The 61,157-nt window shown below is 35.7% G+C and overlaps 2 protein-coding genes, 1 long non-coding RNA gene and 1 pseudogene across 4 annotated transcripts; 2 read left to right on the plus strand and 2 right to left on the minus strand.

Annotated features, from left to right (window-relative positions):
- Positions 1-14,480: 14,480 nt before the first annotated feature.
- Positions 14,481-23,078, minus strand: LOC136069810 (uncharacterized). Of its 2 annotated transcripts, XR_010631034.1 has the most exons (5): positions 22,898-23,078; positions 22,663-22,728; positions 20,276-20,363; positions 16,025-16,092; positions 14,481-14,862 (listed from the first exon to the last, which is right to left on the minus strand). It is a non-coding gene; the product is annotated as an uncharacterized LOC136069810 (long non-coding RNA). The 2 variants fall into 2 exon arrangements; XR_010631035.1 differs by lacking the exon at positions 20,276-20,363.
- A 17,548-nt stretch (positions 23,079-40,626) lies between these two features.
- On the plus strand, positions 40,627-45,320 carry LOC112029322 (vacuolar protein sorting-associated protein 20 homolog 2). Its single transcript, XM_024062011.2, has 6 exons — positions 40,627-40,925; positions 41,962-42,114; positions 42,343-42,495; positions 43,599-43,682; positions 44,741-44,900; positions 45,053-45,320. The coding sequence occupies exons 1-6, from the start codon at positions 40,824-40,826 to the stop codon at positions 45,076-45,078; spliced, it is 678 nt and encodes a 225-aa protein (XP_023917779.2). The 5' UTR covers positions 40,627-40,823; the 3' UTR covers positions 45,079-45,320.
- Positions 45,321-49,984: 4,664 nt separating this feature from the next.
- LOC112029316 (farnesylcysteine lyase) lies at positions 49,985-55,258 on the minus strand. The gene is given in 6 exon segments (XM_065778835.1): positions 49,985-50,409; positions 50,874-51,018; positions 51,021-51,048; positions 51,164-51,523; positions 52,549-52,722; positions 54,548-55,258. Coding segments are annotated over 6 exon segments (1,512 nt in total). The 5' UTR covers positions 55,088-55,258; the 3' UTR covers positions 49,985-50,144.
- Positions 55,259-57,508: 2,250 nt separating this feature from the next.
- LOC112028610 (probable protein S-acyltransferase 4) lies at positions 57,509-59,261 on the plus strand (annotated as a pseudogene).
- The last annotated feature ends 1,896 nt before the right edge of the window (positions 59,262-61,157 follow it).

The following is a 61,157-nucleotide window of genomic DNA, read 5'->3' on the forward strand; positions in this document are numbered from 1 at the left end:
AATTTATGCATGGACATGTTATAATGCTTATGCATGAGTACCCCTCTTCACCCACACGTCACGTGCGTTTGGGGTGATATCCTTGACGGATTGGGTACGAGAGTTTGGACTTTCAAACCTTCTAGTGAAAATCTCCAAGCAAGTGGTGAAGGCACCGATTATCTTCATCATATCCGTCATACCGAGATCATGATTTTGACTTCTTGGTTGTTCACTACCCCAAGACCTTATGTCATTTCTCCTTCCTCATGACCAAGGTGTGTTTGCATTGTTGTCTGATCTCAGCTTTTGACAATTGGGTCTGGTATGTCCTTGCAGTCCGCAATAATGACACACATAATCTGTTCTAGGACCCCGTTGTGATCTTGGGAGAGATCTTCCTCTGATTTCATATTTAACCACAGATTGATTTCGGGGCTTATTCACTATTCGATGCTCAACCACATTCTTCTTCTTTACATCCTCAACTTTCTCAAGTATGGGCTCTTCATCAACCGTCTCGTTTGCTTTCACAAACTTTACCTCTTTGGTGACTTTGGCTGATGAGCAGCTTCCTTCGCTGTATCCCAGCCTGGACTTGTCTGAAGAAGGTTTTTGAGATGATATAATATCTTCTAACTTCTGAGAGGAGACTCTCTCTGTCTTAGCATGAGCTTGCACAACCTCTTGCTCAAGAAATCTCACCTTTGTATACACTTCAGACAGCTGTCATTTAGTGTCTCAATCTCACACATAACCTCTTTATATCTGATCAAGAGACTTTTGTAATCTTTCTCAGCTTTCTTCATTTTCCTTACAGCTGCCTTGGCTACTCTAGAATACTCTCCCGACTTCTCAAGTATTAAGGAGTAATTTTCTTGAAAATTAGCTGTATTCTCTTCCTCTTCAGCATCTGATTCTTCCACAATTCCAATAGACTCTGAATCAGAATGCTCACCAAGCTCCTTCACAAATGCACTCAAACTATTTGATGACTCCACATGAGCAATGGTCATGAAGACGGAGTAGTTTCCCTCTCCGTCACAACTCTCTTCCAAGTCAGAATCAGAAGATTCTGAATCACTGAGCGTCGTGGCATAAGCCTTGCCTTTTCCCCTCAGAAAATTTGGACACTCCTTCTTTAGATGTCCACGGCCATTGCACTCATAGCACACAATGTCTTAAGAAGGTTGAGAATCCTTCCCTTCTTTCCTCGTAAACTCTTTCCTATCACCTCTTGAAGATGAAAATTTTTCTCTGTTGAATAGTTTTCCACTATTCTTCATCTTCAGAAATTTTCGGAAGTTTTTCGCAAGATATACTACTTCCTTCTCCACTCCATCTTCTTCAGAAGGATCATCCATTCTTTCGGTGATGGTTTTAAGAGCAAACGATTTACTTGTCTTGTGGGAAGGTAGTTCAAGCTCATACGTTTGAAGTGATCCAATGAGCTCTTGGATCTTAATTTCATCCAAATCCTTGCTTTCCACTATGGTTGTGACTTTTGCCCGAAAGCTCTCCGATAAGGATCACAAAATTTTTCTCACCTCCTTAGTATCTTCAATCTTCTCCCCAATATTGAGTTTAGTAATTACAATTTCATTGAGTTTCCCATAGAATGAATCAAATAGTTCATCATCCCCCATCTTGAGCTCTTCAAATTTTGTGGTAAACATCTGAAACTTTGTGTCCTTAACTTTCTTCGTACCCTCATATGTCGTCTCCAAAATCTCCCAAGCTTCCTTGGCTACCGTCATATGAGAGATCCTATGGAATTCATCAGGAGACACACCACAAAAAATAGCATTAAACGCTTTACTGTTAGCATTGGCTGCTGCGAGAGCTGCCTTATCCCAAGTGGACTTAGGATCCGTCAGCTTAGTCCAACCAATCTCAACCGCATTCCAAACGGTATCATCTATAAAGCATAAAAATGCTCTCATTCTGACTTTCCAGAAAGCATAATTGTTTCCATCAAAAAATGGTAGAACATTGAGCGATTGAGACCGGTCCATCTCAAATAGGGTCAAGGATTACACTCAGGTATTTAAACCACAGCAAGTGTACCCGCTCTGATACCAATTGAAAGCTCGAAAATGTGTTGAAAACACAAGAGCAATTTAGACCTCCAATTAAAATTACAGCTCGATAGATTTTACACTAATTTAATACTAAATGCAAAATAGTGTAAATGCGAGCGGATGAACGAATAAGCTACTCTAATCCATAAACTAAGCAACACAGCAGTATAATGGAATATAAAAGAATAAGGAAGCAGGATGCAAACACAGAAAACACCGAGACGTGTTTTCGAAGAAAAAACCGAAGAACTCGGCGAAAAACCTCTCTGCCGCCCTCCAAGCGAAAATCGATCCACTAGACAATCAGTTGGGATACATGGGTTAGCAAGAGACCCTCCAAGCCTAATCTACCCGATGCACCTAAGCCCTCCAAGCTCCTACTCTAACAAGGCTTCTCGGAACCATGTCTTGTCTAGTACCCCGGATCCCGCAACAAGCTCTATGTTGCATCTGCCATTCCAGGCTTCTTCCAATGCTTCCCAGTAGCACCAAAACGTCACACAGCACTCTCAAAGGGTGTGGTAAGTGTTTGGCCTATTAACCTCTCAATGGTGTGGAAATGGAGAGAGAAGGGTTGAAGAGATACCACAAGCAAGTGTATAGAGATAGGTAGGGATGACAATCTCTAATTCCCAATGTGTTTGGCTAGGGTTTTCTCTCTGAAAAATTCCTCAACATTTGTGGGTAATGAGGGTATATATAGGATAGGTACAGAAAGTGTGAGTCATTCAGTACAGGCTGGCAGAACAGATTGCCTCGCGGGTGTCTCGCGGGAAGGCCTTATCCGCGAGATACTCGCGAGACACAACTGTCTCCACCTGGCCTGACTTTTCACATTCCAGCATGTGCATGGCACATGATTCATTTCGCAGGAAGTTAGGTCGCGACATACCCGCGAGAATTCTTCAGCCTTCAAATGCTTGAGTCTTCACACTCTCTCTCTATCACACATCCCTTACAACAAATCCCACAATAGATACAGGGTATAAACGATTGATAATGATTACAATCAAATTTGGCACAGAATAAAAGCCAATAAAATACATAGTTATAAATAACAACTTTACACAAAGTTTGAAATTCATCCATTTAGTCCGAATTCCTCCAGGGATATCCTTCAGACTTCATCAAGGCTTCCTTTTCAAAGATCAAATGAATCCTCACAAGCATATCTTAAACTTGAAGTTACATTGAGTTACCAATTCAACCTACCATTCTCATTCAGTGCCTATTAATCTCCCACCTACCATTCCTATTCGGTGCCAAACATTCTCATCTACCATTCACACTGACAATTTTCATCCACCATTCTCATCTAACATACCCATCTACCATCCTTTGTCTCTTTGTTATAAATAGAAGGTTTGGATTCATTGAAGCTCATCAAAAAAAACACACCGAATCATGAAATGAAGATCAATTTCTTTCAAATTTTCAAATCCTCTTTCTCACAACCATTTCTTGCTATAGCTTCATCGTTCTCGACACCTAGCAACCACCATTGCTTCATAATCAGCTTGAAGAATCATAGGGGCACGTGCAAGTGCGTGTGTTGAAACGGAGGCACATGGAAGCATGTGAGCGTTGTGGCAATGATACCTAGAGCTTCTAGGGGCGCATAAGGGCGGGTGTATGGTTGTTTGAGGCCAATTTTTCTGGGTTTCGTAAATCGAGGTCTACTAGATCAAGTGGTAGTGTTTATTTTCTAAATTGGTGATCCAATTTGGATAGATGTGAAGGAGGAGGCCGCGATCTCTGAAGCTTGTGGCCTCGCATAGAGGCTGGTGGTAGCATCATGGCAATGAATGTTGGTGTGTCTTCAATGCGAATGCAAGTGTTGACGTGGCATCATGGCAAAGTTGAATGTTGGCATGGCTTTAGTGCAAAGACAAGTGTTGATGCAGCTTCATGGCAAAGAAGAATGCTGATGCAACTTCATTACAAGGACAAGTGTTAATGTGACTTCATGGCAAAGGCGAATGTTGGTGCGACTTCATGGCAAATGCAAGTGTTAATAAGGCTTCATTACAAAGACTAGTGCTAGTATCGCTTCATTAGAAAAAGTAATTGTGATGCTTCAATGCAAATGCAAGCGTGGGCGAAGTTTCATGACAAAGATGAGTGTTGATGCGACTTCAGCACAAAAAAAAATGTGGATGCAGCTTCATTGCAAGACAAGTGTTAATATGGCTTCAATGCAAGGACAAATGTTGGCATGGCTTCAAGGTAAAGATAGTTGATGTGGCTATGTTGCAAAGACAAGTGTTGACACAGTTTCAATGTAAAGAAAAATGTTGGCGCAGCTTCATTACCAAGACAAGGGCCAATAGAGCTTCACCAGTGATAGCATGGCTGCTTAGATGACTGCCACAATGAAAATTTCAAAATTTATGTCACCAAATTGTTGTGCAACAATATGAAGGCAAACAACACTGTTATCAAGGAAATGCAAGATCACCAAGTGAAAACGGGTGCCACTCTAAGAAAGTTGTTGCAAAGCTTGTTGTCAAAGTCCAAATAACAATGAAAGTGTGCTGCAAAAAAAAAAATGCAAGAAAATAAAGGTGAAAGAAGAATGGTTGAAGCTACTCATTGGCTTCAAACCTTCTGCTTTTATAGCCATAGCCAAAAGTTGAAAAAAATAAATAAATAAATCATGTCAAATTTGAAAGGCATACACAAGTCAACAATGGAGACAAAACAAGTCACCAAAAAAAATAAAGGTGGAAAGAAAAGAAAAGATGGAAGGATAGTCTTCACGTGGTTCTTCACCAAAATTCAAATTAGGAAGCATAAGTGGGCCAACCCACTTTTGTTAGAGCATCAGCAGCAAAGAGGGGGAATGTCAAATGTAGGCCTATTTTACCATTCAACCCAAAATGCCCCATTCCATTAGAGAGGCTGGTGGTAGCATCATGGCAATGAATGTTGGTGTGTCTTCAATGCGAATGCAAGTGTTGACGTGGCATCATGGCAAAGTTGAATGTTGGCATGGCTTTAGTGCAAAGACAAGTGTTGATGCAGCTTCATGGCAAAGAAGAATGCTGATGCAACTTCATTACAAGGACAAGTGTTAATGTGACTTCATGGCAAAGGCGAATGTTGGTGCGACTTCATGGCAAATGCAAGTGTTAATAAGGCTTCATTACAAAGACTAGTGCTAGTATCGCTTCATTAGAAAAAGTAATTGTGATGCTTCAATGCAAATGCAAGCGTGGGCGAAGTTTCATGACAAAGATGAGTGTTGATGCGACTTCAGCACAAAAAAAAATGTGGATGCAGCTTCATTGCAAGACAAGTGTTAATATGGCTTCAATGCAAGGACAAATGTTGGCATGGCTTCAAGGTAAAGATAGTTGATGTGGCTATGTTGCAAAGACAAGTGTTGACACAGTTTCAATGTAAAGAAAAATGTTGGCGCAGCTTCATTACCAAGACAAGGGCCAATAGAGCTTCACCAGTGATAGCATGGCTGCTTAGATGACTGCCACAATGAAAATTTCAAAATTTATGTCACCAAATTGTTGTGCAACAATATGAAGGCAAACAACACTGTTATCAAGGAAATGCAAGATCACCAAGTGAAAACGGGTGCCACTCTAAGAAAGTTGTTGCAAAGCTTGTTGTCAAAGTCCAAATAACAATGAAAGTGTGCTGCAAAAAAAAAAATGCAAGAAAATAAAGGTGAAAGAAGAATGGTTGAAGCTACTCATTGGCTTCAAACCTTCTGCTTTTATAGCCATAGCCAAAAGTTGAAAAAAATAAATAAATAAATCATGTCAAATTTGAAAGGCATACACAAGTCAACAATGGAGACAAAACAAGTCACCAAAAAAAATAAAGGTGGAAAGAAAAGAAAAGATGGAAGGATAGTCTTCACGTGGTTCTTCACCAAAATTCAAATTAGGAAGCATAAGTGGGCCAACCCACTTTTGTTAGAGCATCAGCAGCAAAGAGGGGGAATGTCAAATGTAGGCCTATTTTACCATTCAACCCAAAATGCCCCATTCCATTAGGTGTAAAATGCAACTATTGTTAAAAAAATTTTAAAAAACAATTATGCTACAGTGCAATATAGAATCGCATTGTAGCTCAATAGTAAAAAAAAAAAAAAAAATTATTTTATTCTTCCACAAGCTCTCTTCTTAACACTCTTTCTTTCATTTCTCTCTCTTCTCTTCTCTCTCTTGCTTTTGTTCTCTGCTCTCTCCTCTCCTTAAACCCAAAACTCCATTTTTCTCAAACCCAAAACTTCGTGTGGTGGTGGTAGCGGCAAAGGTAGGCGTGGATCTTCCAATACAACTTCGTCTTCCCTATAGCGGGGGCCTAGGTTGTGTGGCAGTGGTGGCGAGTGGGTCTGGGTCGGTGGTCTATGGTGGTGGAGTGGGTTTGTGGCGAGCAGGTTTGGGTCAATCTTTGCACAAAGACTTATTTCTGGTGGTGGTGTGGAGTTTGGGTTTGGGTTTTAGATTTGTTGTGATTTGCTTGTTTGATTTGGGTGATTTTGGTATGGATTTTTTGTTGTGATTTTGCTAGGGTGGCAGGTGGTGCAGCAGTGGTGTTAATGATGGTGGTGATGGCAGCTTGTGAGATCGGCGTGGGGTTGAAGGTCTAGTAGTTTTGGGGATGGGTTTTGGCCGTGGGTATGAGTTATTTTGGCTGTGTGTCTGGTGGTTTGCTTGTGAGATCGGTGTGGGGTTGACGGTCTAGTAATTTTGGCAATGGGTTTTGGCCGTGGGTATGGGTGGTCGGGTTCATGGTGGTGGATATGGGTTTGCTAGAGGTTGAGGGAGAAAGAGAGGAAAAGGAAGAGAAAAAAAGAAATAGTAAAAAAAAAAAATTAAAAAGAATATTTAAATAAAAATGGGAAAAAAATAGAGTTTTGAGATGTTGAGTGTATTGTAAAATGGTGTGGTATAATTAATAAAGTGGTTTTTTGGAATGGTAAAATAGGATAGGATTGAAAAAACTATTGTGGATGCTCTCACTCATTGGACACCACACTTTTATAAGTACTTTAATGCAAGGTAGCCTTAAATAGAGAACTTTTGAAACTAAGGCTGTGTTTGTTTCGTGTAAAACGTTTTCCGGAAAATATATATTTTCCGGAAATGTTATTTTCCGGAAAAGGAAAATATGTTTAAGTGTTTGGGTAAATTATGAAAATTGTTATGGAAAATATTTTTATGTGTTTGGATGTATTCTAAAATGCTATTTTCCGGAAAATTTTTCATATCAACACAACAACAACAACAACAACAACAACAATAAATTCCGGCAACAAAAATTCCGGCAACAACACAACAACAACAACAACAACAACACCACCAAATTCCGGCAACAACAACGCAACAACCACAACACAACAACCACAGCAACAACAATCAGTTCCTCAAAAAAAAACAAAAACAACAATCAAACTTAAAAAAAAAAAACCGGAGAGATCAAGGAAGACGAAGATCGACGGCCCGGCGTGGCGCGACTCGCCGGTGCGAAGAGCGCCGGGTTTGAAGGAGTTCGACGATCGACGATCGACGGCACGGTGCGATCGATTTTCCAGAACTGGATCTGCTCGTGACTGGATCGGCGCGGTGCGATGGGGACTGGGTTCGAGGGTTCATGGTCGCCGACGATGGTCTCTCGGCTTGGATCGACGGTTCGTGGGTTCAAGGCCACCGGCGATGGGCGCTGGGCGCTGGGCTTGGATCGACTCCGACGCTGGGCTCTCTCTTTCTTTCTCCCTCTCCCTCTTCGTGCTCTCTGTTTCTTTCTCCCTCTCCCTCTGCGTGCTTTCTGCTTTTGGGTTTTCCGGAAAATGAGATTTGAAGTGAAAATAGGAACGGAAATGCATTTCCGTTGTCTAAGGGAAAATAGGAAGTGAATTTCCGAAAAATGGAATTTTCCGTAACTGCCAAACGCGCGGAAAATGTGGAAAATGATTTCCGGAAATTGATTACCACCGATTCAAACGCAGCCTAATGGACAAAAGGAGAAAGAGACATAAGCAGTTAAAAATACTATGCTTTCAAAAGATACCAAACCTTGAAAAAAAGTAAGTGCTTACAGAAAGTGCATATAGATCGGAAGAAAGTATCATGTTGTCCAAAAGAAATTATTGCACTAGACCTTATAAGATGCTTGTAGGTCGGTAAAGAGTAACATGTCATCTAGAAAAAACTATTGCACTAGGCCTTGGAAGAAGTTATAGGCCAGCAAAGAGCAACATATTGTTCAAAGAAACTATGCCACCAAACCTTGAAAATAGTAAGAGATTGGCACCTACCATTTCGATTCAGTGCCAAACATTCTCATCTACCATTCTCACCGAAAATTCCCATCCACCATCCTCATCTAACATACCTTTCTACCGCCCTTCGTCTCTCCACTATAAATAGAAGGTTCGAATTCATTAAAGCTCATCAAGAAAAACACATTGAATCATGAAATGAAGATCTACTTTTTCAAATTTTTAGATCCTTCTTCTCACAACCATTTCTTGCTATAGCTTCATCATTTTCAATCATAATCAGCTTGAACCTAACCTTTCCATGGTTTAGTAGAAACCTTCTCACAACATCATTGCAATTTGAGATCCAAACAAATTTTGTTTCCCCACTTAACAACCCCATTTGTCCATAAAATTTCACATAACATATCCCACATCATTGTCTCTTGTAGTCTCAGATCTACCTAGCCAGGAGATCAGACATCCACACTTCAAGTAGCATCAAAGAAGATTTAGAAGCATAGAAGCTCTGCTAGAATCAAGCCCTAAAACCTCTAAGAACTTCAAGAACTTCAACATCGAATACGAAGAACATTCGAAATAGAATCATTCAAATCATCTTCATAGATCTCATGATTCATTGGAATCAAGCTCAAAAGCCTCTAGGAACTTCAAGAAACCACAAATCAGTGAAGTTCTACTGATTCAAGCCTCCAAAACCCCAAAGAATTTCCACCACAAACCTTCAAAGACGAAGAACACGCAAAGAACACAAAGAACAAAGAATTTCCAAAAAGCTCATAGCCAAAGACTCGTTGTAATTCCGTTTAATTTGTATTGATGAATGTGTAGTACAATTCTCTATAATTACAAAAGAGTGATCTTCTAATTCAATCTCCTTGAAAGACTTGTTTATTGGAATTGTGGTAATGTGATTTTGACTCGAACACCAAATATTCTTTAATTTGGCTGAAGGATGGATCGAAGACCCTTGAAAAGGAATTACAACGAATCTCTAGCTATGAGCTTGTTAGAAATTCTTTGTTCTTCGTGTTCTTTGTGTGTTCTTCACGTGTTCTTCGTCTTCGAAGGTTTGTGATTGAAATTCTTTGGGGCTTTGGAGGCTTGAATCCGTAGAGTTTCACTGATTTGTGGTTTCTTGAAGTTTTTGGAGGCTTTTGAGCTTGATTCCAATGAACTTTGAGATCTAAGAAGATGATTTGAATGATTTTGAAGGTTTTTGGTGGAAATTCTTTAGGGTTTTGTAGGCTTGAATCCACAAGGATTCACTAATTTGTGGTTTCTTGAAGTTTCTGAAGGCTTTTGAGCTTGATTCCAGTGAACTTTGAGATCTAGAAAGATGATTTGAATGATTCTCTTTCGAATGTTCTTCGTATTTGAGGTTGAAGTTCTCAAAGTTCCTAGAGGCTTTAGGGCTTGATTCCAGCAAAGCTTTTATGTTGCTGAATGTTCTTTGATGCTGCTTGAAGTGTGCATGTGTTGGTGTATCAAAATGCCTTAGGAAGGCTTCTATTTATAGGAGTTTGGGAGTGGGTGAGCGACACGTGGTAGAGTCTGATTGATGACACTTGTCACAACCTGATTGGAGGAGCTTTAAGAATTTTCTTCCAAGACACATGACATTGTTTGATTGGTCGAAATGTCTTAATTTTCAATGTGACACATGTCAGCATCCGATTAAACTGCTTATATCATTGCTTACATGTGCCGATGTGTGGTTAGCATTTTGCATGCTTTTTATGTTTTTATTTCAGTGACGCTTGGCAAATCTCTATTGGTTTCTGAATGGTGATAGTAGAAACTAGTACCAATACGTGGCGCTTTGTAATTGGCCATACGTTATGGACTTGGTAGTATGATGTGTCAAGTTGTGATAGGTCAGGAATTTTCCCTCTCTACCGCCCGATTAATGCAAATTTGTAATTTGACCAGCTCTATCTCAATCCGCTAACATATGTAATTCCATATAATTCTGAAAAGATCACATAAATAAAGAGAAAGCAATAACTCTGTACCTATTAATTACTATAATTCCACGAATATTTTCCTTAATATTTTCTAGTTTTTTCCCCACTTGAGAAGGGGAGGGGATACAAAATATACTCTTTAGGAATAACATGATATTTTTTAGATGTAATATTAGCACTAACCAGAATAATTTACAGGTTTTGTTATAACATCACGCAGATTTCTTGTACTTTAGCCATGACTTGTGGCTGTGCATGTGAATATGTGATATGCATAATCCTGGTATTTGTAGGTTTTCGCTACTGCTGGTTCATTGGAAGCCTGTAATCCACTGAGGAAAAGCATGTCGTGGAGACGGATGTTGCAATTCAACTTGATGCATCACCGTCAGGGAGGAGGGCAGCAGAGTATGCTTGCCCTAATAGATTGGGGCTGATGCTTGTCAAATAAAAAGATAGAATAAATATTTGTATGTTGAAACACCAAACTGTAAGGAGCAGAAGGTTCTAACTTCTGTTTTCTATAAATAAGGAGGTTTCCTGTGAGTAGTTAAAAGATTCACTTCTGCATTCAACAATAAAACTTTGCATTTAATGGATGTCTATGCAAAGAGATACATCTGAGTCAGTTGAGATGCCATATAGATGCACTGCAAAACTATGGCCCATCAGTTCACAAATCTATGGCCTGTTTTGCTTTTTGGTGTCTTATGATCACAAATCATGCTTCAACGTGAAGATAAGTAGCTCCATTGCAATTTTTAATTTCTAATAGACAGGTATATCCATTTGAAATAAGAGAGAGCTAGTGTGGATATAAATTATACATAAATAGTTCACTACATAAGCTTTTACTCTGTTTCTTACATGATGATAAATAAGCCAATCAAATACCTAGAATAATTTTGGACATCTCTAGATCACAATTGTATTCTATCAGCTACAGGCAAGTTAAATAGGTTTTCCTACATGACGATAAATAATTCTGGGTTTGCCACGCACCATCTAGATGAAAGTTACTGAACATTCCTTGCATTCTTTAGTAACATGTTACCCAAACCAAGGGCTAATGCATATTTATCTTGCCCATCAAAGGAAGAAAAAAAATTACCCCAGTGCCTCTCAAACAACTAAGGGCTTCTAGCCATATCCAAGTTTGCTTAGAGCTGCAACTACAATTTAACCTAGGATTATTGATATGTATTTGATCTCTTTTTTTTTGCATTATCATTTTGTGCCTTGTGATGATGAAAACTTAAAGAATTAATTACTATTATAAGAAGCCATTAACAGTAATAACAAATAATTATGACACTAATAAAAATAATAACTAAGATATAAACTACAACAACTACCTAAGCTTAGGGCTAATGAAGTGGTTCACAAATAAGGAAGAACAAGTCAAGCAATTGTTGAAAAAAGTACACCTTGGTCACGTCCGAGGAAAAGTTCTTATATATGTCTTGCTTTAATTTTATCAAGCAATACACAATTCATTTTTCTATCTCTCACTCTATTTCTCTCAGATCAAAAAATCTCCCCCTCCTTGAAGAGTTTCTTTCCCCTTATATATCCTCCTTCTTGGCATCCTGGCCCTCCACTTGTATGTCCTAAATCTCTTCCTTGGATACTTGTCCCATCAAGGTTATGTTGAAGGTGAAAGAAGAGGTTGCTAGTTGTAAAGACAGTGTTCAGGGGTCACTTTTTCATTAATAGAGCTAATAAGGTTGTTACAAAGAATTCAATGTGGAGGTGGAAGGTATACCCTTGAGGAAGCTTCCTCCCACCATGCTGATCCTCTCCTAGAATGCTATTTCTCCCACTTGGGCGCTCATAAGATTCTAAGCACCTTCCCCATCTTCTTCTCAGGTAGCCAACCTCTCGAGTCAGATGCGCTTTACAAATGAGTGGGTGCAAGACATCCCACTCCTTATTCTCCTCGATCCTCGGACACCCCACATTATTATTATTATTATGGTCAAACCATAAGAATGAAAGTTTTTCCTTATTTTTGTGAGCATTTTGGGAGAACTCATTGTTTAAATTTTTATAATTACTAAGATTGTTATGAATTAACCATTTACAGTTATTTTAAAAAACCAAATATTAGAATGTTAGGTTCTTGGAATAGAATTTGATGGGAATGTGACTTATCTTGTATCTTACGTTATAAGGGAACCATCAAACATTAGATTTTGATCCCTAAGAAACTTGAAAGCAAAAGTCATTAGTCTCTATGGACTCATGAGTCATGATGTGTCAGTTTTTAATTTTGTCATGTCATTTAAGGGATAAGAAGCAAACACTTTAAACTTTAGGGATAAAAACTATGTTTTCTTAAAGTCTAGACAAACAAGAGCTTTGAGTACTTCAAATTTAACAATAAACAGTTGCACACTCTTTCCCATCATGTGTAGAATGTGAATAGTGGTGTCCATATTTTATGGATGGTGTGAAAAAAGTGTTTGGGTGTGAAGTAATAACTAAACAGAGAACAATATTGTATCTAAGCAAAAGAATTATGAACACTAGTTTGGTTACATAAGCTATGCACGTGTTTGTAGGTTCTTTTTTTTTTTAATCAATTTTTTTCATTCTTTCCAATAGGAGGATGTAGAAACCTTTAGAAAAGTAAAGGAGAAAACTATAGTAAAACTTAGAAAAAGCAACTGAATATTAACAATCACAATTTAAAAGAAAATCAAAGTACAAAGTAGCAAATTAACAATGTGCCAGACAACCTAAAAAAACAATGTTGTACAAGTATAACATGTCCAATTTCCTCAAACTTACATGTTCTGTGCTCTCTATTCATCCTCCTCTAGGAAAAAATAAAAAGTACAATTTTCAATAACAAACTAATCAGATTTAGATTCTAATCATTCTATGCACTTCCGCCTTCTACATTCTTTATCAATTCAATCGGCTCTAGAGCTGTGCAAAATTAACAAAAGCCCAATTTGATTATATCTTTCAACAGTAAAAGAACTAGTTACCCCACCAATGACTCAAAAGGATCCACCAATGACTCAAATGGGAATACACTGGCATACCATTAGGTTGATATAGCCCCAAAATTCCTCTTAGATGTGGGTAGAGGCTTCATATTTTCATTAAACAATGCAAAAATACACTCATCCACATCCGAATTCGGCCTCAATGGTGTCATTTTGTTTTAAGCAACCATGTTTATCAAATTGTCATTTTACTTAGCTCTATTATCAAGTATAGAACCGACTTCATCAACGTCTCCCTTAGATGGCCAACCAGTCTTGGACACACAAATAGAGACCCTACTTCATCAACTGCATATGTTCTCTCCATGTCACCATATAAACTAATTACATTATTGCTCTAGAGTCCAAGCTCAGTGCTACCTTCAGTGGTGAGTGAGGAGACTTACTATCCAAATTATAAAAAAATTAAAAAAAAAAAAAAAAAAATCCTTCTAGTTTGCTGAATGCTTTTATTGTTTTATCTACCAATAAAAATCTATAACTATCAGGCTCACAAACCACAGCTTCAAAAGTCATAAAGAAACGACCACAGCTCCCAATTAGTTAATTTTGAAATGTCCAAATTATTAATAGAGAAAACCAGGCTTCATACATAAAAGAACAAATTATAATTTTAACTCAATTCCGTAAATCAGATCAACACCTCCATTGTAAGTAAGGAAACTATTCAGAATCCATAGCAACTAGTAATATATGCAAAAGATATATTTCACAGATAAGGTAGATGAGACAAAATCATCAAAAAGACTACTCTTCTGCACCTTCTATCTCCATACCAACGATCCCTCTCCCTCTTTCTCCGTTCACCATCCTCTCTTGCTCTATTAGCTTCATATACAATCATTCAATTACATGGTCAATAACTGAACATTCAAAAGAGTATTGCTCAGTGAAACTACAATGAGACAAAAGCATTTAAGCATTGTTTTTAATAACCCCTCTACCCTAGCCCTTCTCTCTCTCTGCTTCCTCTGAGGCTTCTTTTTCAATCTGAAATTTCAAGCATAATAAACATGATGCAGGTTAAGCATTTTCTTTGAGGTAAGAGATGACAAAACTCTCAAGCAATAGCTCATCTCCCTATTCGCAGATAACTCTTCTACTACTTGTTTTGCATACTCTGGGTCATCACAAATCAAAATGTAGTCATAAACTGAACCAGCTTCTACCTGCAAAAAAAAAAATCCCTCTCCCTCTTTCTCCGTTCACCATCCTCTCTTGCTCTATTAGCTTCATATACAATCATTCAATTACATGGTCAATAACTGAACATTCAAAAGAGCATTGCTCAGTGAAACTACACTGAGACAAAAGCATTTAAGCATTGTTTTTAATAACCCCTCTACCCTAGCCCTTCTCTCTCTCTGCTTCCTCTGAGGCTTCTTTTTCAATCTGAAATTTCAAGCATAATAAACATGATGCAGGTTAAGCATTTTCTTTGAGGTAAGAGATGACAAAACTCTCAAGCAATAGCTCATCTCCCTATTCGCAGATAACTCTTCTACTACTTGTTTTGCATACTCTGGGTCATCACAAATCAAAATGTAGTCATAAACTGAACCAGCTTCTACCTGCAAAAAAAAATTGATCAGGCTCCACCCATCAATAAAAGTTTGATATTCATTAAGGCTGTTCAAATTATATAAAAGAGATCAAAGTGGCCTAGTCTTGGACATATGATTGAGCCTTAGTAATTCTGAACTCTATGATAAGCATAAACAAATTTAGTACAGCAACAATTCAAAAATTCATTAAAACGAACCAGGTAGGTTTCCCTTGGAATACCCAAGTACAAAGATTCTAAACAAGGGATGAAGGGCTTAACCCATAATCATCGCTAGATTGTAACCTGTGCTTACGCAAGGAAAGATTAAATAATATTGAATTGTTTGTTATTGATGCTTAAAATATTAAGTTCCAGAAGACAATTCTTCCTAAAACTCATAAAATTCAGAGTTCTAGATTAAAAACAACAAAATTTTCTGTTCATCAGCAACTATTGTATTGATAAATGGCAAACATTACAGAATTAATAGATTACAATTTTTTTTCTTCTTCCTCCTTCAAAAGAGTCCAGAAATTTACAAAATCAGAACAAAGTACATAATAAATGCATCATCTCTATCTCAAACACAATCATTTTTCAATTCATTAACATTATATGTCTCTCAAGTACATATGTTCAGATTTTTTTTCATGAAAAATAGGTGTAAAAAAATTTTCATGTTTATATTTAAAATTTTCAAGCATAAGAAATTCCTAAGGAAATAAGATTCTCATGTTTATATTCATAATTCATTACCCATTGACGTAAGGCATAGACTGCACCATCGCACTCCACCCACTTGAAGGATATTATGTAATTTCCACCTACTGTTGTGATAAACGATGGCGGAACAGACTTCTTTAGTACACAATTCCTAATCTATACTCGAAAATATTATCTGCAAATAAGAAAATTATTATCTAAAAATTATTCATTTAAAAAGAAGTAAAAGGAAATCAATTACCACTATAATTTTAAACCTTCTTCATAACTATCCTAAAATTTAGACATGCAAACACTTTGCCATTCAGATTAACAAAACCTGCAGTTCTCTTCATCAACATGGGATAGAAAACAGCAATGTTGTTCACCTAGTTGATTATGAAGGATGCGATAGATTGTTCTTTCCTAATAAATTAAAATGCAGATTACTGGAGTCCAGGAGAACAAGAAGTCTTGGTGCCTACCTGCCATGCTTCAACTCCCACATATTTTATTAGCTTTAGCACATAAAGTTCAGGATCACCCTCAAACTCTGCAGGAATTTAAAAAATTAAATCAATGCTCCTAATTTAGAATTGAAAGCTAAAAAATGGCTGCTCTGTGATATACCTCTAAAGATTTATAAGACACATAAAAATCCTAAGAAAATAATAGTTTGGACCTCAACTTGTACAGATTGTATAATAAAGCCACAACAAAAATGTAACAATTCAATTATATGTTTAATATTCAATTATAGAAAAAAAAAAAAAAAAAAAACTTAAAATAACATTATTGCAGCAGAAGATGCTATTACTTTACAATTTGTTTCTTCTCACCAAATATTGCTTCACAATTTGTTTCTTTTGTGGACCACTTTCCAACTTAAAGGTGGTTTTTATTTGATTTTATTTTTTGCAGGCTTTTTTATAGACACAAAGTTACAAGGCTCTCTCTCTCGCTAATAAGACCATGGGTTATACTTCAAGAAGAGTTACTGAAATAATTTGAAAGGCCAGAATTGCTTAACTTCTCTTCTGTTGCATTTAATTTTTCATGAACTTCTTTCTAATTTATTACTGCCTAATTACTTAAAAAAAAAAAAAAAAAAAGAACAGTATAAAAAAAAATATGACACATATTTGATTATGTAAGTTTTGCTCTCTATATTCGTTCATTTAATTTTATTATATTCTTAGTAGAAAAAATGTAGTAGATGATAAAATGTAAATATCTAATTATCATTGTTCTTACACACAATCATTTTGTGAAAAGAAAGTCATTAAAATTACTTTTTGTCCATTACAATTGTAAAGTAGAAAAAAAAAATGGAAGATGCAAGAGTAGCACGACAAACAAGACGGATGATAATGTATGAGAAGCGTGCAAAGAAAAAAAAGACATGATGGACTAAGAAATAAAGAAAGTGTTACTTTTGGTGTTGATATTGTAGAAATCCAAGATTTAGCCAATGCAGATAGTTGTGAAGAAATTCCAAGTAAATGACTAAACTGAATTTATTTGGCGAATAAAAAAACTTGATTTGCATCTTTTTTTTTTCACACATTTAATTTTGTTAATGTATATTTAAATTCATATATAGGGAAATCTATCAAACCTTGGAATTTTGGTACACCTTCTTATATATGCGAATATTGTGGGGCAATATTATGGTATGAAGAAAGAACAATAAAATCTAAGAAGCCTAGAAATCCTAAATTCTCTTTGTGTTGTATGGAGGGTAAGGTGAAGTTTCCTTTGCTCAAGAAAGACCATCATCCTCTTAATGAGTTGTTAAATCCTGGTGGTGGTCAACGATTAAACAAATTTATGACACAAATAAGAAGTTATAATGCATTGTTTGCAATGATATTTATGGGTGGTAAGGTCGATAATAGTGTTAATGATTGAAGAAGCCATTACATTTTTAGACTCTACGGTCAAAATCACCATAAAATTGGAACTCTTCTCCTTGCTGATGGTTAGAATCCTCAATATGCATAACTATATTTTTACAACATTGAAAATGAAGTTAAATATAGAATGGATGTATTCCATGATAGTTAGACTGATAGTAGCATTGACCCATTTATTGTTGTTGCATTGTTCTGAATGTTAGATGAGTCAAACAGATTGGAGAAAATATTTTGCATGGCTAGTGATCATTTTAGAGAATGTGATATCCACCATTTAAGATTACGACTTATTAGCCCCTAAACCATTAATGCAAATAGAATCTAATATTCCTACATGTTCTCAAATTGCTACAATTATTGTTGGTAATATTGGAATTAAGAATGCAAATCGTGATGTAATTGTTGAGTTTAAAGATGGCACATCACAAAGGATCAATGAGTTACATCCATCATATATGGCATTGCAATATCCTTTTCTAAATCCATATGGTGAGGATGGCTTTAGACTTGGTATTTTGTATAGAAATATAGATGTAATCAGCCCTACGACAAATGATTTTGTTAAAGTGAGAGAATATTATGCATACCAGTTGTAAGAACGTGAAGATGAGGGAAATTCTCTGATATATGATGGCAAATTATCACTACAACTTTTTTGTAGTAGCTTATGCATGTATAGAAGCAATTTAGCTTATGTGGGTGAAGAGTAACCAAGATAGATATATGATTGAATTGTATAGTAGATTAAAGGATGCAGTTATGAGAGGATATACTACCCTTACATCTTCAGAGAAAAGAGTTGCTTTACATTCAAGCTTCACGGGAAGTTCAAGATTTATGATAGAGAAATATTAGGATGCAATGGCATTTTGTAGATGAGCAGGTTATCCAGATTTATTTATTTTATATTTACATGCAACTTGAAATGTCCCCAGATTGAACTTTTTCTATTTAGAACGCCAGGTCAGAAAGCCGAAGATCGAACAGATGTAGTGGCGAGGATGACCAATATAAAATAAATAAATCTGGATAACCTGCTCATCTACAAAATGCCATTGCATCCTAATATTTCTCTATCATAAATCTTGAACTTCTCGTGAAGCTTGAACGTGAAGCAACTCTTTTCTCTGAAGATGTTGGGGTGGTATATCCTCTCATAACTGCATCCTTTAATCCACTATACAATTCAATCATAAATCTATCTTGGTTACTCTTCACCCACATAAGCTGAATTGCTTCTATACATGCATAAGCTACTACAAAAAAGTTGTAGTGATAATTTGCCATCATATATCAGAGAATCTCCCTCATCTTCACGTTCTTACAACCGGTATGCATAATATTCTCTCATTTTAACAAAATCATTTGTCGTAGGGCTGATTACATCTATATTTCTATACAAAATACCAAGTCTAAAGCCATCCTTACCATATGGATTTAGAAAAGGATATTGCAATGCCATATATGATGGATGTAACTCATTGATCCTTTGTGATGTGCCATCTTTTAACTCAACAATTACATCACGATTTGCATTCTTAATTCCAATATTACCAACAATAATTGTAGCAATTTGAGAACATGTAGGAATATTGATTCTATTTGCATTAATGGTTCAGGGGCTAATAAGTCGTAATCTTAAATGGTGGATATCACATTCTCTAAAATGATCACTAGCCATGCAAAATATTTTCTCCAATCTGTTTGACTCATCTAACATTTGGACCAATGCAACAACAATAAAAGGGTCAATGCTACTATCAGTCTGACTATCATGGAATACATCCATTCTATATTTAACTTCATTTTCAATGTTGTAAAAATATAGTTGTACATATTGAGGATTCTGACCATCAACTGGGAGACGAGTTCCAATATTATGGTGATTTTGACCACAGAGTCTAAAAATGTAAGGGCTTCTTCAATCATTAACACTATTGTCCACCTTACCACCCATAAATATCATTGCAAACAATGCATTATAACTTCTTATTTGTGTCCTAAATTTGTTTAATCGTCGACCACCACCAGGATCTAACAACTCATTAAGAGGATGAGGGTCTTTCTTGAGCAAAGGAAACTTCACCTTACCCTCCATAAAACACAGAGAATTTAGGATTTCTAGGCTTCTTAGATTTTATTGTTCTTTCTTCATACCATAATATTGCCCCACAATATTCGCATACATAAGAAGGTGTACCAAAATTCCAAGGTTCGATATATTTCCCTATATATGAATTTAAATATATGTTAACAAAACTAAATGTGTGAAAAAAAAAAAAGAAAAAAAAAAGTAAATTAAGTTTTTTTATTCGCCAAATAAATTCAATTCAGTCATTTACTTGGAATTACTTCACAACTATCCGCATCGGCTAAATCCTAGATTTCTACAATATCAACACCAAAAGTAACACTTTCTTTATTTCTTAGTCCATCATGTTTTTTTTTTCTTCGCACGCTTCTCATAAATTATCATCCGCCCTATTTGGTGTGCTACTCTTACATCTTCCATTTTTTTTTTTTTTTTCTACTTTACAATTATAAAGGACAAAAAGTAAGTTTAATGACTTTCTATTCACAGAATGATTGTGGGGGTAAGATCAATGATAATTAGATATTTACATTTTATCATCTACTACATTTTTTCTACTAAAGAATATAATAAAATTAAATGAACGAATATAGGCAGCAAAACTTACATAATCAAATATGTGTCATATTTTTTTATACTTTCTTTTTTTTAGTAATTAGGCAATAATAAATTAGAAAGAATTTCATTAAAAATTAAATGAAACAGAAGAGAACTTAAGCAATTCTGACCTTTCAAATTAATTCAATAACTCTTCTTGAAGTATAACCAATGGTCTTTATTAGCGAGCACCCTGTAACTCTATGTCTATACAAAATCCTGCAAAAATAATCAAAATTTTGATTAAAAATAAATAAATAAATAACTTGTAAGTTGAAAGGTAGGCCACAAAAGAATAGGAAGGGGAACCAAAACGGAGAAAGTAAGTAGTAAAGCAATTTCTCTGCAATACATCATGTTTATATACACATAATTTAGTAATTCGTGAAAGTGCTATAACATTTTAATAAAATTGATGGTATTTTTCTTCACATAAATATCCATAATAGTATTTTTTTTTTTTTTTTATATCAGATAGAAATTCTACTCTAACCTAATAAAAGTGTATATGTGTTTGAAGTTTCCTCTTAAAAACTTAAATCTTGACCCTTGCTCCCCACACCCCACAAGCAGTTAAACTTGTCTAATGGTCATTGCACCAAGGGTGTGCGGTGATAGTATCTAGTAATAACTATGACAGAGAATGAATTTACTTTTTTAAAAAAGATTTAAAAATTTTTTTTTGGTCTTAGATGAGTGAGTCATATTAAGAATGTTGATGAAGATATAAAAATTAATGAAAGGAATTTATTTCTTAATTTTCCTCGAGAAACATATTGATTCTAACATAAAGTTAGTGATATTAGAAGTATAATCCATTATTAAGCACTACACTCTAATGGCTTGTTTGGAAGTTTAGAGAGGGAGGAGAGTAGAGGGGAGTAGTGGGAAGGAGAGTAGAGGAGAATGATTCACCTCCACCTTATTTGGATGTTTTTAAAATTAGTAAAGGAGAAGGGAGTAATTAGCCCTTCCCCTTGTGTAATTTTGTTAATATAATAAGGATGAATTAAGTAATTTACTTGGTCAATAGTTTATGTACTCTACTCTCCCTCCAAATCTCTCCAATTTGGGGGAATTAAAATTGGGGGGCTAGAGGGAGTCCAAACCCCTCCAAACTCCTCAAAACCCCTCCCCCTCATTCTTTAAAAAACTTTCAAACAAGGTAATTGCATTATTCTCCCTCCCTCTACTCTACTCCCCCTCCTTTTTTAAACATCCAAACATGCCATAAATGCTTGTTTTTAATTGTGAAGCACCATTTGGAGAGAAGAAACAAATAGTAAAGTAACAGCATCCTCTACTGCAATAACATTATTTTAGGTTTTCTTTTTCCATCATTGAATATTAAACATATAAAACGGACATAGTGCTACATTTGACACTTTAGTGCTAAATTTGACAAAAGTGTCAAATGCCCAAAGGGTTTGACTTTCCACCAACAGGAAAAATGCCTTTGTTACCAATTATACAAAGGCATGTATCAATTATACAGACGATTCAAGGGAAAACAGTTACAACTAATAACAAATTTTTTTTTTTAATCCATATACTCATATTTAAATTTCTCTTATAGGAGATTGGTTTTTTTTTTTTTTTTTTTAATTGTTATTCTTTATAGAAAGTACAGTTAAGCAACCAAAGAAATTGTGGGAACCAGGAAGGACCATTTTTAGAAGATGATTTTTCAATTTTTCTTCTATTTAAAATAGCTGACCTATAAGCTCTTTTGATTATTGTAACCTAAAAATAAAAAAAAAAAAGCTATACCATCTGCCAAGAGTTTAAAGTAAAAGGTGTGTGTGCTTACTTAAGGCAACATTCATGTTCTTTTACTTATCTAATCAAAAGTTTCAAATGCTTGTACATGCATGTACTTTTATACACCACTGAACTTTAAGTAACTAACAATAAGTCGTAGTATGGATCCAAATCTGGCAAAATATTGTTTCAAAGCTGGCAAAAAACAGAGAAATCCACAAATACCAAAAACTGGAATAAAAGACAACACAAATCAAGATTAGAAAAACGGGTACAGGAAACACACAATCAGTAAAAATAGAAATGCTATAAACCACAATCCAATTTTTTGGAACCGGTTTGAACTTCAAATGAGTAATCAAAATGTAACATTTCGATTTTCCTTTTTTCCTGACTTTAGTACCTACTTTCATGAATCTTCTAAATTTTTTTGAATTGTGTTATTCAATTCCTCTTGCTTTAAAAAAACACAACTGTTAGGTCTCAACAACATACCAATGGACCAAAAATATTCACTCAGGAATTTGAATGTAACTCAAAAACATCAAACAAACATTTAGGAAAAGACAACTAGTAACAATGAATGCAAATATTAATTACGTTACAATTCAAAATTTATTTTTTCTTATTTAAACATGATAAGTCACAATTCAAACGGAGTCATGTGAGTTCAAATGTAAAGAGAACGCTTCAATATTTGCATACATTAAGGATCTTAATTCTAGCAAGAACCAAAGAAATTAAAATCTAACTGTACCTTTTAATTCCCTTATTGTAGAAGTCCCAATGGCTTTATCTGGCACAGGGAAACGGTATTATGCAACTGGAGGGAAAAACAGAAGAAAAAGAAAAAAACAATTCAGAAATTAATTTCAGGGTCAAACGAAGAAAAAAAAAACTTCCAAACAGGATCAAAATTCTAACCAGAAAAAAATAATCGACAAACAAAACCCAAGAAATTGAAAAAATAAATAAATGGGAAATTAGTGTACCTTTAGCCTTCATTCATTAATTATTTTGGCAGAAGACCCAATGACTGGCACAGAAATACTGTATACTACGAGTGGAGAATAAGACGGAAGAGAAAGGAAATAAGAAACAGAATTTAATCGGGAAGATTAAATTTAAACAACAGTGAATGGAAAAAGAACAGAAATTAAGAATGGAAAACTCTTGTTGTTGCAGTTGTAAGAAGCACGCGACAGTTAAAGACTCCAAAAGAGATGTGACGTTATTTTGTTATGACCGTTTGGATGCGGCGTTAGTAGCGTTTCTTTTTTCTTTTTCTTTTCTTTTTTTCTTTTTTTTACGGGATTAGTATCGTTTAAGTTGGGATTGAGCAGTTTTTTTTTTTTTTTAATGGCACAGGTCTTTAGGTGAAAGAGAAAGGGTAATCGCCGGTGATAAAAAAAGCAATCAATTTTTATTTTAATGGAAAAAAAATCAAAATTAGTTAACCGTAATATCATAAATTTAACTTTAATTTACGAGAGTACATTTTAATTGTTAAAATTTGATATAGTTTAATATTTTTATACCATAGTCCAATTGAAGCTCGTGATATGTCGTTTTGATCATTAGAACTTCTAGATTTTTTTTAAATGAAGAAGTTGGAAATCCAATGGTCATAAACATCAGTTTTGCAATAATGAAGTTAAACAAAAGTTGCAAAATGAGAGTGCCTACGAAAACCTCACAATTTTAATTAGACATCATTGTTCTAATATATATATATATATATATATCAAATTTTTTTTCTATATTTAAAGTCTCATTATAATCATATTTTTGATAAATGATAGAATAGATATACAAAACACAATCATAACAAATGCCTATTCAAAATTACATTAATTATTGAATTTTATTTTTTATATTTAGACAAAAATAAAGGGAAAGAAATTATAGCATTTTACTATAATTTTTTTGAATTGCATAGTTTACTAACTAGTACTATAATATAAAATGAAAGCTCTTTCATTGATTTATTTTAATGTTACCGCATAAGCTTTTGAAAACAGCGCAGTTTTTTTTTTTTTTTTCTTTTCTTTTTTTGTGAAAATTCTATTTCATTATTCTAATATACATTTTTTAATTAAGTTTTTAGTTTAACCTTAATATTTCAAAATTACTTTCATCTTTCTTTCAGAAAACTGATATCAATGCAATTTTTATTATTATTTTTTTTTTTATTCCAAAAGCAAGAGAAGTACTTCCAAAATTGCCAAAACCCAGAAACATGCATAACAAAAGAAGGACATCACCGTACAAGTGAAGGCTCTCTTTGTAATTCTCTACGTCAAGGAACTGAAGTATCAAGATTATGAGTTTTGTATAAGAATCCCTGTCTGTGTCCATTCCTGTATTTTGACTAGGTTTTTAGTTAAGTTCAAGTTCTATATATACTTCCTATAAAACTTCAACATTTACACCCTCCATTAGAATATTAACACATTGAAGTGACTGACGAAGTTCATGAACTTACTGACGATTCCATCAACACGGACGATTCCATACCTGAGGCTAGGTGAGTCAATCATACTCTTTACTGACGAATGTATCCGGACCATTCAATGCAGACAAAACGGTTCGAGAGACAACTGTACAATCCGTTGAAAGGTAATAATAGCACACTAAAGGGCCTCAGGCGTTACGAAAAGGAGCATTAAAGACCTCCATAACTACCCAACGGTTAAAGGCCAGGAAAGGGTATATAAGCCTCCCACATTGCTGAAGAAAAGGTAGATACAAACAGAAAACTCACTAAGACATTTTCTTGAATTCTTTCCAATTGCATTGTTCAAACATTTTTTTACTAACTTTGGCATCGGAGGCGTCGTGGCAGGCACCACAACGGTGTTCATCTCTAAGGGCTGGAAGATCGTCTCCGTCCATCGAGCAAGTGCTGACGAGTTCACACTCATCAGTTTGGCACCGTCTGTGGGGAACTATTTTTCGTGTTCAAATTCGAAATAGCAGTTTCCTACCCTTGTTCATTTCAGGATGGAGTCCAATCAAGATCCCGCAGCCCTAGCTCAACAAATCCAGGCCCTTGCAGCCACGGTAGAAGAGCTGACTAAGCAAAACCAGGAGATGAAGCAACGACTTCAGCAAGAGGAAAATCGCTTGAGAGGAAATCAAGAAGGCGAAGGGGAAAGTTGCGGAAGAAGCAACCATCGAGGGCCAAATACTCCAGTCGAGCAAAATTCGGACATTCTTCGGGAAATGAGGAGGGAGATGGACGAACTAAGGAATGCCATCAAAGAAAAAACAGATCGAAGCGTGGATCGACTGGTTCGGGCGACGGATTCGCCATTCACAACAGCAGTCCTCGACTGTCCAGTGCCCTCAAAGTTTCGGCTACCTCAGCTCGAGCCCTTTGATGGGCTGAAGGACCCCCAAGATCACCTGAATACTTTCAAAACGACCCTAGGGCTTCAACAGCCCCCAGACGAAATACTGTGTCGTTCATTCCCAACAACACTCAAGGGAGCTGCCCGGGAATGGTTCACGAAATTGCCAAGGTCGTCAATCGACACATTCGAGCAGCTGAGCAATGCTTTCCTGCGACATTTCATTGGAGGGCAACGACCAAAGAGGACTGCGGATCACCTGCTCACCATCAGGCAAGGAGAAAAGGAAACATTGAGGTCGTATGTGAAGCGCTTCACCAGGGAGACATTAGAGGTAGACGAGGCTGACGATATGGTACAGTTGACAACTTTCAAAGCAGGATTGAAGTCTAGGGATCTCGTCAGTTCGCTCGCGAAGAACCCCCCAAAGACGATGGCTGAAATGCTCCTTAAAGCGCAGAAATACATGAACGCCGAGGACGCGTTGGCTGCTATCAGGGACAAGGAGATAACGGAGGACAAAGGAAAAAGGGAGGACGACCGTAGAGGACAGAAGCGAGATCGTTCGGACCGTCGGAATAATGACAGATTCAGAAGGAAAGATGATAAAAGTTCACGGACGGTAAAATTCACTCCTCTTGTTATGCCTGTTGATAAAATTCTGACACAGATTCAAGATGAACATTACCTCAAATGGCCGCGGCCATTACACTCGTCCCCTTGCGTCCGTGACAGGAGTAAGTATTGTCGATTCCACAAAGATCATGGCCATTATACTGAAGACTGTAGGGATCTCAAAGAACAAATAGAGGAATTGATACGGAAAGGAAAGTTGCAGAAGTTTATAAAGAAGGGAGAATACAACAAATTCCAAGGTGAAAACAAAGGCCAACATGAGTCCTCGTCCAAAAGCGGGAGTCGTCAGTCCCAACCTCCCCAAAATGTAATCGGGGAAATACAGACGATCTCAGGTGGACCTATCTCAGGGTGTTCGTTCAAATCACTCAAGAAAGCGCACCAACGACAAGTGAATAGCGTCCACATGGAGCCCCCACCAAAGCACAGACGAAGTGATCAAGACATGACCTTTAACGAGAACGATGCTCGGGGAGTGAAACAACCTCACAATGACCCTTTGGTTGTCATGCTTACTATAGAAGGGTTTAACACAAAAAGGGTCCTCGTGGACAACGGCAGTTCTGCTGACATCATCTACTTTCCTGCATTCCAACAATTGAAACTGGACCCAGGAAGGTTGCGTCCATTTAACTCCCCCCTCGTCAGCTTCAGCGGCGACAGAGTGTACCCAAAAGGCATAGTAACACTGGCCGTCACAATAGGGACATACCCGAGACAGTTGACTCGTCAAATAGAATTCCTGGTGGTAGATTGTCCTTCGTCGTATAACGTCATTATTGGGAGGCCAGCACTCAATAAGTGGAAAGCGTCCACATCTACCTACTGCCTGAAGGTAAAATTCCCAACAGAAAATGGCATCGGGGAAGTTAGAGGAGACCAAATTTTAGCACGGGAGTGTTACCAGGCTATGTTTGCGGCCAGGGAAAACCAAACGTTGACGATAGAAGAAAAAGAGGAACCAAAGACAGAAGCATTGGAAACAGTAGAGCTGATTGAAGGCGAAGCAGTAAAGACAACCAGGATAGGGACGACCCTCAGTCCTGAGATGAGAGCAAAGCTCATACAGTTCCTTCGGGAGAACTTGGACGTCTTTGCTTGGAGCCATGACGATATGCCGGGCATATCTCCCGAAATCATCCAACACAAGCTGAATGTGGACCCAGGAAGAAGACCCATCAAACAACGACGAAGAACCTTTGCACCCGAGAGGGACCAAGCTGTCGCTGACGAAGTGAGTAAGCTTTTGGCGGCAGGATTCATCAGAGAGGTATATTATCCAGATTGGCTTGCGAACGTCGTCCTAGTAAAGAAAGCCAATGGGAAATGGAGGATGTGCGTAGACTTCACGGACCTAAACAAAGCCTGCCCGAAAGACAGCTTTCCTCTCCCAAGGATAGACCAGCTCGTAGACTCTACAGCCGGACACAAGTTACTGACTTTCATGGACGCGTTCTCGGGGTACAACCAGATAAAAATGGCTGACGAGGACCAAGAGAAAACCGCCTTCATTACGAGTCAAGGGCTCTACTGTTACAATGTAATGCCGTTTGGACTAAAGAACGCTGGAGCAACTTACCAGAGATTGGTAAACAAAATGTTCGTCAAGCAGATAGGCAGGAACATGGAGGTGTACGTTGACGATATGCTCGTCAAAAGCAAAGAAGAACTTGCACATCTGGACGATCTGAGGGAAACGTTCAAAACACTCAAACAATACCAAATGAAGTTGAACCCTGGTAAATGCGTTTTCGGTGTTGCCTCAGGAAAATTCCTGGGGTTCATGGTGTCCCAAAGAGGAATAGAAGCAAATCCAGAGAAAGTACAGGCGATAATCAAAATGGCATCACCTAAGACCGTCAAGGAGGTCCAGAAGCTCACAGGCCGAGTTGCTGCACTCAACAGATTCGTCTCAAGAGTGACGGACAAATGCTTGCCTTTCTTTAAGACCTTGAAGCATGCTTTCGAATGGACTGACAAATGCGAAGCAGCATTCCAGGAGCTCAAGCTCTACCTCAGCAACCCGCCACTCCTGAGCCCGTCAAAGGAAGGAGAGAACTTGTATTTGTATTTAGCAGTATCATCTACAGCCGTCAGTGCAGCCTTAATCCGAGAAGAGGATAGGAAATAGCTCCCAGTTTACTACGTTAGCCAAGCCTTCCAAGGAGCTGAATTCAGGTACCCGAAGATCGAGAAAATCACATTCGCCTTGATAGTAGCCTCGCGCAAGCTTAGACAATACTTCCAGGCAAATCCGATCTTAGTGATGACGGACCAACCCATCAAAAAGTCAATGAGCAAGCCCGAAGCGACGGGGAGGATGATCCAATGGGCAATTGAACTCAGTCAGTTCGACGTGGAGTACCATCCCAGGACGGCCATTAAAGCACAAGCATTGGCAGATTTCATCGCCGAGTTTACTTATCCAGACGATTTCAACCACGCCAGCGAAGACGAGGTATGGATAATACAGACTGACGGCTCGTCAGCCCAAAAGAGAGGAGGAGTAGGGGTAGTCATAACAACCCCCGACGGAGAAGTATTGAAGTATGAAGTTCAGCTAAAATTCCCGGCCACCAATAACGAGGCTGAATACGAAGGAATCCTGACGGGCCTGAGGCTAGGGAAAGAGTTAGGAGCCAGGAACCTGCGGGTTCAGAACGACTCAAAGCTAGTAATCGGGCAGGTAAAGGGGGAATACGAAGCAAAAGAAGAACGAATGCAGAAATACCTCAAATTGACGAACCACTTGGCAAAAGAGTTTGAAAAAGTGGAGTTCGTCCAAATACTGAGAAGCCAGAACAGGGCCGCAGACGAAGTTTCGAAAATAGCCTCGTCGGATGAAGCAAAGTCAAGGACGGATCTGATGATCGAGACGCAGAGAAACCCCAGCATAGAAGAAGTCTTGACATTCGTAGTCCGGGGCGAGAGTAGCTGGATGACGCCAATCTTGTCCTTTCTCTAGGATGGACGGTTGCCCCAGGACGCATATGAGGCCAGGAAGATCAAGAAAAGAGCCGCCAGATTCACGATTCTCAATGACACCTTATATAAGAGAGGTTTCTCCATGCCTTACTTGAGATGCGTGGACGAAGGAGAGGCGGAATACATCCTGAGGGAAGTGCACGAAGGAATTTGCGGGGACCATGCAGGATCGAGATCCTTGGTGAGAAAGATCATGCAAACAGGATACTTCTGGCCAACCATGCAAGATGACGCAGCAAAGTTTGTCAAGAAATGCGACAAATGCCAAAGGTTCGGGAGTGTTCAAAACTTGCCATCAGAAAAGCTGACGACGATAACATCTCCATGGCCGTTTGTACAATGGGGGATCGACATTGTTGGCCCCCTGCCCCAAGGAAAAGGTCAAGTAAGATTCCTACTGGTTGCTATTGATTATTTTACTAAATGGGTTGAAGCAGAGGCATTGGCGACCATCACCGAGGCCAGAATCTAGAACTTCGTCTGGAAAAATATAATCTGCAGATTCGGAATTCCGAGGACGATCATATCCGACAACGGACGACAGTTCGATTGCCAAGGTTTCAGAGACTTTTGCTCAGGACTAGGCATCAAGAACCAGTTTTCATCACCAGGCCACCCACAAGCGAATGGACAGACGGAAGTGACGAACCGCACTCTGCTCAAGATCATAAAGACCAAGCTAGACGATGCGAAGGGTGCCTGGCCAGAGGAACTGCCCAACGTCCTGTGGGCCTACAGAACCACAGCAAGAACCCCAACGGGAGAAACCCCCTTCAGGCTTACATATGGTACAGAAGCAGTGATCCCGGTTGAAGTCGGAGTAACCAGCACCCGGAGGGAAGTGTTCAACGAAGAAGAAAATGACGATTTATTGCGAGTTGATCTAGATAGCCTTGACGAAGTAAGAGACAAAGCCTTCAGCAGAATGACGGAGTACCAGAAGAAAATGACAAAATACTACAACAAAAGGGTGAAGCTTAGACGACTCGATATAGGAGACCTCGTCCTGCGCAAAGTAACCCAGGCAACCAAAAACCCAACTCAAGGAAAGCTTGGCCCTACTTGGGTAGGACCATACAAAGTTGTCCACTACTCCAGACAAGGCAGCTACCATCTGGAGACCTTAGACGGACAAAAGCTCCCAAGGCTGTGGAACATTGAACATTTAAAGAAATACCATCAGTAGATGTAATTTTAAGGCATATTCGTCAAATAGCTCTCAATAAACAAATTATTCAGTCACTATTTGTGTTCACACAGGCTAGCCCAAAGAATTTGCCAAAGGCCAAAAAATTGGCTAAGTAGTAAGATTCCGCACCGACGGATGTAAACTACTGACGACAAAAATCCATTGAGAAGCCAAGAAAATTGGCTAAGTAGTAAGATTCCGTACCGACGGATGTAAACTACTGTCGACAAAAATCCATTGAGAAGCCAAGAAAATTGGCTAAGTAGTAAGATTCCGCATCGACGGATGTAAACTACTGAATTGGCTAAGTAGTAAGATTCCGCGTCGACGGATGTAAACTACTAACGACAAAAATATATCGAAAAGCCAGAAAATTGGCTAAGTAGTAAGATTCCGCATCGACGGATGTAAACTACTGACGATAAAAATCTATTGAAAGGCAAAAAAAAAATTGGTTAAGTAGTAAGATTCCGCATCGACGGATGTAAACTACCGACGATGACAAACTATGTCATTGAAAAGCCAAAATTGGCTAAGTAGTCCGGTTCTGTACAGACGGATGTGCGCTACTGACGCCCGGAAAACTTTCAATGGACAAAAAAGGACCTAAGGGGCAAGAGTCCGCGTCGACGGGTGTTAGTTATAGACGAAGTAAATCAAATCGGCAGTAATGGGACAACAAAGTAAGCGCCCAACTCATTTGCCTGGACCTAAAGAGTCCAAGTCCCAATAGAATAGTTGCTGACAAGAAAGCGGAGCAAGAAACCTTCACTAAACAGAGTGGGTGGAACCAGACAAAACTCAGTAAACACATTGACATTCATAGAATCCAAACAAACAGGTGATCAATTTAAGTGAATATGTGACAAAGTGCAGTTAAAATCCCCAAACCGAGGATGATTCTCATTGTTTTCACACAAAACCCATAAACACTGGGTCATCAATTGATTGTTCAAAGGATCAGCCCACAAACACAATGGGCACAAAAAAAAAAAAGATGTTCTTGACTTAAATTTACAAAAGAGCCACCACGGGCAAACAAAAAATTTTTCTTTAAGTAACAAGCTCAGGCGTCAGGGGCGTCAGCAACAGTGTCGTCATCAGCAGGGGCATCTCCTGGAACATCATCAGCAGTGGTAACAGATGCAGCGGCTTCGTCAGAGGCCATCTCCTTGTCCACTTCCTCCAGATCGAGGTTTCCCATGTCGACGCCAGTTGGATGCTTGACCAGGTATCTCTGCAGAAGCTCAAAGCCTTTGAAATACCAGCTGAAGAGAACAGTATTGTACTCTTCAGTGGTCTGAAAGGCCTCAACCGACCTTGCAGCAATGGTCTTCATCATCTCTTTGGAATTCTGGAGCTGCTCGTCCTTCTCCAGGTTCAGTTGGCGCTCCACTCTGAGGTCGTCACCTAAGGCCTTGGCCTTCTCCTTCAAAGTATTGGCCTCGTCTATAGAGTCAATGAGGTTCTTCTTCAGCTGAGAATTCTCATTCTCCAGAGCTTGCACCTTTGACGCGAGGGATGCAAACTTAGCCTCTTGAGTAAGATACTCTGAAGCAATGTGCAAACTCTCTCCCAGTGCCTAAAAAAAAAAAAAAAAAAAGAAAGTGGTTTATCGAGAAGAGCTCATCACCTGGACTAACTTATGGACGTGGCCACTAGCGACCACATTAAAGGGAACTCCAGAGAAGACCTTAAGGTCATCTGCAGTCACTAGAGTATGAGCCCTATCAACCGCCAACTTCTCGTCGCTCCAAACCGACGAGCGCCCAACGTCCTCTACCTCCCTCTCCTTCTCCTTCCCCGTCAGGCGTGGCCTCTTGGTAACGGGCGTGGGAAGCTCCTCCACTGAAGTAGACGGAGAAGCAGTCGTCGTCGTTTCCGTACCGGATAGAAAGGGAGTAGCGGAAGACGGCGGAGTGGCCGACAGACCCTTCCCCACTACGCGCACCGTCTTTTTACCTATATTGGATAAGGGCTCGCCCTTCTTCGCCCTCATCTTGGCGTACATGTCTTTGTTAAATTTCGACGTCATCTCTGCCAAAAGAAAAACGTTAGCCACGAAGGAAAGCATAAGGACAGGAAAGGTCAGTACTGACGAAGATGCAACTTACTTTTTTTTCCTTCAATGTCTAGGTTCTTCAGAACAAAAGCGGAAGGCTTAGGCCCGATACAGAAGAACGCAAGAGTTCTGGGATTGACGAGGTCGTCCCAGTTCTCGATCGTCTGCGCGTACTTAATGGACTTCTGCACTCGCTCTCTGTACCTGCTCTTGAGCTTAGGTCGTCTCTTAACTACAAAAAAGAAAGAAGGACGGTGTCAGCAGCCATAAACAGGAATGTGACAAAACTCAAAAGAAACGAAGTAGAAATGTTGACGCACCTAAAGTCGGGGTTTCCCACCGACGACGTAACACCGGGAGATCACCCCAAACCTCCCCCGAAGGCGTCTCAAAATCGTCTCCAGATACATAGAAGAATCTGGATTTCCAATACCTGAATGACGAAGGTAATTTCTTGACGATCCTAGTCCCTCTCTCCTAAGGCACTAGTTCATAATACCCATACTCCTTCGACGCCTTCAACCGGTACAAATACACCAGTTCGTCTACCCTAATCATATCCCCGTCATTAGCTGCCAGCCATATCCCCATACAGCTGATTAGAATTCTCCAGGAGTTGGGCATAAGCTGCCCCGGAGCGATACCAAAATAATGCAATAGCTCCATCAGGAAGGGGTGGACGGGGAACCTCAACCCACAAATAAAGACAGCCTCGTAAAAGCAAACCTCACCGGGGAAGAAGTGACACGCCCGATCTTCCACGCCAGGAAGACGAACCCTAACCCTATCAGGAAACTGAAATCTATCCCTAAATCTTGCCAGCGTGTCAGCATCTAACCCACACTCCTCACCCTGGGCATAAAAAGCCCTAACCTCTCGAGAGCCCGAAGCGGCTGTATCTTCGTCCACCGGACCACCGTTGGACGACAATCCGGTCTCAAGCTCACTCGACCTAACCTCCGACATATCCACTCGCACCCCAACCTCGTCCCTAAACCAATCCAAAGACCGACGAAGCAGAGGCACCAGATCAGCCAAACCAACACTTAAACAGTTACCCTCAAAAACAAAGTCCTCAATGTTCGAGGAAACCCCCAAAAATCCACCTAGCCGAGCAAAAAGAAACGAAATTGAGGGACAAGCTACCCTAACCTCTGAACTACTGAGCATGAAAAACCCAGAAAACACAACAGCGAACTAAACCCCCATAAAAAAAAAAAAAAACACAACAACAACAAAGCAAAAAGAAGAAAGATAGAATCAGAGCCAAGGCAGTAACAAAACAGGGAAGCAAAACACTAAAAAAAATAAACATACCTTAAGGAAGCAAGCACCGCCAAAAGAGGAGGAACCACCACACCGGTTGCTAGTTCGCAGAAAGAAGGCAGAGAGAGTTCACCGGAGAAGAAGGGCAAATGATTAGAAAACTTTTTGAAAAAAAAGAGAGAGAATGTGAGCAAAGGAAGATTTTAAACTAAGGCCTTGGAAAACTGAAAAACCAGCGGGAAGTCCAATAGCCCCACCAAATCAGAGCATTAACTGCACCTACTAGCACGTGCCACGTGTGCCACGATTTGCGAAGCGCCGCCACTTTGCATTTACTGCGGATCGAAATCCCAAACGACACCCAGACTCTTCGCATTCTATGATCGTCATTTCAATGACGAACACAGAATCGGGGGGCAACTGAAGTGACTGACAAAGTTCATGAACTTACTGACGATTCCATCAACACGGACGATTCCATACCTGAGGCTAGGTGAGTCAATCATACTCTTTACTGACGAACGTATCCAGACCATTCAATGCAGACAAAACGGTTCGAGAGACAACTGTACAATCCGTTGGAAGGTAATAATGGCACACTAAAGGGCCTCAGGCATTACGAAAGGAGCATTAAAGACCTCCATAACTACCCAACGGTTAGAGGCCAGGAAAGGGTATATAAGCCTCCCACATTGCTGAAGAAAAGGTAGATACACACAGAAAACTCACTAAGACATTTTCTTGAATTCTTTCCAATTGCATTGTTCAAACATTCTTTTACTAACTTTGGCATCGGAGGCGTCGTGGCAGGCACCACACCGGTGTTCATCTCTAAGGGCTGGAAGATCGTCTCCGTCCATCGAGCAAGTGCTGACGAGTTCACACTCATCACACATCATATTTTGTCTAAATGCTAGATGGATAATTACATATACTAACACAGTTGTAGTAACTCATATCTATATGTTAAAAGCCAAAACTAAGAAAAAATCCAATTAGATTTCAACTGGATTCTCAATTTTGCGCCACATATCCCATTTAATTTTTAATTTTTATACCAAGTGAATTATTGAAAGTAAAAAAATGAAGAGTCTAAATCCAATTAAATTCTAAATTGAATTTCAATTGGAATCCAATTTTTTACAATGTGTCCATCTTCTTCTTCTTCTTCTTTTTTTTTTTTTTTTTTTTGTGGCAAGTGAATTATTTGGTGCAAAAACCGAAAAATTTAAATCAAATTAAATTCTAAATCATATATATATACACACACACACATATAAAATGAGAAATCATTACATATTTTAGAAATATATAGTTTAAAAAATGTGTAAACTAATACCATGTATATATAATTTGAATATCTTCTAAAAAAAATGTATAATTTAAACCATGTAATTGTGACTGTTTTTAATTGTACTCGTGCATATGAACGGAGTTACACATTAGTAATATTTTAAAGATAGAAGTACAATCCAAGATAAAGATTTTTTATAATTGAAACAAAGGACAAGACTAATAGCGTGCATACCCTAATCTCAATAGTAATTAGCCTTGTAATTGCATTTTTAAACAACATTCAAAAAGTGCCCTGAATCCACAATCCCTTGAAATGTTCTCACTCACATCTTTAATGGCTTGTTTGGAAGTTTAGAGAGGGAGGAGAGTAGAGGGGAGTAGAGGGAAGGGGAGTAGTAGGGAGGAGAGTAGAGGAGAATGATTCACCTCCACCTTATTTGGATGTTTTTAAAATTAGTAAGGGGGAAGGGAGTAATTAGCCCTTCCCCTTGTGTAATTTTGTTAATATAATAAGGATAAATTAGGTAATTTACTTGGTCAATAGTTTATGTACTCTACTCCCCCTCCAAATCTCTCCAATTTGGGGAAATTAAAATTGGGGGGTAAGAGGGAGTCCAAACCCCTCCAAACTCCTCCAAACCCCTCCCTCTCATTCTTTAAAAAACTTCCAAACAAGGTAATTGCATTACTCTCCCTCCCTCTACTCTACTCTCCCTCCTTTTTTAAACATCCAAACATGCCATAAGAGAATCCAAATCAGATGTTAGCAAACCAGTAAATTCACCAACCTTGTATCGGTCAATAAGTACATCCAACATAAATGTCTTCATTTTTGCTTATGGCGTAGGTCTTTACGATGAGGAGAAGGGTAATTCCAAGTGATATTTATGCTAAATATTATCTCTATAGGGAAGAGAAGGGTAATTGTATGTTGTTCAGTAATGGTTTGAGAGGTTGACCATGATCTGATTTGATTGTTGCTTAACAATTTCACCCAACAGTAAATTTAGATGATAATTTATAGAGAAATCAGAAAGTATCTATTCAATTTAGGCATCAATGAAGTCGATTATCGATTCGAGAGTCTTCTTTTGCCTAGCACATTCATTAGTATGCAGATCTTTATACAAGTAAAGAGGAGAACTTGCTTTGACATGTTTGGATGTGGGTGAAAGCTTATATATATATGTAAATGTTGTCGTACTCATCACATCAGCATAGCAAAGTAAAGAAATACAGCATCAACAGCAAAATACAAAACGATTATTGAATCTGAATTTTTTACGGTAAACATACATGCTTTTGTTTGGCATATGCATCAAAGTAAGATTATTGAATTTTTTATGCGAGAGAAGCTTTGATAGTCTACTTTTGGGTCGTCATGTGAGTTTTGAAAAGTGGATTTTTCAATTTTTCGTTTGTTTGGCTTTGGCTGTTGGGGATTTAGGATTCTTGGCTTCTGTTTGGATGCCAAGAAAATGTCAAAAGTCTTGGCATGGAATTTCAGTTCTTCCAAAATATGTTAAAAAAGAAAAAAATATTTGAATTATTTTATTTTATATATTTTAGGATTTATTTATTTTTTAAAAAGCTTTTTAAGTGTATTTAAACAAGTCCACCTATCACAATTTGATTGGACCTACTAGTACACATCATAAGTCAACGTGGCACTTAACGGATACATCATAATAATAAAAACAAAAACTAATGGATGGGCTAACGATCCCAATAACATATAACATTAGGGGACATATTCTATATTTTGAAATTTTAGGATATAAAATCTAAAAACCTCCAAACTTTAGAAGTTTATTTTGCAATTTACCCTTTTTATATTTCATAGTTAGACCAAAAAAGAGAGAGAGATAAAGAATAATTATAGTATTTTTCTAATTTTTTTCATTAGTTACACAAGCTATTGACTAGTATAATATGATATGAAAGCTCGAAAATTTTTCGTGAGTTGCATAAGTCACTAACTATTATAATATGAAATGAAAGCCTTTGACCTTTTTTTTATAATGATAAACTTAGGCTTTTGAAATTGAGCTCTTTTTTGCATTTTATTATTCTAATATGCATTTCTTTTAATTGAGTAGGTTATATATATATATATATATATATTCCTTATAAAGCTTCAATATTCACATCCTCCATTAGAATTTTAAAACATTATAAAAGCTATATGGATAGTTCCATATAAATTTTATTATATCATATCATATCATATATTATATGATAAAAGTAGAGTTATAAAAGTTGTATTTACACCAAGTAGCTATCTTCTCTTTGCGACAAATGATTACATTCTCACTAATTAGGAATTTAGGATAATTCACTTTAGGTCAAACTCTATTAGATAAGTTTCAAGAATTTTAAGATCCTACTCTAATCTAAATTATATTACCAAAAATTTCAAAATAAAAAATAAATGTTGTAATCGGTACACAAAACTCTAACTTTTACAATGTTTGAGAGGGGACATAGTAGGCAGATTTATCCCCCTTCCCTTTTGGAAGAGACTAATTCTCAGATGAAGAAAATTTTTAATTTTTTTTTTTAATTATCAATCATAATTTTGTATTCTAATATGACAAAATTTATCCATTATATTCCATCCACATTCTAAGTAGCTTGTATTTTGATAATTTAATGGATATGAAACTCTAATAAATTTCAAATGGCTCACTAAAGTTTCAACAATATTTTTAAAATATAATTTTTCTTTATATAAATTTTTTAATTAAATTTCTTCATCGCATTGGCATACTACTAACACCATCTTGCATTTTATGGCTCACACACCTATTCAATTCACATGTTATGAGAGTGATGTGTGGGGTGCTTTTTAGCTCCAGACCAAAGGACTTGGTCCTTGTAACTAATGGTACTCCTTTCTCTTCAGCTCACGCTTATAAGGCAGAGGGGGGAGGGAGTTGCCTTCGATGTGGGATTGCAAAAAGCCAAAGGCTACAAAGGACCAAGTCCTTTGGCCTAGAGCTAAAAAGCACCCCACAGAATGTTTCATGAGATAGTCTCATAAGATAATTTTTCTAAAAGGAAAGAGACAAAAAAAAATGTAGAATAATTAAATATATAATAAAAAAAAAATGGTGATGGCTAGCAAGTTTAATCCTAAAAACCTGTGGCGGAAGAACTTTTCCCAATGTGGTCATAAATAAACTTCAATTAAACAAAATCTAATTAAAATAAAATTTCATATATTAGCAATAACAAAAAAAAAAAACACGCATATATATAAAATTTACAATTTCCTTCTACGAGTTTTTATATTTTGAAATCATTGCATAATAGTCACATTATCAATACTGCAATCTAGATTTCTTTAAAATTTTAGTTCAATAAAATATTTCTTGGACTTTTTTTTTATTTGAAAGGGTCTAATATATTGTTAAGGGGTCCAAACTTTAATTTTGTTGGGCCTAAAAATATTTAGGACAGTCACAATTTTTTTTAGAGTAGACAAATCATAACATTTTAAAAATATTTATATATAATAATTTTTTTTCCAGGATAAGGTGGTCCTGTGACGTTGCCATTTGTGATGTAAAAGAATTTTATTTTTAAAAGAAAAAAGATTTTTATAATCTTCTCTATTTACTTGCTCTAATAGAATCTCCCTCCACTTTTTTTTAAATGATAAAAAAATAAAAAAATAAAAAAGAAGAAGATAATTCCATGTACAAACATAACTTTCATAAACATGGTTTTTTAAATTATTATATTCAATCTCTTTTTTTTTCTCATTTCATTTTCAAGTACATGTTTAGGATTAAAAAAAAGAATAAAACATTTTTATCCTTAAAAAAACATTTCTTATATGATAAAGTTTGGCTCTGAATTAGTTTGGAGTCATCTTTTTTAATCCACTACGTGACAAATTATAAGTCTATCTAAATGTATTATTTAACAAATCGCGTGACTTTTTTAAATGGTCATATGAATGAAACTAGACATGGATAATCTCTTTAATTGCCTTATAATAGGTTTGAGCAAGATAGATTCAAACAGGTCAGGAGCCAAATTTTTTCCTTTTTTAAAATGCTCACGAGTGCTTATGCATATATATAGTTTTTTTCATAATAAAGAGTGCATGCATATTAATAAAAATCTAAGGTAAACAAAATAATTTCCTAAAAAAAGAGTAAGCAAAATAATAATACATGTCTATTATGCTAAACAACAACTGTAACAAAAAAAAAAAAGTATTAGTCCCAAAATTTTGGAACCGACTATGAATCCTCGACAGTATAGTTATGGTCAGTCATATATATTATTTTCCTCCAAACACTATAAGCCACTAACAAATAGGGCATACTTCAAACCCAAAGTCAAATATTTTACTTTATTTAAAGTCATGCTTTCTATTATTCCCTTAGTTGACATATCCTTTTTTGTTACATCTACTAATGTGATTTTTTTTTTTTTTTTTTTTTTGCCTTCTTCTACAATTTTTCATTCCCTCAACTTGGATCAACTCATTTTTTCTTATTAATTCATTAGTATTTTTTTTTTTTTTTTTTTTTGCCTTCTTCTACAATTTTTCATTCCCTCAACTTGGATCAACTCATTTTTTCTTATTAATTCATTAGTTGCTCTCCTTTAAACATAACCAAACCATCTTAAGCAACTCTATCTCATCTTTTTATCAATAGGAGTTACCTCTGTCTTTCAGCAAATTTCCTCATTCTAAAATCTTTCCAATAATTTGTATTAGATTCATTCACAAAAGAGTGACTAAATTTTACATTGGCCATCAACTTACTACAACCCTCCTTTTTTTTCTAGATTTGAGTTTGAACAAAATATATGACACTACTCATAGACATAGGTAGATAATAAAGAATATCATGCTGATTTTACTGTTTTTGAGAATCCGCCTGTGGACATCTCTAGTTTTTTAGATTTTGATTGTAATGGTCTGTTCTTGAACAGGCTCTGCCGGCTACTCTGTACACATTTTAGTTTGTTTTAATCTAATTCCTCTTCACCAAAAAAAAAATTAATAATAAAGAATATCATATTTTGATATTTGTTTTATATATATATATATATATATATATTGCAAAAAATGATTTCTTGTAACCGATGACCTGCCCAAGTCCGAGGGTTCACCAGTTGACTGGATACAAATGATTTCGTATGTTTCATTGGATGGTTTCATTCAATTCATCAAACGGGAACAGGTAAGAAAGTTTCTCCCAAGATCATATTGAGTGACGAATTGATCCTCGTCCTAAACTTGTTCCAACTCGAACCCTTGGACTTTCATATATGTAACATTAGGAAAATTTTCAATAAATTATTGGTCCCTTATTTAGTTTTAGGATGTCCCAGATGTACTCTTTGAAAAATCAATTAATAAATTTTACGTTAAAATGCAAATTACACCTTCTAAGTTAGACTGAAATTCATTCTAACCATCTAACTTTTCTTTCATTTAATTGAGACTTGTAAATTTCAAATTTATTCAATTTAGGCTTTTCATCCAATTTCAAATTAACTAATGAAAAAAATTTGAAAAAAAAAATTATTCTTAAAAAATCTATAAAACATTTTAATTAATTTTATAAATTTTTTCCATGTGAGAAAAATAGTTTTTTAATGGAAAAATTTTAACAAAATTAGACGAAATGTTTGAATTGGATAAATTAAAGAACTCAATAGAATAGAATGAAATAAAAGTTAAACAACTGAAATAAATAATTTTCGCCTAAATTTTATAACTTGCCTTTTATTTTATTTAAAAAATCAATACTATTTTTTTATTCGAGTTTAAATTAACCAAGATAATTTTAGAAACTTATACACTTTTTAACTAAAAATATATTGATATTAAATAAGATTTTTTTTTTTAAAATGTTGGAAATTTGGATTTTCTAAATAGACAAACAATTTAAGATAGAGTAGTAAAAACATTTAGAATATTCGAGTTGGACTGTTGAATTGGAAAAGCTTGCGGGACAGATGGGAAAGGAGTTTTGAACGGAGAAGGGAGCTCTCAGCTCTGTAAAACCTGAAGGTGTTACTGTTTCCCCATTCATTTTTCTCTCTAATCCCAATCAAATTAAGCCTAAAAAAACAAACAAAATCAAATAGGAATAGATTAGATGGGGAATTTATTTGTGAAGAAGCCCAAGATCACAGAAGTAGATCGAGCAATTCTCTCTCTCAAGACCCAACGCCGCAAGCTCGCCGATTATCAACGACAGGTACCCCACTAATTTCTACTAACTCTGTTTGCTTTCTTTTCAAGTTTAGGGAATTCTATTGTTTTGCAATTCCATTTTCAATTCGAAATTTAGGGAATTTTTGTGTGTGATAAACTCAAGTAAATGATCACAAATTGTTGATAACTACGTGACAAATGATAGAGTTTCAACTCAAATTCTGAAGTTTCAATAGGTTTTAGAAAAAATGGGCAATCTATGGTTTTTTGGAAAATCTCTGATAACTTAAATTTAATGGAACATATGAAAATTTTGCTCGGAACCCATTTGGGTGTTTGATCATGTGACTATAAAATGGTGAAATCATGTGTAAACATGCTAACAGATAAACACAATTTAACAAAGACGTGGGTTTAAGTTAGCTCAACTGCTAAAGTTTCTCGTCAAATAAGGGACCTAGGTTTGAATCCTGCTTACGACAAATTCCAATTGGTGTTTTGAGACTTGATGATAAAGAGCAATCGTCATGGGACGGATTTAATGAAGGTGCTATCGTTTTGTTTGGCATTCATGTGTAGGATTTTTCACTGCCCAATTGGTGTCGGGTGCAATTTCATGTGGGTTTTCGTTACTTTTAATTAACAGATATTCACTAAGGGTTTATAAACCTTTTCTTACTTTCAATTTTAGATGTGGGTTTTCGTTACTTGTGGGTTTTCGTTACTTTCAATTTGTTTTATAAACCTTGTGCGTGAAGTGAAGTGTAGACTACTGAAACATTATGTTTAAAATTTTAGATGTAAATTATTAGAAGTATAAGAGTGTGTGCATGTGAGTGTGTTTTATCTTTTGAAAGATCACAATCTTGTTAAGTTAATTGATTTGTAACTTGTTTCGGTAAGTCGTAATGAAACTTTAATTTGAATTATTATGCATCTTCATAAGGGTAAGGCTGCCTACCAAAGATCTCTTCTAGACCCTACAAAAGATTGCTGTTTTGTGCTCTGGTGCGGCCTTTTATGCATCTTCATGTGATTAAGCCCTTATGTTGCTTCCTTTTGTGTTTTACTTCTTGTAGCTTGATGCTGTCATTGAAGCAGAAAAGCAAGCTGCAAAAGACTTGATTCGTGAAAAGAGAAAGGACAGAGCTTTGTTAGCATTGAAGAAGAAAAAAACGCAAGAAGAATTATTGAAGCAAGTTGATGCCTGGCTTATTAACGTCGAGCAGCAAGTAATTATACCATTCGCAGCTTTATTTTTTTTTATTGAAAATTTTCACTCAACCAATTTGGGCGCCTTTTCAATTGCAATAGGATGGGCTTAACTTTTGTTTCTCCAATGTAAAAGGAAGTACTGGCTTTTATTTATTGCAGATATTTTTAAAAATTTCTTTCAAGCTTCTTATGATTGCATTCTTTAAGAAAACGTGTACATATCCCAACTTAAAATTTTGGTTCAGTTGGCAGATATTGAACTCGCAAGCAAGCAGAAAGCTGTCTTTGACAGTTTGAAGTCTGGTAATAATGCAATTAAAGCCATTCAAAGTGAGATAAACCTGGAGGATGTGCAAAAGCTTATGGATGACACCGATGAAGCCAGAGCTTATCAAGATGTGAGCTTCACTCTGGCTCTTTTATTTTCTCCGTTTCTCTTTTACTGCATGGTGGAGATTAGCATATTACTTAATTTTGATACAATACAATTTTAAAATGAGAAACATTTTTTTGGTCTTCTCAAAAGAACTTCAGGAATTTCCTTAGTTTCTTCGTCTACCCCAGCTCTATTAGATGTAGGACTATTTGTTATATGATGAGGTGGTATGTCTAATTATTTTAGGATATTCATTAGCTCTTGCCTCTTAAGTTCACTTGACATATAATTGCAGCAGTGGCATCTTCTAGGTGTGTATTTGCACCCTTTTTTATTTGTAATAATCATATAATTTATTGATCTAAACCATTCAAACAAATCCATAAAGCATGAGGGTACACAATTTTCAAAATTCAATTGAATCAGGTGAAATAAAGTGATCTATATTTTACCCTTATTTGTATGGTGAATATAATGCACATATGAGCAAACAAATAGCCTTGATTCTCTAGTAAAAATAAGAGTTAAATTTGTGTTCCCACTCAATTATCTAGTGTATAAGAGATACTTAACCTAAATTGTCTAAATTAGAACAAAATTTCACTTTTATTTTCAAAAAAAAAGATTGTGGTTCCATCAATTTGATGGGCATCTCCCTATTATAGTTTCTCCTAATAAATACACCAGATATTCTCTTTACCATGAATTTCATAACTTGGTTTGTTCAAAAAAGATGCTGGACGTAGAGATGATCATATCTCAGCTTTGTTTTCCAAACAACTGTGCTGTAAACTGAATTTAGCCAATTAGGCCTCCTGTCTAAAAAGGTGTGTGGATAATCCCCCTTTGCATTCCCTTATCATGTTTATGGTGTGCATTTTATTTGCTTAGGATCCATCTACATACTAATTTGCACTGCTTCTTGTAATTACAAGGGGACCATTTTTATTTGTTCATCCCATGCTTTTTATGGCACTTGCTTGTATTAATCTGATTGCTTTAATTATGAATCATAACTACTTCTTATTCAGCTACTTATTTCCCATTCTTTGTATCTTATTATATTTTGAAAATTTATAGTTAATTTCTAATGTATGTGTTGTCATGTTAAATACAATTTTGAAGGAAATTAATGCAATATTGGGGGAGAAATTATCAGCAGAAGATGAAGAAGAGATTTTAGCAGAATTTGAGAACTTGGAAAGTCAGGTGCGTATATTTTTCTATTCGGACAACTGGTTCATATCCAGCCTGAAGTTGTTTATATTTGTATAAAGTTTACAGTTTAAATGTGATAAATGTTTTCTCCTGTGTATTTGTCTTGTTGTCCATACCATGACTAATTTTGCTGTATTTAAGTTGTTTAAGTTCAAATCTTTATTCCTGTTTGGTCATTAGAATTTATACTTGGGGAATTCACTTTTTCTCAATTCTAAATGTAGCAGCCAGTTCTTGTATTAGGACCATCAAGGCTTTGCACTGTGGCACTGTATCATTCATTTTCCTGCAATATTACTATCTAAAATGCTAGAATTTGCATTTGGTGCATACCAAACATGGTTGGGAGTTGGGATGGGGCTGACTTGTGGGGTATTCTGTGTACAGCTTTTAGAAATGTAACAAATTCTGTAGCATTTAATGATTATCTTTTTCTTGTCCTGCTAATGCATTTGGACACCTTTGCCAGAAAAGGTATAGTATGCATTATTGTTATCACTATTATTACTATTATTTTTTCCCCAGATCTATACAAGCCTTCAGATTCAAGAGTTCCTTTCAGTTTGTATTTTGCAAGCTATCAACATTTGAAATATGTTTTAGCTCTTTCCACAATTGTTCATGTATTACCCATCAAACAAATCCAAGATGAATTATGAGCTTTAATCTGTGCAGTTTCCCATGTTGGTCATTAGGCCCTTGGCATTAGATCTTTTAATTCACTGCAAAGAAAATGGAGTTTCATAATTCACACACTAATTTTATGGTTGTTGTAATGAATTCTTTAGAAAATCAAATAGAAGACTAAAAATGTTGGAAGTCTCTGTGCCTGAGCTTGAGTTTCCTAATTTTATTGCTTTGTGCAGCTAATTGAATTTATTTGAACTAATTCCATTTCCATCTGTAGCTTGAACATTCATTCGAGACAATATAGTCTCTTTATGGTCTTCGTCTTTTGGGATTTTGACTTTGTATGGTCACATTGGCATTGTCCCCTTAAATTGTAGCTATGCCTTATCCTAAAAAGAAATTTCCCTTCATTTGTTCAGATCACTGTTCAAGATCTGCCTAACGTTCCTAATGTTCCCACTACAATACAATCTCCTGAAGAACATGATGAAAAGTTGGACCTTCCAGATGTACCGACCAAACCACCAGTCACACATGAAGTGGTTGCAGATGATGCTGAAGTTTCCACAAAGCGAAAAGGTCTCTCTCTCTCTCTCTCTCTCTCTCTCTCTCCCAATTTGTATTCGCTAATGCTAGAAAAATTTTAGAAACAGTTATGGAGTAACCACTCTCTCCCTCTCTCTCTCTCTCTCAATTTGTATTCGCTAATTCTAGAAATTTTTTTGAAACAGTTATGGAGGAACCATTGCCTGCCTGATTGGGAAAAACGGTCCACTGAGATTGGCATCGGCCATCATGTCAAGTTGGATGCTAACTTTAATGAACCATCTCCTGGCAACCTGCATCTAAACATGTACTGCATATTTTTTAATGGATTCTTGCAATTGTGTACGTGTGTTTTTTCAGCACAAATATTTCCATATTGGATTGTACAGATCTGTATCTCGACAATGTTCTTCATGTATAATGGTGTTGCAAATACTGATCACCTTCAACAAAGTCACAATCACACCCGAATTATACAAAACAAAAGTCTGTCCATCTACTTCATTCCCACCACTAAGCCTCACCCTCCTTGCCCATGCACTGCACGGGGCTTTTGAGTTGACCTTAAACAATTCCTTCACACTCATAAATAATCTCTACTACGAAGACGTTGTGGCAAGAGAGAAGAATGGCACGCCCTCTGGCCACTACCCTAGCCGAAAGGGTGTTCCTGATGGCAGACCGTACCCCCAAATGCCACCGCTAAGTCTATGTTTTTGTTTTTGCTTTCTTATGTCCAACTTAATAATAAAATGAAGAAGAAAAAAAATCTGAAACTTATTGTCCAAATGGCATGAGAATATTATATAAGTGGTCAATAAACTACACGAGGAGGGAAGGAGTTGATACGACAATCAAATACCGGGAAAAAAAAATATGAATAGATGGGTTAATGATAGAACACCATCACTCGACAGGATATGATGCATTTTACTACTGGGGAATCTAACTTCTATGTCTTCTATGCCACCATGGTAAGACTGGTTGGTGTCTTACGATGGTTAAGATTCCTATATGGTACAGCTAGCCAGGAAGAATGTTCAAATTGGATGCCCCTACCATTCATGTTTTTCTATCTTCCTAATTTTTATTGAAGCGAAGCTAACTTTCCAATAATAAAGAAACTAAATATATCACTTTATCACTTTGTTGTTGTTGAATGCAAAACACATTACAACACATGCACTATTTAACTTATAAAATTTACATTATATTCTTATAAAATAATTGCATTACATTTTCTCACGCATCATGTGAGTTTGCAACTAATGTTAAATTGTGAAAATGTTATTAAAAGAACTTTTTTTATAAAAAAAAAAAAAATATCATAATCGGTTAACTAATTTGAATATATCCAAGAATATTAAAAAATATATACACTCTCATTCTGTAGAACACATGTAACATGTTAAATTAAGTTTAAATTTTTTTTGAGAAAAAGTTTAAATTATTATATTGCCTATATTATTGAAACTTGAATTTTAAGGTTTTCTTTTGAATATTAAAAAATTTTATTACTTTTTTAGGGCCCATATCTCTAATTTCTAATGTCTATTTTGTTTGTATTTTTAAACCCAAAAGTAAAGAATTTCGCCCAAATAAAATAAAATTTCATACTTTTCCACCTAAAATTAAAGAAAAAATATTGAATTTTTAAGCCTAAAACTGAAAAGGCAACTATAAAAAGAATCAGTTTAAGGTCCTATTAGTCTAAAATAAACTAAATGGAAAGAAATGTTACGCTAATAAGGCTCAGTAGAAAGAAGCTTATTAGGGTCGTGATCCTACTCGGAATCAATGAGAAGGTTTAGGGATTATATTGTAGGATTGGTGAGAGGGTTCGGGGATCATATCGTAGGATCGACACGAGAATCGTAAGATCCTACTTTCCGATTAAAAAAATATACTAAAAAAAACCTACAATTATAATTCATAATATATATTAAAGAAACATTGAAAAAAAAATTGATACAAATTAGTGAAATTACTAATAAGAGATAAAGTTCTAAATTACAAATACATAAACAAAGTTCAAAGTTCAAAAGTTACAACTCACAAATACTAAGTTCTAAGTTAAACAACTCAAAGTATACATAATGTTTCACATAAATAACTCAAAGCAAATAGCAATGTCAATACCTAATATCTCACATAAACAACACAAAGCAAATAACAATATTTCAAACAACACTACAAACACACTCAATCATCAAGGCCAAAGTTTTGGTTATCTTGGATAAGTTCTTCAAAATACGGTTGATCATTATAAACAACATTCTCGTCATTATTAGCAGAATTACAAAATTATAAATTTAAAAATAAAAAATAAAAATCTCCTTCGTTATCAATGGTCTCTTTCACAGAGGTGTCACCGTTGAATTTCTCAATTTATCGCACTCTCCTTCTACTCTCTAGTAGTTTGTTCTATCTTTGGTGATTTTGTTTATAAAACTGACATGAACCTTAGGTTTTATTTTTTGCTTTATATATATATATATATATTGTAATCAATTTGGGCTAGGGCCACTGGGCTGATCTATTTTATATATATAAACTGAGATTGGCATCGGCCATCATGTCAAGTTGGATGCTAACTTTAATGAACCATCTCCTGGCAACCTGCATCTAAACATGTACTGCATATTTTTTAATGGATTCTTGCAATTGTGTACGTGTGTTTTTTCAGCACAAATATTTCCATATTGGATTGTACAGATCTGTATCTCGACAATGTTCTTCATGTATAATGGTGTTGCAAATACTGATCACCTTCAACAAAGTCACAATCACACCCGAATTATACAAAACAAAAGTCTGTCCATCTACTTCATTCCCACCACTGAGCCTCACCCTCCTTGCCCATGCACTGCACGGGGCTTTTGCGTTGACCTTAAACAATTCCTTCACTCTAGTAAATAATCACTACTACGAAGCCGGTGTGGCAAGAGAGAAGACTGGCACGCCCTCTGGCCACTACCCTAGCCTAAAGGGTGTTCCTGATGGCAGACCGTTACACCATACCCCAAATGCCACCGCTAAGTCTATACTACAGTTATTAATTACTATTAATTAATAACTGTAGTATAGATTAGAGCAGAAAAAGTGAGACAGAAGATTTGGACTCTTTTCTATCTTCCTAATTTTTATTGAAGCGAAGCTAACTTCCCAATAATAAAGAAACTAAATATATCACATTATCACTTTGTTGTTGTTGTTGAATGCAAAACGCATTACAACACATGCACTATTTAACTTATAAAATTTACATTATATTCTTATAAAATTATTGCATTACATTTTCCCATGCATCATGTGAATTTGCAACTAATGTTAAATTGTGAAAATGTTATTAAAAGAACTTTTTTAATAAAAAAAAAATATATATATATATATATCATAATCGGTTAACTAATTTGAATATATCTAAGAATATTAAAAAATATATACACTCATTCTGTAAAACAAATGTAACATGTTAAATTAAGTCTAAATTTTTTTTGAGAAAAAGTTTAAATTATTATATTGCCTATATTATTGAAACTTGAAATTTAAGGTTTTCTTTTGAATATTAAAAATTGTTATTACTTTTTTAGGGCCCATATCTCTAATTTCTAATGTCTATTTTGTTTGTATTTTTAAACTCAAAACTAAATAATTTTGCCCAAATAAAATAAAATTTCATACTTTTCAACCTAAAATTAAAGGAAAAAATACTGAATTTTTAAGCCTAAAATTGAAAAGGCAACTATAAAAAGAATCAATTTAAGGTCCTATTAGTCTAAAATAGACTAAATGGACAAAAATGTTACGCTAATATGGCTCAATAGGAAGAAGCTTATTAGGATCGAGATCCTACTCGGAATCAATGAGAAGTTTGGGGATTACATTGTAGGATCGGTGAGAGGGTTCGGGGATCATATTGTAGGATTGACACGAGAATCATAAGATCTTACTTTCCAATTAAAAAAAATATACTAAAAAAAAAACTACAATTATAATTCATGATATATTTTAAAGAAACATTGAAAAAAAAATTGATACAAATTAGTGAAATTACTAATAAGAGATAAAGTTCTAAATTACAAATACATAAACAAAGTTCAAAGTTCAAAAGTTACAACTCACAAATACTAACTTCTAAGTTAAACAACTCAAAGTATACATAATGTTTCACATAAATAACTCAAAGCAAATAGCAATGTCAATACCTAATGTCTCACATAAACAACACAAAGCAAATAACAATGTTTCAAACAACACCACAAACACACTCAATCATCAAGGCCAAGTTTTGGTTATCTTGGATAAGTTCTTCAAAATACGGTTGATCATTATAAACAACATTCTCGTCATTATTAGCAGAATTACAAAATAATAAATTTAAAAAAAAAAAAAAAAAAATCACCTTCGTTATCAATGGTCTCTCTCACAGAGGTGTCACCGTTGAATTTCTCAATTTCTCGCACTCTCCTTCTACTCTCTAGTAGTCTCTTCTATCTTTGGTGATTTTGTTTATTAGATTAAGGTGAAATCTGACATGAACCTTAGGTTTTATATTTTGCTTTATATATATATATATATATATTGTAATCAATTTGGGCTAGGGCCACGGGGCTGATCTATTTATTATATTTTTTTTCATCAGTTTGGAGCTTTGAGCTCCATTTAAAGGCCCGAAATTAACCAAAAAAAATTTTGAATTTCCCTTTATAGCACAAGATTTTTAGTATTGCTATGAGATCAAGATCCAATAAGATCCGAATCGAGATCCCACACAGATTTTACTTTAGTAGAGATTCTAGTGAAATCCGACGTTTTAGGAATGTAAGATCTTAAAATCTTAAGATCTAAAGATAAGGATTGAGATACTAATAACTATGAACAAAAGTAATAATAAATGTTACACTTCAATTTTTAAATATTATTATATAGATATAGATTAACACCAAACAGTCCAAACCATAAAATCATATATGTGAGTCCATTTGGAAACAACTTATTTAACTGAAATTGAAAACTTTTTTGCTGAAAATGTAGAAAAAAAAAATGTTAAAAACTAGCTAAATAGTACAATAAGACCCATGAATAGTACCAAAAAAAAAAAAAAAAAACTCAAATAAGCTAAACTTTTCATCACATTCCAAACAAACTATAAATACAACATTCCATACAAGTTTCTTTGCCAGACGTACATTACTTATTTTACAAAATATTACATCATGGTCTTAACTAGAATCTGAAAATGTTTCACTTAAAATGTATGCCTACATACAAAATTTACAGATCCACATGCAAAATCTGTCCATCAGAATTTGAGCCCAAGTTAGATGAGATCAAGAGTACTCGGCTAAAAAATCTTGACAGGATTAGTCGAGCTATATTCTCGGCTGCAACGGCACTTGTCTCCACTGTGCTAGCTGCATTCTCAAAAGCATTCACATAGTACAAATTCCGATCATCCAAGATAAATGGTGCAAATTCTTCAGGAGCATTGTAATGAGGGTAAGCACCCCAATCAATTCGAATGGTCTCCTGCCGCACACTGACAGTAGCAGCAATAAACAGAAATTAGTATCTAAGCATTCAAGGGTTCAGCATTTAGTTCATTTATAGTTCAATGATGGTGATAATCAATAAATGGTGAAAATCAAATTAATTTAACTTGTCAACTACACCTATTTTATTACTGCCTTGCCAACTAGAAGTAAGCAAACTGACAGAAATCGACTTTTTTTTTATATCAACCTCCCACGTCTTAATTAGGTATCAAGACATTAACCCAGATCCTGCATAATTACTGATTTTAGCAGCAACCTTGAAAGGTGCAAGTGAGTAACTTCTGTAGCAGATCACAAGGACATCAATAAAAATCAACTTCCCATACAGTAAATTGTAACTAAAATCCAATCCAAAAGAAAGAAAACAGAGACAGAAGAAGAAAGAAAGGAAACAAAAACAGAAGAAGAAAAAAAGATATATATATATATAGTGAATTTAAAATATTACCTAAAGAAGCTATCCAGTAAGATATCTGCCATGGGTTCCCGGGAGAATATCTTGTAAGTAAAATCTTTCTCATCATGTTTCTTGAGAACTGAAATGCTTGTGAATGGAAGGTCAGGATCCTCTAGAGTGGCCACCAGTTTTGGATTTCTGATACAGCATCCAGGCCGAAATATCCCTTGACATAACAACACATCAAGATTTGAGAAAAAGGAAAATAAAGTATGGACTATACGTGTGCGCACACACAAAAAGTCTGACATATAGGTATTAACAGTTGCTAGGTTACTTACCGGATTTAAAAGGCCCCTTACAAAAGTTGCATGTGTGTGCTGTAATTTTCTCTTAGGAATTGAAATTGGAGGAGTAAACTGAATATTCAACTCATCCAGAGGAGTGGCAACCACTGCAACTTCACATTTGTAACTATTTCCTTTTGTGGAGTTAAGTTCATAATATTCTCCAAGATAAGAGACAGAATCTATTTCTTCATGGAGGTGCAATGCAGCATCAGAACGATTAATGAGTCCAGCAGCCATCTGCCAATTCCCTCCTTCAATAGCCCACACTCCTCCACCAGATCCTGCCAATGAAACTGCACCAGCAAGTCCACTGATAGAGGCACTTTGGCCATAATTGATTCTTGTGGTGACCTGCATAAATCAACAGAATTTTAATTATGATGAATCTTGAAAAATTATTTTTTTTTAAAATGATCCAGTTCCAGGTCAATTTTATATTTCAACAGATCAAAATTACATCATCTTCCATTATACTGAGAATAAGTAAGATACTAATACTGAAAAACTGATGAAGGATGCTTCTCCTTAGATATTCACCAGTTAAGAACTGAAAAGACAAAAAGGTTGAAGATAACTACTGCTAATTTGAAGAATTGCAATAAAAGCTGCTAAGGAAAGTATATAGCATGTCCTAACTCAAACCAAATGCAACAGTAGACAATTGTCTCATCGTCACCCATTAGACCAGAATGTTTCTTGCAAACGGCAAAAGCCAATGGAAAGGAAGTGATGTTTAAACTTGAAGCTGGGAAATGTCAATAGGGCAAGCAGCCTTCCACATCTTCATGCTTGATATGAGGTTGTGAATTCCCAAATCTATGTGAATTTCTACAGTTAGGTCTTCAGTATTGGCAAATGGCTTCTTCTGGAATTTTTCGTCTAATAGCTCAAGGTGCATATGTAAGTGTCCCATCCCAACTATAGTATCTCAAACCCATCTGCGACCATCTCACCATAATCACTATCCCAACCAGTATCCTTCACATATATCTAAAGACAATTTAACTATCCAACAGTATATGCAGGCAGATTAAAAGTCTTACCAATTTCACTCAATTAAGATGTTAGAATTTCTTGTTTCTTAAGTCAACCATCTCAAAATCTTCACTTCAACTATACTCAACGAGTTAATATATTCACTGGTCCATTTATGTTTCATAAATCATAACAAATCATTTTATCATTTTATAGTTCTCTCGATCTGTATGCAAGCATTTAAGAAATCCAAAACAACCCAGAAGCATAACCATACTCAACCTTCCAAATCAGGTACCAAAAAAGTATTTCTGTTGTATCTGCACTCAATCAACCAATATGCAAAAAGTAAAGATGATTATTGAAAGAAACATTGAAGTAAAACAGTCCCAAGTTCTTACAGTGACAAGCTCTTTTATCAACAAGGGAGACAACCCAACATCAATCAACTCCTCTTGTAGAGTCCGGGTGGTGAGGTTGTACAAACCTGCCCATTTAAGCATCTCATCCACTGTCTCAAAAACGGGTCTGGATTCAAACCTTTCATAGTACTTCAAGAAGTTATTCACAGTACCCTACACCACAAAATATAGAATTTAGATCAACAATGAGAGAAAGAAGCTTATTCTTCTTCAAACATAGAGCAATAAAAGCATTTCAAAGAGATACCGACAAATGGACAAACTTTTTAATCAACATAAGCATTTTAATAAAATAAACACTGTCCCTAAACTTTACCTCCAGAGTGATTTTAGTATCTATAGTTTAAAATGACCATTATAGTTTTTAGTTTGGCCATGTCATTTAAGGAACTAAAAGCGATCACTTCAAACATCACGAACTAATGCTAGGATACTATAAATTCTACTAAAAAGTCAATGTGACACCAATCACAAAAAAAAAAAAAAAAAAAAAAAAAAAAAAAAAAAAAAAAAAAAAGTAATTCAAACATTCATTTCTTATGTTTTCAAAATCCACCAATCATATCTTTGCCATATATACGTAAAGGTTATGCTGTAAAAATTTATAGTATTTTATCATTTTCCCTTCCTAAAACAAATCTATTTGAGACCAAAAACAAACAAGAAGTCTAGAGTTACAAAAAATTTCATAATTGCCGAGACCGCAAGTTGTTATTAGTAAGTAAAAAAAATCTCATAATTGCCAAGATGGCAAGTTATTATTGGTAAATAAAAAATAAATAAAAAAAAACTATAGCAATTGATAAAAAGAAGGGAAAAGTCTTAATTTACATTGTAATAGCAAATTAACACCCGTTGTTTCGATGTAAAATACTTACGCAAATTTATGTAAAATATTTTACGCTAGTAAGACATTTTACATTTGCTCACTCCCTCCTAACCCGATACTTACCACTCCATTCACTCCCAAATCAGATTTCTCTCCAAAAAAAAAAACCCAGCCACCTCCGATCCCCTCTCCCTTCAATCCCAGGCTCCAGGTCTATAGCACCACCTGCCAGCTCCAGCTTCCGCCGGCACTGGTCATTGCCGGCAATAACTCTCCCTTTCACTCTCAAGTTCTGTCTTCCCACAAACCAGAGCCACCAAGGAGCTCATCACTCTCAGGTTCGTCGGGGCTCTTGCCATTCTCTCTTACCCATCTCGAACAGACAAAGAAAGTCACAAAGAGGCTTCTTGAGAGGTCTGATGCTGGTGGTGGTCAAGGTAGCTTTTGGGCATGATCTGGTAGCGGCGGTCAAAGGAGCTGTTGCGGTGGAGATTTGGGTCTTTGTGGATTGGTTCTGAATTGGTTTTTTTTTTTTTTTTCTGAAATAGAGATCCGATGACGGTGTTTGGGTTTGTTTAGTCGGTCTTGGGTGTTTGGGTTGTTGATGACAGTGGCTGATTGGATGGGATAACAGTGGGTTGGTGGATGACGGTGAGTGTGGTGGCTGCTGGCTTTGCAATGGTTGTTGGTGGCTGGGTATGGAGTGGTTGGTGGGTGACGGTAACTGTGTTGGTTGGGTTTGTGGTGGCTGACTTTGCAATGGTTAGCGGTGGCTATGCTATGTTTGTGGCGGTTGAGTTTGTGCTAGCTGGCTTTGCAACGGTTAGTGGCGGTTGGTTTATGTTTGCATTTCCAAATGTTTAGATTACACCAAACACTTGCCAAATACTTGAAAATGATTTTACTTTGAAAATATTTTACTAAGATTCACGTTATAGATTAACGAATGTGTACAGTATTGAACATATTTTTTTGCAAATGTGTACGATGTTTTTTTTTTTTTTTTTTTGACAATATGTGTACGATGTTTTTTTAGTACAAAGTAAACCTATAATTACCCATAAAGAAAAAATGTAGTAAAACATGTGGGCATAAGACTAAAACAAAAGTTAAAAAACAGAGACAGAGACAGAGACTAGTGCTAAAAACCTCGACGAAGGTTTGCATTTTGAGGATCGAGAAGCCGTAGCGCACGAACATGAGAAGCAAGTTGGCGAGCGAGGCAATCTTGTCGACAAAGGGAATCTTGGAACTGAAACTGTGTGTCTTGAAAACGAACTTTTGACCGTCCCAGATGCCGAGAGAGAAGGAATCGGAAGGAGGGTCCTTGTTTTTGAGACCCAACAGTTGGGTGTAATTCACGGCGTAGTAATTCTTTGGGTGGAGAATTGAGGCTCCGGCTTCGAAAGTCTGGCCGCTCACGTTGACCGTGGCCATGCGGCCACCTACGACGCCGTTTCTCTCGAAGATGTGGATTGAGAACGGGTTTGAGTTTGAGGAGGAGGAGTAGAGGCGGAGGAAGTGGGCCACGGAGGAGCCGCCGATGCCGCTGCCGATGATGCAGATTGTTGGTGGGTCATTTGTTGGGCTTTTTTGGGGATCCGATTGGGACTGGGCTTGAGCTTGGGGACGAGAGAGAAAGAGGAAGAGGAAGAAGGTGAAGAAGGATAAGATGAGTGGTGAGACCATGTTGTTGTTGTTGTTGTTGTTATCTGAAGTTAGTTTACTCTCTATGTCTTTGAGCTTATAGCTTTGCTTATTTTGTAGCTTGTCTGATCTGATAGATTTGGAGTCAATCCTCACACCATTAAAAAACTATGTTTGTGCATGGATCTAGGGAAGGTTAAACAGGGGCGGCGCCAAAGCAAATTCAGTGGGTTCAAAATGAACCTGACTTCAAAATAAAAAGCTATATATAAAAAAATAATAAAATAAAAAATAGTTTTTTTTAAAGTTTAATACTTTAATTTTTTTTTTTTTAATTTACACTCTAACTTAAATTTTACGCATCTTTATTATAAGTATTTTCGATTTTAAGAATAAAGAGTATGTTTTTTTTTTTTTGGAGAAACCAAATAAAGAATAAGTGTTTGTGAATTGTAAGTGTAATTTTTTTTTTAATTATGAATTTATATTATATGTGTGTGAGTATGTTTAATATTAATTGTGTACATTACTTTTTATTATAATGTTACGTATTTATGTAAATTATGATGTGTATAGATGTTTATATGTACAATATAAATATAATATAATTTTATATAATTTAATAATTAAGAAATAGAAAGGGTTTTTTCTTTTTTACATGTGTATTTATTGTTATCATATTATAATAACTTTTTGTAATAAAATTAGTAAAATTCAAGAAAACAATTGTAAAGTTAATGATTGTTTAAGCATTAGCATCGCATACCCTTGGTGCGATGGTCACTCCACAAGTATAAGTGTTTGTGGAGTCTATGGGACAAGGGCTGAGGTTTAAGTTTCTATGAGGGAATTTCGCACACATATACACTCAAATTAGGCTAGAGTAAAATTTTTGTCTTGTATACAAAAAAAGATTATTCAAGCATTTAATTGGTTAAGTAGACTTGTCTCAAAAAAAAATGGTTAAATAGACAGGTAGTGTATAATTTATGCATGAATAAGTGTGATTGTATGCGTTAATAATTAATACGGAACCAATGAATTAAAATTAGTCATTTAGTCTAAAATATTTTTATGAAAACAAAATCAAATAGATAATAATAACTGTATAAAGATAAAAATGTTAGACAAACTTAACAAAATAAAATGATCATAGACTCATAGCTACCCACATTAGTAATAGATATTCATAATGAACTATCATGTAACATTTAAAATTTGAAAATTTATATAATAAAATTGTAAAACTTTATGTATTATTATTATTTTTTTCGATAATTCAATATATTCAAGTTCTCTTTTTATTAAAATTTTGTAGTGACCCTCCTAAACAAAATTCCTAGAGCCGCCACTAGAACTTAACAGCATATTATATTATTTCTATTGTTTCTCAAAAAAAATATTATTTCTATTAAAAAAAAAACTATTTTCTTGTTGGATGTGTACTGTAGTCTCAGCCCTGCAAATACCAAGTTATTACAAAAAAATAAAAATAAAAAATCCTTTGGGTGATCTTAAGATGTTCATTTTTAAGTTTTGAGAAGTTAAAAATCATTGGAGATGATCTTAAGATGTTGATCTTAGGTTCAAAACCTAAGATCTCATGTGATGATATCTTAAAAATCACTAAACCAAACCTTATGTTTATGTTATCCAATTTTATTTATTAGTAATCTAACTATAAACTGCTAAATAAGTGGCGTCCATTAAGCCATATCACTCGTTTAGCATAAATAGATAGTAGTATGTCCAAGAAAATGAAATCAATGTCAAAAGGGTATTTTAATCCATTTTTATTATACTACTAGTAATTTTTAATTAAAAAACTTAATTCAAGCATTGACTAAATTTATGGATACGATCTGAGTTTGAGCAGGAAGGTAGCAATGTTTTATCAGAGCCAGCAAGGAGTTTATAAGCACTTCGAGTGGAAAAATTACCTTGAGGAGAAGGCAGCCAAACATGTTTATCTGCAGTGTCCTGGTAGCTCAGAGAGATGCCGTGAATAATGCTGGCTTCTTGGGGAGGAATTCTTGATCAACCAATTCAGTCTTCGTGTGTCGGCATTAATTAATTCACAAACTCTAGCTTCAAGGGGTAACACCGAGAGTGGAGAAGAAATTTTTGAGCCCGAGAGTTTTGGTAACCATCTATCCCTTCTTATCTGGATTGACTGCCCATTACCAACTCTCCAAACCGTGCCTAAGTTTATAACTTGTCTTGCTTGACAAAGACTTTTCCAAGCATACGAACCCTTATTTGCCGTATCACATTCCATAATAGAGCAGTCAGGAAAAAACTTCGCTTTGAACACCTTATAAAACAAAGAATTTTCGTGGGTGCTCAATCGCCACACCTGTTTAGCAACTACACGAAGAGGGAAAGGAGTTGATACGACAATCAAATACCGGGAAAAAAAATGAATAGATGGGTTAATGATAGAACATCATCACACGACAGGATATGACGCATTTTACTACTGGGGAATCTAACTTATATGTTTTCAATGCCACCATGGTAAAACTAAGACTGGTTGGTGTCTTAAGATGGTAAAGATTCCTATCTGCTACAGCCATATTCTATAAGAATGTTCAAATGGGATGCCCCTAAATCAATCATGTTTTTCCATCTTCCTAATTTTTATTGAAACGAAGCTGACTTCCCAATAATTAAGNTTTTGTGTGATAAGAGAGGGTTCTTCTGTTGTGGTTTTGATTAGAAATTCTAATCTGGGTTCTGGGTTTTCTTCTTCTTAGTAACGTATGGACCCGAAGGATAACACCAGACGTTGTACAAAGTTTGGAAGGGAAGTAATAAATTTTTCTGTGGTGGGAGATTAATCTTTGGGCCTGATGTGGCATCCCTGTTTCTGTCCACACTCTTTTTGCCGTCCCTGCAATTACTTTTTCTATAAAGATTTATCTTAAAATCAAGGATATGAAGAACAACGATAACCTTCTTTGGTATTTTGTATTGATTGTGAGTTTATTCATCACGTTTTGGATTTAGCATTTCTCTTCTTGACCTCTAGTAGAGATCCTGGAATAGTCCTAGAAATTTAAGCCCTCCTGAATCAGATGAAGCATTTGATCTAACTACCCCATCGACGTTTTGAAACTACCCCGGACAAAAGATGTGCTTGTGAATGGTCACTCAGTAAAAGTGAAGTACTGTGACACTTGTATGCTCTATCGCCCGCCTCGTACTTCTCATTGTTCTATCTGCAACAATTGTGTCCAGAGATTTGATCATCACTGTCCATGGGTTGGGCAATGCATTAGATTACGTAACTATCGGTTCTTCTTCATGTTCTATCAACTTCAACCATCTTGTGCATTTATGTGTTTTCATTTTCTTTGACCACATTCTTCAAAAGAAAGGCCGTTTTTGGAATGCTGTGTCGCATGACATCCCATCGGATATTCTCGTAGTGTACTGCTTCATAGCTGTCTGGTTTGTTGGTGTTACAATTTTCCATTCTATCTGATTTGCACAAACCAGACAACTTACGAGAACTTCCGCTACTGATATGATAAGAAGGAGAATCCATATAACAAGGGAATGATGGGAAACCTCAGAGAAGTTTTTTTTCTCTAAGATCCCCCTTCAATGAATAAATTCCGATCATTTGTTAATGAGCAAGAACATATGGTGGTGGCATCTCTGACTCCAAACAATGGGGAATCTTTTGTAAGCTCAAAGGAGAAAATTGACATTGAAATGGGAACTAAGCGTGTGGAGGGCAGTGGTTTCTCACTTCCAGAAATATTGCGGAATTTGGACTATGACGACTTGGTGGATAATATTAAGAGTAAAGAGGAAGAAAGAACACCTGCTTTTGACTCATTATTGTCTGTTGAGCAAGAACCAAAAGAATCTGTTCCAAGCTCCATTGGAGATGGGATGCAAAGCTCATCTTTTGGAGATGAAGCAAGATCTATTCAAATATCCTCTACTGGAGATGGTGTTGGGGAATCTGATCAGCTTTTCATCTTCCCCAAGTTGACTCCGTCAGCTCAAAGCTGTAGACTCCTACCGTTGTCACTTGTCAATGGACACAAGTAAGACTGACGGGTTTTTTGGAACGTCGCTCTATGCCTTTCCATCGGTGAGTGTTCATATTTACAATTTTATCCTTATCAGAACTGGCCATGGAAATTGGCTTGTACATCTTGGTGCAGATAAAACGGATTTCTTGTTTCTCAAGTTGCAGTAGTTCATTGTGAGGGGCCGCGACTCTCTAGATATAGAGGTTGAATACAAGCTCAGGGATGTAATTTTTGTGCTGAAAAGCAGAGAAAATTGTTTATATGCCTTTTCATCTATTCTTATAAAGTTCAGATCCATGCTGTTATAACCTGTATATGTCACTGTTCAAGATAAGACGGAAATGTGGAACAAATTAGCGTCACAAAGTGTATAATGATCTGTAGATTGTGTTGTAGGATTTTCCTCTACTTTTTGTCTGCCCCTTCAATGACTCAACTTGTATTTGGCTAGAGTTGTGTATAGCTGGAATTCATCTTTTCTGATCAAAAAAAGAAACTGAATATGTCATATTATCGTTATGGTTGTTGTTGAATGAAAAACACATTACAACACATGCACTATTAAGCCTATAAAATTTACATTATATTCTTATAAAATAATTATATTACATTTTCTCACGCATCATATGAGTTTGCAACTAATGTTAATAAAAAGGAATTCTCAATTCTAAAATGTGTCATATATATATATATATATGAAAATTTAAATTTAATAAAAAGATTTGAATTATATAATTATAATATTGTTTGATATAAATTGAGAAAATGCAATTAAAAGATTTTTTTTATAAAAAAAATATTTTAATTGGTTAACTAATTTGAATATATCCAAGAATATTAAAAAATATATACACTCTCATTTTGTAGAACACATGTAACATGTTACATAGGTTTTTTTTTTTTTTTTTTTTTGAGAAAAAGTTTAAATTATTATATAAGTTTAGAATCATAGAAATTTTTTTTCTTTTCAAATATAAATATATTGTCTATATTATTGAAACTTGAGTTTTAAGGTTTTCTTTTGAATATTAATATTTTTATTACTTTTTTAGGGCCCATATGTCAAATTTCTAATATCTATTTTTTTGTATTTTTAAACCTAAAACTAAAGAACTTGGCCCAAATAAAATAAAATTTCATACTTTTCAACCTAAAATTTAATAAAAAAATATTGAATTTTTAAGCCTAAAACTAAATAGACAATTACAAAAAGAATCAATTTATGGTCTAATTAGTCAAAAATAAATTGAATGGACCAAAGTAGACTGAATGGACTAAAATGCTATACTAATATAGCTCAACAGTAGGAAGGTTATCAAGATCAAGATCCTACTTGGGATTAGTGAGAGGGTTCGAGGATCATATTGTAGGATCGGTGAGAGGATTCAAGGATCATATCATAGGATCAACACGAGGATCGTAAGATCCTACTTTCCAATTAAAAAAAATATACTAAAAAAACCTATAATTATAATTCATAATATATATTGAAGAAACATTGAAAAAAAATTGATACAAATAAGTGAAATTACTATTAAGAGACAAAGTACTAAATTACAAATACATAAACAAAGTTCAAAAGTTACAACTAACAAATACTAAGTTCTAAGTCAAACAACTCAAAAGTATACATAATGTTTCACATAAATAACTCAAAGCAAATAACAATGTCAATACCTAATGTCTCACATAAACAACACAAAGCAAATAACAATGTTTCAAACAACACTACAAACACACTCAATCATCAAGACCAAAGTTTTGGTTATCTTTGATGCGTTCCTCAAAGTACAATTGATCATTATATACAACATTCTCATCATTGTTAGAAGAATTACAAAATAAAAATAAAAATCACCTTCGTCATTGATGGTCTCTCTCACAGTGGTGTGACCGTTGGATTTCTTAGTTTCTCACTCTCCATCTACTCTCTAATAATCCCTTCTGTCTTTTGCGATTTTGTTTATTAGGTTAAGGTGATGACTAACATGAGCCTTAGGTTTTATTTTTTGCTTTTTTTATAATCAACTTGGGCTAGGACCACTGGGATGATCTGCTTATTA

This window comes from Quercus suber, unplaced genomic scaffold, assembly GCF_002906115.3.
Source record: "Quercus suber isolate HL8 unplaced genomic scaffold, Cork oak 2.0 scaffold_191, whole genome shotgun sequence".
Taxonomy (NCBI): Eukaryota; Viridiplantae; Streptophyta; class Magnoliopsida; order Fagales; family Fagaceae; genus Quercus; species Quercus suber.

Bases quoted from the DNA above. Each gene is read 5' to 3' on its own strand.
- LOC112029322 (XM_024062011.2), top strand. From the start codon at position 40,824: ATGGGGAATTTATTTGTGAAGAAGCCCAAGATCACAGAAGTAGATCGA. The intron at 40,926-41,961 runs GTACCCCACTAA...TACTTCTTGTAG, and splicing joins TCGCCGATTATCAACGACAG to CTTGATGCTGTCATTGAAGC. The intron at 42,115-42,342 runs GTAATTATACCA...ATTTTGGTTCAG, and splicing joins TTATTAACGTCGAGCAGCAA to TTGGCAGATATTGAACTCGC.